General features: G+C 37.2%; 1 protein-coding gene across 1 annotated transcript; it reads left to right on the top strand.

Moving 5' to 3' along the window:
* The first annotated feature begins 15,069 nt into the window (after positions 1-15,069).
* On the top strand, positions 15,070-47,486 carry LOC140162651 (uncharacterized). Its single transcript, XM_072185931.1, has 15 exons — positions 15,070-15,171; positions 30,018-30,380; positions 32,309-32,529; positions 33,573-33,709; positions 34,269-34,473; positions 35,191-35,261; positions 36,255-37,741; positions 38,458-38,648; positions 38,935-39,050; positions 40,551-40,649; positions 41,933-42,082; positions 44,016-44,134; positions 45,056-45,214; positions 46,204-46,325; positions 47,347-47,486. Exons 2-15 carry the CDS (start codon positions 30,110-30,112, stop codon positions 47,407-47,409), a joined length of 3,411 nt encoding a protein of 1,136 aa, XP_072042032.1. The 5' UTR covers positions 15,070-15,171; positions 30,018-30,109; the 3' UTR covers positions 47,410-47,486.
* Positions 47,487-61,175: the final 13,689 nt, after the last annotated feature.

Below are 61,175 nucleotides of genomic sequence, written 5' to 3'. Positions count from 1 at the left end.
CTATTTCAGTTCACTTTACTATCTCAGGGGATTTTCCCCTTTGACATAAATAGTCTTGATTAATGATGTTGTTATTGCAGTCATCTGGGTTTTCCCCATGATGTCATAATAAACAAACTATTGCATGATTAGAAAGGTAACTTCCCCTATTTCATGACATACAATTATACAGGGTACATCACACCCTCCCCTTAAAAGAAGAAAGTTTGAATGTAATGAACACTTTCTTAAAGTCTTTCTATTTCACATGAACTTATAACAACATCAACTTGCAACTTGGAAGTTACATTACAACTCTTACACTTTGTACAGTGACTACTCGCCACACATGTGTTCCTTTTTAAAGGAATTTTTTGTTTGTAAACACATACAGAATTTTGATCTGCTTGCTTTCGTGAATCTCTGAATTTTTGTCTATATGCTTCAGGCACCAGCTCATAGGCCTTCAGGACTGCTTGTTTGACTTCTTCATAATTATTACATTTCTCTATTGGTAGAGCTGAGTAAGTTTCCTGGCCTTCCCCACAAAACTACTTTGTAACAGTAGGGTCCAATGCTCTGGAGGCCATTTCAAATTTGTAGCTACCTTTTCAAAATGTTGAAAGTACTCGTCAACTTCTTTCTCTTTGAATTTAGGCACAAGCTTTACATACTTTGTAACATCAAACCCTGACTTTGACTTTGAGGAGAAACTTGATGAGTATTTGTCACCTAGTTTTGCTAACTTCTCTTGTTCAAACTCAATTTCTTTTTCTTTCAAATGTGCTTCCATATCAATTTTAGCTAGTTTTTCCTTTTCTTCCATAGCCAATCTTTGTTGTTCAAGCACCATCTTTTCGTGGCGTGCTTTGTCTTCCATTTCTAATTTCTTGTTTTCCATGTCTAGTTTTTGTTGTTCAAGAGCTATCTTTTCTTGTTTTTCATTCTCTAACTTGATCATTTCCAGTTTTCTTTTGGTCCATTTCTATTTTCTTTTGGTCCATTTCCATTTTCTTCATTTCTAATTGAATTTCCAACTCTTTCAATTTAAATGCCGAGTCCCCACCAATTTCAGTTTCTACTGCAAGTTTCTCTTCCAAATAGGATTCATCAAAAATGTCCTCCCCGACCAAAACATCAATCAAGGCATTTTTGATTATTTGCTTTCTTGTAGCTTGCTTTACTTTCAAGTCATAATGTTTGGCAAATGCCAATAAATCAGGCTTCTTCAACTCATCAAACTTCTCCCAATTTATAGTTTCAAGAAACTCTTCTGCTTTGAACTCTGCCATACTGTACTTTCACTTTCAAGACTCAGTATATTAATGTCAACTTTTTTACAGTGTAATCCCGGACGAGCCCCCAATTTTGTTACGAGTCGTACTTGACTCAAGGCCAAAATCACCTTTTACCCGAACTCACACGAATGCACAACACAAATACACTGTTTGATTATGCTAACAAAATCTAAGTCTTTAATTGAAAGCACGTTATTATTGGTACAATATATGACAACAATGCACATACACAGTAATCAAATATAATCACTCTTTATCTACTTAGTACTTAGCCAGCATTCTTCTTCTTGGTGATCATAAAGTTCTTGCAATGTTCTGGACTACTGATGTAATATATCCTTATTCACTTGTCCTGCAAAAATCAGCGAAGTCCTTTGTACACTTGCATTGATAAACCCTTGCGTATAAAATCCTCATACGAAAATGGTGTTACTTTCTCCCAAGTACTAAACTCCTTGCGTCGTTCTCCAAACACATTCGTAACTCTTTGCGCAGTTCTCCAACTCACTTTACTCCTTGCGCCGTTCTCCAATATTAAACTCCTTGCGCAGTTCTCCAAATTTAACTCCTTGCGCTGCTTTCTCCAAACTTGGTGCTATTTCCACCTTTCACACAATATCTTCAGGAAGCAGGACTACGATGCAGTTGTCCCCACTTATTTTGACAGTTGCGTTGAATCAAAACACCAGACTTCAGCAAGTCGACAGAAGAATATATATTCCTTTCTTGGAAGAATAACGTTCTTTGACGTATTCTAGATCTTCTCCGACAACACTGGTAAATAGTAGTACTTTGACTACATAAAATATTTCTGGTTTGCAATTTCCTTTCTTTGAAGGAATTGGACTGTAAGCATAGCCCAGATCAACACTATCAACTGTGACAATAATAAAGGCTATTGCAGCCTGTCAGATCTGTATCCAGATGATAATAATTGTAACAAAATTTCATAAAGTCGCCTCTACAATCCGCAGTAGACCCTGATGTCTTACTTTGGTCCATTTTCGTAGCTTTGAAATAACCATATTTCAGGCAAGGCTGAACTTGTAGCACTGTAGGAATCCTTCATGGCTACACTTTGAAATACTCCTTGAGTATCCAGAATAACTGGTTAACATTAAATACTCTCTTTTTGAGAGCTGTAGCTACATCCATTCACATTACAATCATATCGATACAGGTCTGCCTAGAATTAAATCCAGCAAGATGTTTTATACCAAACAATCTGGGATTTTCCCAATGTTCTAATAATAGACATTCACCTTTAACATTACATCACTTCCTGTGGGTTTTTCCCACTATTTCAGTTCACTTTACTATCTCAGGGGATTTTCCCCTTTGACATAAATAGTCTTGATTAATGATGTTGTTATTGCAGTCATCTGGGTTTTCCCCATGATGTCATAATAAACAAACTATTGCATGATTAGAAAGGTAACTTCCCCTATTTCATGACATACAATTATACAGGGTACATCACAATATTCTTGCTATCAGCAGTAGATAGGGTATTGATGATCTTCTTACTATCAGCAGTAGATAGGACATTGATGATCTTCTTCCTATCAGCAGTAGATAGGGCATTGATGATCTTCTTGCTATCAGCAGTAGATAGGGCATTGATGATCTTCTTGCTATCAGCAGTAGATAGGGCATTGATGATCTTCTTGCTATCAGCAGTAGATAGGGTATTGATGATCTTCTTGCTATCAGCAGTAGATAGGGCATTGATGATCTTCTTGCTAACAGCAGTAGATAGGGCATTGATGATCTTCTTGCTATCAGCAGTAGATAGGACATTGATGATCTTCTTCCTATCAGCAGTAGATAGGGCATTGATGATCTTCTTCCTATCAGCAGTAGATAGGACATTGATGATCTTCTTCCTATCAGCAGTAGATAGGGCATTGATGATCTTCTTGCTATCAGCAGTAGATAGGGCATTGATGATCTTCTTCCTATCAGCAGTAGATAGGGCATTGATGATCTTCTTGCTATCAGCAGTAGATAGGGTATTGATGATCTTCTTACTATCAGCAGTAGATAGGGCATTGATGATCTTCTTCCTATCACCAGTAGATAGGGCATTGATGATCTTCTTCCTATCAGCAGTAGATAGGGTATTGATGATCTTCTTCCTATCAGCAGTAGATAGGGCATGCATTGATGATCTTCTTGCTATCAGCAGTAGATAGGGCATTGATGATCTTCTTGCTATTAGCATGCAGTAGATAGGGCATTGATGATCTTCTTCCTATCAGCAGTAGATAGGGCATTGATGATCTTCTTGCTATCAGCAGTAGATAGGGCATTGATGATATTCTTGCTATCAGCAGTAGATAGGGCATTGATGATCTTCTTGCTATCAGCAGTAGATAGGGCATTGATGATCTTCTTGCTATCAGCAGTAGATAGGGCATTGATGATCTTCTTCCTATCAGCAGTAGATAGGGCATTGATGATATTCTTGCTATCAGCAGTAGATAGGGTATTGATGATCTTCTTACTATCAGCAGTAGATAGGGCATTGATGATCTTCTTCCTATCAGCAGTAGATAGGACATTGATGATCTTCTTCCTATCAGCAGTAGATAAGGCATTGATGATCTTCTTGCTATCAGCAGTAGATAGGGCATTGATGATCTTCTTGCTATCAGCAGTAGATAGGGCATTGATGATCTTCTTGCTATCAGCAGTAGATAGGGTATTGATGATCTTCTTGCTATCAGCAGTAGATAGGGCATTGATGATCTTCTTGCTAACAGCAGTAGATAGGGCATTGATGATCTTCTTGGTATCAGCAGTAGATAGGACATTGATGATCTTCTTCCTATCAGCAGTAGATAGGGCATTGATGATCTTCTTCCTATCGGCAGTAGATAGGACATTGATGATCTTCTTCCTATCAGCAGTAGATAGGGCATTGATGATCTTCTTGCTATCAGCAGTAGATAGGGCATTGATGATCTTCTTGCTATCAGCAGTATATAGGGCCATTGATGATCTTCTTGCTATCAGCAGTAGATAGGGTATTGATGATCTTCTTGCTATCAGCAGTAGATAGGGCATTGATGATCTTCTTGCTAACAGCAGTAGATAGGGCATTGATGATCTTCTTGCTATCAGCAGTAGATAGGGCATTGATGATCTTCTTGCTATCAGCAGTAGATAGGACATTGATGATCTTCTTCCTATCAGCAGTAGATAGGGCATTGATGATCTTCTTGCTATCAGCAGTAGATTGGGCATTGATGATCTTCTTGCTATCAGCAGTAGATAGGGTATTGATGATCTTCTTGCTATCAGCAGTAGATAGGGCATTGATGATCTTCTTGCTAACAACAGTAGATAGGACATTGATGATCTTCTTCCTATCAGCAGTAGATAGGGCATTGATGATCTTCTTGCTATCAGCAGTAGATATATAGGGCATTGATGATATTCTTCCTATCAGCAGTAGATAGGGCATTGATGATCTTCTTGCTATCAGCGGTAGATAGGGCATTGATGATCTTCTTGCTATCAGCAGTAGATATGGCATTGATGATCTTCTTCCTATCAGCAGTAGATAGGGCATTGATGATATTCTTCCTATCAGCAGTAGATAGGGCATTGATGATCTTCTTCATATCAGTAGATAGGGCATTGATGATCTTCTTGCTATCAGCAGTAGATAGGGCATTGATGATCTTCTTGCTATCAGCAGTAGATAGGGCATTGATGATCCTCTTGCTATCAGCAGTATATATAGGCATTGATGAACTACTTGCTATGTGTATTAGATAGAGCATTGATGAATTACTTGCTATCAGTAGATAGGGCATTGATCAATTATTTGCTATCAGCATTGATGAACTACTTGTAACTACTTGTATATTGTCAGTGGCGTACCGTGGCCGCTCCTACCCCGGGGGGCTAAAGAAAATGTAAATGTTGCCGCCCCTTAAAGCAACAGCCCGAAAAGGTTGACCCAATTTTTTTCCAGCCAGGACGGCCCTCGAAAATCTAAAAAGTAGGAGCAAAATTATTTTTTTAAAGTAAAGTTTTACAGGTGTTTCACCTCAACCCCCCCCCCCCAAGCTGTTGCCCTGTTGACGGTCGAAAAGGTATAGTTTCATAAATTTTCCATAATTTTCCTTTATTTTTGCCGCCCCTTTTTTTTGCCGCCCCTGCTTTTACCCCGGGGGGGGGGGGCTCGCGCTATCAGCAGTATAGATAGAACATTGATAAACGGTAAACCACTTGCTATCAGCTGTAGCCTATAGATAGTGCGTTGGTCGATTGCTTGCTACCAGCAGTCGATAAGGCATAGATGAACTAGATAGGGTATTGACAAATTATTTGCTATCAGCAGTAGATAGAGCATTGATCAATTACTTGCTATCAGTAGTATATAGATATGGTTTTGATGAACTACTTGCCATGTGCATTAGATAGGGCATTAGTCAATTACTTGCTATCAGCAGTAGATATGGCATTCATGAAATATTTGCTATGCATTAGATAGGGCATACCGGCATTGATCAATTACTTGCTATCAGTAATACATGTATATAGGGCATTTATCAATTATTTGCTATCAGCCGTAGATAGGGCATTGATGAACTATACTTGCTATCAGCAGTAGATATGGTTTTGATGAACTACTTGCCATATGCATTAGATATGGCATTGGTCAATTACTTGCTATCAGCAGTAGATATAGGGCATTGATGAACTACCGTAAAATGGGGTAACTTCGGTCAGCGGGGTAACTTTGGTCGGTCAAATACATTTTTTTAAATGGTCATATTTTCGTACAGCAATATTGTTTTTAGTCATATTTGGTATAAATTTGTTCAGAAATATATTTGGAAGAAATAATAGTCGCTCATGTCTAATTTCCTCTAAATTTACGAACAAATCTGGATTTTTGACCAAAAATGAGCATTTTGTTACATTTGTTTAGAAAAAATAAAAATAGATATATTTGTGAGCAAGGATGTGTGCTTGATTAAGTATTTCATCAATGCTCTATCTACTGCTGATAGTATGAGTTGATCAATGTCATATCTATACTGCTGATAGCAAGTAATTGTTCAATGTTCTATCCACTGCTGATAACAAGTAATTGATCAATGCCCTATCTACCGCTGATAGCAATTATTAATTGACCAATGCTTTATCTACTGGTAGCAAGTTATTCATCAATGCCCTAGCTGATGTACATCCAAGCACAATTTTTCACCAAAATGTAGGTTTTAAAAGTCAAAACGTTAAGTGTTCCTTACACTATTTTTCAAATTTTATGTCATTAAATGAAAGAGCACACTTATAAATGTCCATATACTAGCTTATTTTCAATGAGCAATGCATGGCCAATTCTCGTTAAATTGCAAGCCTGTGCAAAAAGTTACTATATATTTTCGCCTGTTTTGTCATATGGTTGTAAATTCAATGAACTATGGCTTTGCTAAAGAACGCTTACAAATTGATATGATAGGGCATTGATCAACTGTATACTTGTTATTAGAAGTAGATATAGGCATATGGCATTGATGAACTACTTGCTATATACACTAGATAGGGCATTGATAAACTACTTGCTATCAGCAGCCAGATATAGGGCACTGATCAATTATTTGCTATCAGCAGTAGATATAGTGCATTGATCATGTTGATCAACTTAACCACTTGCTATCAGCAGTTAGATAGGGCATTGATGAACTACAGCCATATGCATCAGTTAATTGCTATCAGCAGTAGATAGGGCATTGATGAACTATACTTGCTACCAGCAGTAGATAGGGCATTGATGAACTATTTGCTATATGCAGTATATAGATAGGGCATTGATGATAGGGCATCTAAAATAGGGCATTGATGTCCTATCATATGCACCAGTTAAAGCCATATTATAACATTTTCAAACAAAATAGATTAGCATTTCTTTGCCATAAAATGTTAGCTTTTACTGTCAGATATATCCCCTTTTATTTTTGAGCCGAACAACTACGGCATGCAAAGCAAAGAAAATTGGAATTTACTACCAGCGCACATGTCGCCAATACGTACCACTCCTTCGGTCATGTTATACGACCTTTTGTTGTATATCACCGTCCCGCACGCCGTCACGTACTGTGTGTTATGAACATCGTGTATGCGTTCGACTAATAATTCCATCGTATATAATAAAGCGCCGAATCCGGCGTTTTATTCAAAATCTCGGATTTTGACAAAACTACAGCACCTAGAGTCTTGATTTTTGCAGGCTATATTGGTTTAATACAAGTACAATTTAATCGTGTAATAAAAATTCCTTTAAAAAGGAATGTGGCGCCCAATGTGAACTTGGACGTGATATGGTGAATTCCATGGTGTGTAGATTTGGTATTATAATGATTTTTCTAGGGAAGAGTAGAAGATGATCAAATGCAAGAGAAATGTGTTTGATTGGGGAAGGTGTTCTGACAATCCAAATATAAACTTAGTCCACCTCAAATGACCTGTAACAATTTGTAATTGACATTACTTAATTCACCTCGGATGACTTTGATCTGACATTCAACATTTTCGCGCTTACACCAATCATATCCATAACAATTTAACTCTTACAACTTCCTGTCAACTCTCTAATTTAAAACTCTAAATTTCTGTCTGTTTGCCTTTTCTGTCTTATACCATTTAGTACACTATAGTTTGTTACAATTATTAAGATAAGCAAACATTGCTGGGTAGATAACAGGATTTAGTTATTTACTTAATCAAATCATGGAGGCCCGGGCATGGAGGTAGTAGCTAGTCAATTTTGGTCTTCAGTGTTTTAAAATACAACAATGTAGAACATGTATAATTAATATGCCGTGTTGTTTGCATACAGTTTGCCGCCCAATTGTGCCACCATATTGCAACTTTGGCAATAACCGCTATATAGATTCTATGGTATAATTAGCAAACAAAAGCCATCAGTTTAATTGATCTTATCACTATGGACCACAAGAGTCTCATCCCAATGGCACAGTCCAATAACCTCAATTACATAATCATAGTGCAAAATTTGACCTCAAGTTGCAGAGTATGAGTTTGTATATCCAAATTTTCAAAGGATGAATGTACAAATGTATTAGGGTTTAAGAACTGTTCCCATGATAGATGAGCATGTTGTGGATCCTAGTGTATGGTCAAATGTCACCGTCTATCGGGTTCTAAGGCACACGGTAAACTGGTTGAACGCATACAAAGGTCAGGATTTATTTGGTGTTTTTATAAATCCTAATTTTGTATTTTTAACAAAGAATATACGCTCACCATTTTATCCCGTGCATATCAGAAAACAATAATAAAATAAAATCCAAGCAAATTGTGGTTTTATTTCTGAGCTGGGCATAATTTTAGCAAAAAAATTGCGATGTCAATCTAGCAAGAGTGAAATTAGAAGCTCTTCACAAAGTCATGCCTATATTGTGGCGCGCCTCCGTAGAGGGCGCCACAAAAAATGAATTAAAAAAATTCAGTGAGGGCGTCCTCCTCAGCAAATGTTATAATATGGCTTTAATTGCTATTAGACCAGGTTAAAACTGAGCTAAGTACCACTTGGAGAACCAGAAATTCTCATATGGTTTATCTGGACCAGTTTTGCATGGGGAACAAGAATTTCTTGGGTAAAAAGCCCGTAACCTGAGAACTTTTCTGTGAGGGCGCTTTTTTCAAAATGGCCGCCAAAATCCAATATAGGCCTATATGGTTAAATTAGTCACTTTAGGGCATATTTAACAAGATTTTGGATTTTTATTGATAGCAATAATGTACTACTAAGTCAGGTTATTAATATGGAGGTGACAGGAGTCACGGCTGAGGGCGCTTTTTTCAAAATGGCCGCCAAAATCAATGAAAAACATATATATGGTTAAATTAGTCACTTTAGGGGCATATTTAACCAGATTTTGATTTTATTGATGGCAATAATGTACTACTAAGTCAGGTTATTAATATGAAGGTAACAGGAGGTCACAGGTGTGGGTGCTTTTTTCAAAATGGCCGCCAAAATCAATGAAAAGCATATATATTGTTAAATTAGTCACTTAAAACTGGTATACTTCATCAGATTTTGAATGTTGTTATTGATAGCGGTAAAGCCTTAATACTAGGTCAGATTATTAATACGGAGGTAATAGGATGTCACAGGCGAGGGTGCTTTTTTTTCAAAATGGCCGACAAAATTGAACTGGAAAGTAAGATATCAACAAAAAGCGTCATAAAATGTTACTTAAGTTGAAAAAAAAGTAATAGTTGTCTTTGACTTTTTGAACTTATAATGAAGTACTTCAGGGTGGTAAATGTAGATTCTGATTTAAAATGGCTGCAATGATGACTACCAGAATTGCCTTTATGTATTAAAGAAGACCCCCAAAAGGCAACTTGTACACTAGAATGCCGCAAAAGTGTTGCTTACAGTGTTATAAATTGTCCGTTTTTGCATGATTTCACTGATGCATTCCTCTTTGTTTTAATCCTCATGATCAATCAAATCGCTATTATCTGAAAAACCTTCATAGTCATTCTCTACCAATAGTTCTTGGACGTCCTCAGGCATTACCGTTTCAACCCACTTAGGTTAAGGTTCCATGTTTTCGTTCCACCCATTGTCAACAATGTTTCCACCATCGTATACAGTGACATCGGCTGCTGCTCTCTACTCTCTTGCAATGAAATTTGCGCGAAGGATATGCAGCGCCAGCGCCTGCTTACATGGAGGAAGTAAAGATATATCTGTAATATTTTTATCTTTTGAAAACTTTCGATCAAAGATATCGTATCTTGCTTCGTTGACATCTTTGTCCTTTATTCCGTATAGAAGTGAAACGTTCTCCTCTAGCTCTTTGAATAAACTTTCTGACGGAAAATCTAATACTCCAATGCCGTCCTGTATTTACCAGTGTTTGTGTCCAGAATTACTCTGTCTCCATCATGAATGAAATGGGATAAAGCAATGGCTGCAATGTCTATGTCTCCCGCATGTGAACGGATGATTACTATTAATACCCTCGTTATTATTCCTCACTGTATGCTTTGCATGCAAGATGACCTTTGTGTAATCTTCTTCCTGATTACTGCTAAGATCGAGAATCAAAATAGCATCTTGTTTTGTGACACGAAGGCCTTTAAATTGAGCGATATTGAATTAACAGCCAGCTCAGAAGTAATCCCTGATTGGATTTCATGCATTCACTGATTACAACTCAGTTTTTTTTTTTTTTTACGTCGAAACGTCAGTGCTGGAAACTTCTGGAGTCAAAGCCAAATTTTGTGGACACTTTCTGCACTTTGGAGTATTAGATTTTCTGATAGAAAGTTTATGCAAAGAGCTAAAGGAGTACGTTTCACTTCTATACGGAGTGAAGGGCAAAGATGTCAATGAAGCAAGATACGATATCTTTGATCGAACGTTTTCAAAAGATAAATAGATTGCAGATATATCCTTACTACCGCCATGTAAGCAGGCGCTGGCGCTTCATATCCTTCACGCAAAAAGTCACAGACAGCTATTACTTTTTTTCAACTTAAGTAACATTTCCTGACACTTTTTCGTTGATATCATACTTTCCTTCAATTTTGTCGGCCATTTTGAAAAAAAAGCACCCTTGCCTGTGACATCCTATTACCTCCGTATTAATAATCTGACCTAGTAATGCTTTACCGCTATCAATAACAACATCCAAAATCTGATGAAGTATACCACTTAAGTGACTAATTTTACTTTTCATTGATTTTGGCGGCCATTTTGAAAACAGCGCCCACAGCTGTGACCTCCTGTTACCTTCATATTAATAACCCGACTTAGTAGTACATTATTGCTATCAATAAAAATCCAAAATCTGGTTAAATAAGCCACTAAAGTGACTAATTTAACCATATATATGTTTTTCATTGATTTTGGAGGCCATTTTGAAACAAGCGCCCTCAGCCGTGACCTCCTGTTACCTTCATATTAATAACCTGACTTAGTAGTACATTATTGCTATCAATATAAAGCCAAAATCTTGTTAAATATGCCCCTAAATTGGCTAATTTAACTATATATGTTTTTCATTGATTTTGGCGGCCATTTTGAAAAAAGCGCCCTCAGCTGTGACCTCCTGTGACCTTCATATTAATAACCTGACTTATTAGTACATTATTGCTATCAATAAAAATCCAAAATCTGGTCAAATATGCCCTAAAGTGACTAATTTAACCATATATAGGCCTATTGGATTTTGGCGGCCATTTTGAAAAAAGCGCCCTCACGGAAAAGTTCTCAGGTTACGGGCTTTTTACCCAAGAAATTCTTGTTCCCCATGCAAAACTGGTCCAGATAAACCATATGAGAATTTCTGGTTCTCCAAGTGGTACTTAGCTCAGTTTTAACCCGGTCTATATCAGCAGTAGATAGGGCATTGAATTGATGAACTATTTTCTATGCAGTAGATAGAGCATTGGTCAATTACTTGCTATCAGCATTAGATAGGGTATTAATGAACTACTTGCTATGTGCATTAGATAGTGCATTGATCGATTAATTGCTATATTGTATTGTGCCCTGCACCCCTGAGTGATTTAATTTGATTATTTATCTTTGTTTAGGCTACAGAGTTATTTCACGAGTGACGACTTTTTCGGGAATCGCATCTCATTCATCAAATTGATCAAAAACAAATTGAATCATTTCTAATTTGGTATATTTGGGAATTCCCATTTCTAGAATTTTCATTGTGTTGCACAATTGGGAAAATCCCAAAGATTGCAAAGTGGATATGACATCATATTGGATTTAAAGCCATATTATAACATTTCTGTAAAAATAGATTAGTATTTATTTTCCATAAAATGTAAGCTTTTACTGTCAGATATGTCCCCTTTTAATTTTGAGCCGAACAAGTGTGGTAAAGCATAGAAAATTGGAATTTACTACTTGCGCCCATGCATGTTACTCCCGCGGATGTAATACGGTACTATCCTCGGGGTGTGTGTGTATAATACGTGTCCCGCACGCCGTGTACGTACTGTGCCGCGTGTTCGACTAATATTTCCATCGTAATAATAAAACGCCGGTTCCATCGTTTTATTCAAAATCTCGGATTTTGACAAAAGTCGTCAGTATCTTTATTGACTAAAGTAGGCCTACATAGGCCTACTGTATACAATCGTGTAAAAATCACAATTTAAAATTTTTTTGAGGGCGTTCTGCTCAGCAAATGTTATAATATGGCTTTAACAGGAAGTGATGTAATGTGAAAGGTTAATGGTATATATAATTGTTCTTGGGAATTTCCCAGATTACATCATAATATGTTGTCCGTATATAGTGAAGATGTGAATGAAGTAATTGGCTATTAAAGGAGTATTTCGTGATCCTAGCATCCTCTATTTATGTCATTTTTCATTAGATATCCACGAAAAAGACCTATTCCCAAAATTTCAGTTGATTCCGATTTTGCGTTCGCGAGTTATGCATGATTATGTGTATTACACTGCTCCATAGACAATGCGTTGTAATTTCGTTCAGGTGCACCAGAACGAAATTCAAATTTCACGATATCTTTGCTAAACGAATTAATCTGCAAGAAATATTTTGTACATAAACATGTAGCCAGAGGTTTCCAGTGATATAAAAATCTCAACTTTTTTGGAGAAAAGTGGGGGATGAGGCTGTGGATCACGAAATGCCCTTTTAATAGAATGGGACTTTTGTGTTTGGTATACATATTAAGCAAATGTACATGTATAAACACAATTCTACACATTATTATGTTTTGATGAATCCAAGTGTTGAAAATAGTGGATCCAACACATAATAATGATAAAATTGGATGCTTTACGCCCAATATTTATTGGTCTTGCTATGAGTTTAAAAATATTGGACTCGTCCAATATTTTAACATTATGTTCCTACATCTTTAGGGCCTGTGGGCGTAAAATCTTTGCTCCTCCCTACTTTGGCCTGTGCTACCAAAACATCTTTGCACCCCCTGCCTTGTCCTACCAAAAATATTTGTACCCCTCCTCCAAAACCAACTCGGGCCACATATTATTATTGCACCACCCCTTGGGGTTCTTTGATTGCCACAACTACCGTATATTAAAAGAATAAAAAGTTTTGTAATTGGGAATTTTAAGTCACCAGCCCTCAATAATTCTATAACCCCCCTATTTTGGGTGTTAAAAATTATAACCCCCCTATTTTTGGTCTGAAAATTCTATGACCCCCTGTATTTTTGGGACCCCCCTTCCGAAGAAAATGCCAGCCCCTCCCGCGCGCTGTGTGCGCATTCTTTAACTTCACAATCAAAATGTGCGTACAATCTATGCAAAAATTTTAACGCGTTCCGCGCACTTTCTTCACTCTTAAGTTTTGGCACACTCTGTACCTTTTAGTTCCGGCAATGAATAATTTGTCTTGAGCACAGGTCTTGAGTCTTGTGTAGATGGAAGGGGGGGGGACCCAAGATGGGGGGGGGGGGGGGCGCAGAAAAGTGCAGTTTTTAAAAACAGACATTTGCCCATAACTGATGGGTCATTCCACCAGGTTGACTATATCATTAAAAGTATCATTACATTTGAATCCATTGTTTAATATAGCATTCATCTAAGGGTGTGCAAGTGTTTTAGAACGTTTGAAATTATGTAAGTTATAATTTTACAAAAATATGATCAAAAATGTCTCATTTTGACATGAAATTGACACGGTGTCAATGTTACGTCTGCATTTCTCTTTTTTACACTTTTCCAACACTTAAATATATAAATATGCAAATTAATAATGTGTACTAAATTGCAATACACACAGTGCAACTAGAAATACCTTAATATTGGTAGTCAGTGCCCAAATTACAGCAGAAATGGCAAGAAATAGAAAATTTTAAATGCAGACGTAACATTGACACCACAACCACACTCACATTTTTAATTTCTGCTGTTTCTGCTGTATTTTGAGACTGACTACCACAACTAAAGCATTTCTTGTTGCAGTGTGTATGTTGTGAATTGTACACAAAGTGATTTTGCATAACTATTTACTTAGGTCTTGAAATGCTAGGAAAGAAAATGAGGATTTTCTATGTAACACCTTGTCAATATTAAATGTTACGTCAAACTTTGGTCTGAAAATTCTATGACCCCTGTATTTTTGGGACCCCCCTTCCGAAGAAAATGCCAGCCCCTCCCAAAAATACATAGAATTTTTTAACACCCAAAAATAGGGGGTTATAGAATTATTAAGGGCTGGTGACTCAAAATTTTCGCGCGCTGTGTGCGCATTCTTTAACTTCACAATCAAAATGTGCGTACAATCTATGCAAAAATTTTAACGCGTTCCGCGCACTTTCTTCACTCTTAAGTTTTGGCACACTCTGTACCTTAGTTCCGCAATGAATAATTTCTCTTGAGTCTTGTGTAGATGGAAGGGGGGGGGGGGGGTCATAAACTTTTTCGACCCAAGATGGGGGGTCGTAAAAATTGTGCCCACGATCGGGGGGTCATAAATGACTCCGGTCACCAACAAATTTGGGACCCCCCCCCCCCCCTCCGAAGAAACTTGCAAACCACTTCTACTCAAACCTGAGACCATAATGGCATCTTTTAAGAAGAATTTGAGAGTCCTGCCGATAGGAATGAAGGACTAATCTACCAAGTATACCAAGTAAGCAAGTAAATGCCAGCCCCCTAAAGAATAAAAAGTTTTGCAATTGGGAGGAGTTACAAAACTTTCTTATGATTGACAGCCAAAGGACAGCCAATGTCAAAAACTGTTCACTAGGTCAGAGGTTAAAGGTCACTTCCGTTACTAACAACGCTGACGAATTTCGATGAGTCGTGAGTCGTACGTAATTTCTCTTCAAGAATTTATTAATTTCGTTAATAAATTTTGATATTGCAGGTATGTATATTTAATGTAGAATAGATATAGCCAACAATGGCTAAATGGGGAAATTCACCCGTAACTGAATGTGGATTTCATTCATGTGCGCGTACACATAGCCCGGACACATACTGACATAGTCATAGCTTGACAGACTGAAGCAATGAATGATATTGATAAGCTTAACAATTATTTCACTCTCAGTAATTCATGAATTAACACAAATCGCCACAAACAATAATGCACTTGAATGCAATGAATGAGTGAAAATACAGGCAATGCAATAACATTAAAGCATTATACTATTTCCATATAAAATAGATTTATAGTTAGTTCATACATACACGCTATGCCTATGTTAGGGACATATTCTTATCAACATGATCAAGAGGGCGAGATGGCCGAGCGGTTAAGGTAGATATGTTCACATCATTGATTATAGAGGGAGTCCTTTATAGCATACTAAAATATATCATCATGGCATGCCATGCGAGCAAAATTTGGCAGTGTACTTTACTGTGTAAACGTATGGGGGAAAATTCAACATTCATTTTTATTCTTCATAAATCCCATGTTGTAAAATCTCTTTTATATAACACCTAAGTAGATCCTTGTCATTTGATTGGTTGATTGTTGGTCACATGTCATTCAATAAATAAACTATTTTACGACCTACGCCACTACCGTGGAATTTGGTTATATGCGCCGTGCATTTTCGTTATATGCACCGTGCATTTTCGTTATATTCCGTACGTTCTATTGCACGGATAGATTACATGGTGTGTTTTTTTCAGTCCGATCGGCGAACAGTATGCATAGCATAGGCCCTACCGTGTTATGGGATATTTAAAACAACAAACTTAATTTGCGGCAATTCTGGATGAATATTTTTGAAGAAATATAATCCACATCTACAAGGAAAGCCGCGAATATCCATATTCCGATTTTTTTTTCTTTGGGGATCGAAAGAAAAAGTAGAAAACAAGAAAAGTGAAAAGGTAAGCTTACAATACGCATTGGATAGGCCCGGTGGCTAGGTAAGCTTAAATTCTATTTTACTGCGTAGCAAACGCCTGGTAAAAATAATAATAGACCCTTAAAATAATACTTTTGAATGGCTTATTTTTGGGTGATTGCTAAAAAAAGCCATATTTGTCTCACGATTAGTACATTATTTTAACTCCTGCAAAGCCATTACAATCAACAAATCAAATAACAAAGATCTATTTAGATGTTATATAAAACAAATAATGAATGTTTTTTCATTAGGTGCAATGGAAAGAATATTTTCATTAGTTGAAAAATGGAATGTTCCATTCAACGAAGCGAAGCTGAGTTGAATGGAACATTCCATTTTTCAACTCATGAAAATATTCTTACCATTGCACTCATAAACATTCATTATTTGTATAATATCAGGGTGTACTCACAGATGCCTAAATAACCACACACAAGCAACTGGACATCATGAAAGTAAAGCGAATTTTAGCTAAAATGGTTTAAAATTTAGCACAGGTTTCAATGGGAATATGTCGAATCATGCTATATGGCAAGCCATGATTAGGAGGTGAACAAACTTTTTGTGATCCAAAAAATTGCAATTGCCAATGCAAATTTTGGCCATAAAAAGGCGACATACTTTTGGTCATAACTTTGTAATTATTTAACCTGCAGACATGGTTGAACCATCATTTTTTAAAGAAAATTGTCATCTTTCATTTAATTGCATTTTTAAGGAGATATTCTAAAGTTCAAAATTTTATGATTCTACCTAAGGCATTGCGCTGCCGGCCGGGAGATACGATCGACGAGGGTTTGAGCCTTGGGCTTGCCTTAGGTGAAAATTCTCTTCCCTCCCAAAAGGTTCCTATATGGTCGGGAATCCTTCAATTGAGTTCAGTAATTTAATTTCAGAATTTAATTGAAGAATTTCTTCTCGGCCCCTTACACTGCCTAGCACGTGCAGATATAGGTAGTTTAATGTGCGATGTCCGTGATTCGGAAGTCACGTAAAGCCGTTGGTCCCGTGTACAGGAGGAAGTACAGGTACAAGTGTCAGAGCTATTCGAAAAGAGAAGGGGGATCATCCCCGGATATGATATCTGCACTCAACCCTCTAGGTTCAAGAGGACAAGATGGGCACGATACAACTGTACATAGGTTGTCTACCCATAAAATCCTGTAGAAATCCTGTAGAATGGACAGGCATAAAAATTTCAAATTAATTCTATTAACATTCATTGTTGTTTATTGGAAGAGAGAACTTCTCAGAAACAATTTGACACCAAAACCAATCTTCTACTCTATTGCTAAGTCAAGTTATGACGAAATTACTGTCGGAACATTGGGCCATTTTCTCTGATAAGACTTACCATAGGACTAGGAGTGCATGGGGGGACTTGATAATTTTTGTGCCCCCCTGTCAATTTTTTGTTTTCACTGTAATTTAATCTAATTTTTGTTGAATATTATGTATGTTATCATTTTCAACACATCTGTGAAATTTTGTATGAAAATTCAAATTTTAAGGTGGTTAAAAAGTGATTTTTGTGCTAATTTTGGTCAAATTTTGCCATTTTTCGGCCATTTTGGGCCCATTTTAGGCAAAAACAATGATTTTTCCCAAGCGATAACAAAAAAGTGCTTTCTCCCAGCAAATAAGTAAACTGGAATTGTTATGTGAAAAGGATGTCAAAGTTTTTGTCAAACCATGTTTCCCTTTTGTCAGAAGATGAATTTTGGGTCAAAATAGAATTTTTTCCCAAAAATGCCCCTTTTTGACCCCTTTTTTGACCAAAACGGTGATTTTCCCCAAGGCATATCTCACAGAAAAAAATATTCAAAAGTGAAGTCAATGTTGCATTTTACATCTAAGGCATTGAATCTGTTGTCAATGCAAACTAGAGCATCTGAATCAGATTAATTTTGGTTTTATCCATCTTTTTCTCCAAAAATGGTGTTTTCAGTGGCACAAAATGGCACAGATTTACATAGGGCTTTATTATCAAGTAAAATAAATAGCGCCCTCGCTCAGATGTGCCTGTCCCTACCTATGTAACGGCACTCGTGATTGGTCGAGAGCCGGGCATAAACAGCGTTTATGCCCGGTGTCCCGGATGTGCGATAGCCGGGTTGGAAAAATCAAAATCATGTTTTTTAATAATGTTACTTGCAATTTTTTGTTATTATTTTGATGAAATAAGAATCACAAAATACTCTGGTATGTATGAACGGGGTTCATTTATATATTTTCATGACTAAGCGGTTGTTTATGCCCTGGGGCCGCAAGCGGCCCCTCGGGCATAAACAACCGCTTAGTCATGAAAATATATAATGAACCCTAATTAGTATATCTTTTGTTACTCAAGAACTCTAGCTTCGAATTTGCACACGATAGTTACGCATTCAAAGCAAAGCTAGAGTACTTTGCTATGGTTTTTTGGTCGGACAGCGATGCAATTTTTTTCACCGGAGGTTATTTATTCTGGTAATGTTGAAATTTGGATGAAAGATATTTCGATGAGTCAACTGTATCTTTTGAGCAAGATTTGCCTATTTTGGGCAGTCTATAATTTTGCTGAAGTGTAATTTTAGCAACATTTTTGATGCAATCACCTGCCGTGATCGGCTGTGTTTACTTCTGAACTTCCATTGCTTTACACGGTGTCATGCTCCAGCGAATTCGACTACATTTTGAAGGCTACGGTCTCTAGCCTAGAATGTGAAGCTATCGGTGAGCAAATTTTTGACTTTGGCTAGACTTCTCGAGCAAATCTTTTGCCATAAAATATTATACAGTACGACGGCAACTTCACGTTGTGACCTCTTTTGTTCGATAGAAAATTATTACGGGTTGGTGAGCACGGGTTACGTAAGACAATGTTGAAAATTTGGCTGGCAAACATAGCAAAATAGCTCCAGGTTACATGGATCGAATCCATGGGTTCCTACAGTCACCCATGGAAAACAGGGTATGGTAGGCCCTACTGAAAACCAGTACAGCATGTTCATATGGGCCATGAGTTGGTTTGTTTACATTGCAGTAATTCCCTCAGAATAGTCAATACAGATTCAAAACAGATAAAACTTACCTCACATCAGTTTTAGTTGCCCTTAATAACTCCAAATTGACATGACATTGAATTTTATTTGCTCAATTTCATACCAAAATCAAGGAAAACATGGTTTTGTTATTGCAAAATATCATGGAAATAACACAGGTTCATATCAGTAGGCCACTTGAGGTAATCAATATTGTGACTTGAATGGCGTGACTCATTGACTTTCTGCTCATTGTAAGACTGAAAGTGTTGTAAACTTGATTGCATAACATTAAGATTGCCAATTGATATCCTTTGTATTTGAGTTGTCAGATGATGGTATTAGAACTGTCATGAAGAAAAACATTAAGAAAATGTCAACAAAACATGCTACTGCAGAATTCTATATGCCTGTGTGTGTGTGTCTGAGGGCCGATGACCGGGCCGATGACACACATTCGATGGGTGTAGCTCCAGGTATGGGACAAACAGGTCGTTTTTTGCTTAAATCACGTACCTAACCATAGCAACAAAAGCAACAAAAAACGAGTAAAAGTTGAATTATATTGAAAATAAAGAAGCCTGAACATGTCCAAAGTAGCCTAAAAAATGAGAAAACTTCCATGTCACGATCACCAAAATGGTTATATCTACAACTATGAGCAAACGCCGGTCGTATGCTTTTCTGTAATGATAGATATCACATGAGTTTGTGGAACAATCAAGTCGTAGGTTGGATTTGGAAAGTTACCTCTCAAAACGGCCCGTGTCGCAATCGTGCGTGACCACTGGTGACCAGTGCCACCAGCAAAATAGAAGCCGGCCTTGCCCATTATATCAAATAATAATTGTCAGAGTCGTCCAGTTGACTCCCGCAGTGATATTTATTTATTCAAGCAAAATACTGCCTTGACTTACAAAATATTGAAGTCAATATAAAATTAATATCACCTCATTTGACTGAACTTAAAAGCAGTTTTAAAAATATTATTGTTGATCGAGACACTGAATGAGAAATAAGATTGCAAAAGATACAAATATAGTACAGTGGTGGTCTAGTGGTTAACGCCGTGGTTTGATGTGCGCGAGGTTGAAAGTTCGAACCCTACAATATAGCATTTTGATTTTTTTTCTCTTGTTCTGTTAGGCCTACATGTATGAGGACTTGAGGGTGTATGTGTAGGCCGGTCAGTATTATGATCATTTGGAAATATTTATATGCAACACGGTTTGTTTTGCCACGGTCTTCCCTGCAATGTTTTTCTTTAAATGCATACATATCAAATAATGAGATAGCGTCAGCCATAAATGTACAAATTTCAAACCTGATTTTTTGGCATATTTGTAATGTTTACACCGTCCTTACACCCTATACCCAGACATACACCTAATTGGAATCAGAGGTTTGTTGTCTGTTTGTTTGATGATATCCAATAGAACACCAAGCCTGAAAGAGGTTGTCAAGATAAAAAAAAATGCTTTCTTTCAATTTACCTCATTATTTCTACTTCAAATGACCAGAAACCCTTCCTGAAAGTTGTTTACTAATCATAATATTTTCATAATTAAAAAAAAAAAAAAAAATCAAAATACTACAGGGTTCGAACTTTAGAACCTCCCGCACTACAGGCACAGCCTTTTGGGCATAAGCCTACTCAATTATGTACAATTTAACCTTTTCTCTCCCCCTTTCCTCCCCTTTCTCTTCCCTTTTCTCCTTTTCCCCCTTTCTCTTCTAGAGCTTCTCTCCTTTCTTTTTTTTTTCGCGGAGGCCCCCCCCCCCTGAGAGTGCCACCCTGGTGTAGGCTACGATACTCAGATTTATTATAGGCCCGAAGATTTCTTTCTTTCTTTTTACGTTGTTCCGTTTTCTTTTTTCATGCATGTGTTGTTACTCATTTTGCAGACATATCATTTACATTCATGAGTATTTGTAAACATTTTGAGAGCTTGTGAACTGAAATTTGAGCCAAATTTAGGCTGGAGAGCTAAATTTGTTAAAAATTTTGAGAAATTTATTTTGTATTCATGAGCCAAAACTTGTGACAAAAATTGAACAGCTATAGCTACTAGCGCAGAACTGAAGGCTAAGTTATAGCTGTTCAAAAATGTGAAGGCTAAATTTAGCTGAACTCAGAAATGTCAAGGCTAAGTATAGCTGTTCAAAAATGTGTACATATATCAAAAGCGATGCACTTGTCAGCTGCTACATGTGTCTCATTTCACATAATAGCTAGGAACAAATACCAGACTCATCCCAAGTGGAGGTCACTTCAAATCATCCCAAGTCACATGGTTTAGGAATAAAGAGAACATTCCTTAACCATGTGACTTGGGAACCTCCACTTGGGATGAGTCTGGTATTTGTTCCCAGCTATTATTTTAGTGAAATGAGACACATGAAGCAGCCGACAAGTGCATCATTTTGATATGGATGTACACAAATGTGACTGAAAGCTAAGTTATAGCTGTTCCAAGCAGTTAAGCTACTGGATGTTCAAACTTACAGCTGCCAAGTAACAGCCCAGTGAAGCCTTATAAACAGGGTTATACTTTTTAAAATAAAAAACATGTGTGATATTTTTTATGAGATAGGTATGTTTTTTTTGCATTTTTTTGCATTTTGTGAAGAAATGAGAAAAAGAAATTGGACAAAGTGGTATGCAAAATGAAGGGGCAAATCTTCTCGTTCAATTGGTGGCATCAGTATCAATGAAGCGTACATGCTTCTAATGATATAAGCCAAAAGGTGGTACATCACTGATGTTTTAAATTCACTTCATTTTGGAAAGCTTACTATCAACGGATTTCGTAAAATTTTTGGATATGTGTTGCTAACACATTAGGGAAATAATGTTGATATGTAAAATGGGAATAAGCGGTCTCTGATCTCTTTTATGACTTCATGAACTTGGTGCTCCACAACTATCAAAAAACGAACCGGTTAAAATGCTTCTATTTTCAATGTTGAGCTATATTTTGTATTTTGAACTTGCGACACTATTTCACTGAAACTTAATTAAGCCATAGGTAACAGGTTACCACAACCACACTACAGCAATGTTGAAAAAGATTGTATTTTTGTCACCCATACCACCATATTAGGTAGTTTTCCGTAAGCTTCATTTTTGTGATTTTGGTAACTATTTTATATTTATTTGCCCAATTCATCTCAACTAGGCAATTTAAATTGTACTCACCATTTACATCCCAAGGTATTTTAGTATATCCACCTCACATATTTCCATTATATATCCAGTAACAGACAAAATATCAAAATTGATGCCTCATTATGACATGTATGATATCACAGACTACCACATGTTGATGCCTGAATTTGACCTGAACCAATTGACCTATAACCTGACCTTTGATGACCTTATAGCCTTTTTTAATCTCTTTTCCTAACACCACATTATAGAAGATAAATACATGGTGTACTATAGGCCTATTTAATTTATTCAGTGTTATAATCAGTGAGTACATTTCTATAGATGGTATAACAAAGGATTTAATGTATTCTTTTCATGCCCCCTGCTTGAACATGTTGAAAAGAATAAATTATGGACAATTGTGACACGATCAAGAGAAACGAGTCGGATGTCGCTAATATTAATTTTGAGATATTGGCAAATAAAGTGTTAAAATTCTTTTGTTTTATATTGTTTTCAGCGATTGATAACTTGATGTAACTTCGCTAAGAAAAGTCGTATCAACATGGAGGTTTCAGTTTCTGAAAGCTCTGAATGTTCTCTTTTTTTTGGCTTTTAGAATGTCTCCATATCCACCATGTGCTTCTGGCAATGGCTGCAGGCAGAAAGACTGAACATGCTAGAAGGGTTTGTGCTTCACTGCACACAAGCTCAGCTCAATGTGAAACTTCCTCATTTGCATATGGGTTTGTCCACTATTGAGAGGGGTGGCAGGACCATGGCATGCTTGAAAATGTCCGTCCGTGACAAATTTGTTGTCCGTCCGTGACATACATATATTGTGAGATTATATTAAGATGGATGTATTTTTATTTGGTTTCAACCTTGGTCAGTGATGACTAGGTACTGTTGAGATAGTTCAGCAGGTTTGTTTTTCTAAATATTACTAAGTGGGGGATTTAAAAAACTTTTCGTTTATTTTTCTCGTCACGGACGGACAGCACAGCATCAAAATACAAACACGCGTGTAGTATGTTTAATTGAGAGTTAAAATTTTCCAATTTTTGTTGATATTTTAAAGAAATAATATTGAAACTATACATTAACACACTCAAAACATCAAAAAAATTATAACAAGTTTTATATTACCATACCATAAAAAAATTAAGCAAATGTCCGTCCGTGACGGTGTGTTCTGGACCCCTACAAACAAAATGGTGTGTTCCAAATCAACGCAACCACTTTCAGATTTTTTTTTCTTGTTCCATAAACTGCAGATGTGTGCCAAAAATATAAGATAGGTTTCATCATAAGAAAACAAAATTTATTTTTTCTCAACCATGCTAACCCTTAACTGATCAGGCTCAAAACTCATTTTCGACCAGGGTCGACATGCGACTCATTCCCCTTGATCATGTCACAATTTATGGTTTGTTATGAAACACGCATCTGAGTTACCAGGATACATGTAAACAAAAAATATATAGGGCTAAAATGACTTACTATACAATGGTTTAAAAGCACCTTTTTTTATTATTATTTTATTTTTTCTTTATTTCACATGATCCGTGCATATATTGCCTAGCTATAAATGAAAAAATATTTTTTTAGACCAATCAAACCAATACATGGGTGTAGTACGACCTTAAGGTCACATGCACTCTACATTGTATATTCATCTGTGACATTTAATTAAATACAGACATGTCAACAATAGAATATACGTAGCATATTGTGTGTAGATAATATTATATAGCTGCCTCAAGATTGTTTTTCATCAGTGATGTCAACTACACAGTCTAGTTAAAGCCCCATCCCCCTAAGGGAGCAATCGTTATTTACGACAGGGGGGAATGGGCGTTTTGAGGGTGGAATCCAAAATTTTTTTTGGGTTTTGAGGGGGAATGCGAAATTTTTCGTTGAACCAGCAGGGGGGAATGTTAAGTTTTAAATGGAGAAATTTGGGAAAACAAGCGGGAATCCGAAAATTTTGAGCGGACGCGAAGGGGGAACGCGAATTGTTTTGTCGATATTTTTCCCAAAATGCCCATTACCCCCCCTGCCGTAAATAACGATCGGTCCCTAATCATGGTCTTAGACAGGATTTGAATTCTTGGGTATGTAAATGCAAAAACCTGGGTGTGTAAATTTAAGATTTTTGTACAAAAAAAGTATAGGCCATGTGGGCAAAAACTGGGTGTGTATATATCCCTACACGGCTGGGCTGGCTGCCTAAGCCCTTGCCCCTAATTTACCTGTTGATGAGATTTTGGTATCATATAATCGATCAAATTTTTCTCACTGCAATCCTGAAAATTGACGTTCCAATCTTAGATCTCCCGCCATACACATAATTTTTTTTTTTAAAGTGTGTGTGTGGGGGGGTGGGGTAACCTATTTGTTTAGGATACGGTATGAAATGTATTCAAATTTAAATGTCAAAGTCAAACATTGTCCCTTTATGCATCTATGTAAAAAACAAGAACATTCATGTAGCTCAATTGAATGCTGACCACAAATTGTAGAGAAGTTAAGTGAAGCCCCATTTTGGTTAACCATTTTCTATTTCCTGGGTTATCTTGATGCAACTACATGTAGTATTACTGTATGCATGGTGACAGGCTATGGTTCAGGACAAAAAGTGTGGCCATACTTTTTATGTGAAGTGAAAAAATTGAGATTTAGTCTAATGGGCTGTAGTAGTAATGGGTCTGAAACAAGGCCAGTCCCGTAGCCTATTTATTTCACCTTTAGACCTCAGTGTGTCACTCGCTACTCAAACAAGGAGGGGGGGGATATGTGACATTGTGACAATATTTCATATTTTGGGTTCACCCATTCCATCCTGTTTCCAATGAACAATTTATTTCAAGCATGTTGAAATGATAAAACACAACAATCAATAATTTGCCTGGTTCAATGCCCGGTAGGCACTAACCCGGGGGGGGGGGGGGCACTTCAATTTGAAATGGATATAGGTGTAGGGCTGGCGCTTTCAAGCACTAAGGGGCATTCGGTGAGAGCAACATGTAAAAAATATGGGGTCATTGGGTGAGAGCATGGTGTTTGGCACTTCAATTTGAAATGGATATAGGTGTAGGGCTGGCGCTTTCGCACTAAGGGGCATTCGGTGAGAGCAAAATGTAAAAAATATGGGGTCATTGGGTGAGAACATGACGTTTTTTTTAATGGAATCTTTGAGTGAGAACCAAAACAGCGCCACAAAAACCTCGAAAAAATCGAATTTCTAGTTATAAATGGCTTCAAATTTCTTTATTTTTTCAAAATAAGTAACAAAATCAGTGATAAATGAAAGTTGCTGTTCAAACTGAACTTGTAAGGGTCTTTGGGTGACAGATCAAATGGAAAAATAGGGGGTCTTCTGGTGACAGAGCATGTGTTCGTAAAAAAATATGGGGTCTTTGGGTGACAGCGATGCTGAAAAGGGGGTCTTAACAGCCCTACATACGCGTCACCTCCAAAGTTGAGTGCCCCCTTCGGGGCACTAATGCCAATCTGGCTTGAAATGTGGGGTGGGGGATAATCAGCCAATATTGTCAAAAAGTGGCTGAAAAGTGAAAGGAACAAAAAATGGATCATTTTGCCAAAAAGTGGGACATTGAGCCACCTAAGGCAATTCATCAAAACCTCTAAATTACACAGAAAAAAAATCCTGACTTGGTTGACATCATGTGCCCATCCCCACATACAAAAATATATTTTTGATATTTCATTCTAAAAAGATATTAAATTATTTAAAATTGTAACATTTTTTGAGATATACCCTGTAACCCTTTAAAATGGCCACTTTTGTTTTCCGAGGCAGCTTTATTTGCTAAACAAAAGAAGCCACACATGCATGTCAATGTATTGTATCATTGTATCCTACTCATCAATAGCATGGAAATTAGATATATCGTTAGTGTATCAGTGTCACTGCGTGCATTGATTGATTTTTTGATCTAATACAAAATTCTCTGTTTAATTCTTGATTATAAAATTGAGGACATCAGAATCAGAAATTGCAGGTATGTAAATGTGAGATTCCGTATCGGTATCATTAATTAATTTGTACTTTGGATAAATAGTCTTAAAAATTCACAGTTCAGCATTCATCCATCCATATACAGATTAGATATGCAAGGTAGTTTATAGTTCAATCATTTCATTTTCTTATTCTGTAAAAGGGGGTACTACACCCCTGCTAAATTTTGTGCCTATTTTTGCATTTTACTCAAAAATTATAGCGCATTGGGGACAAGTAAGATATGTACAAAAATGTATATTATAGGGGCAAGGACTACAACTACTGCACTGGAAATTTTATTTCAGAACAGATAACAGTATTAAACAGTCTAAAATGAGGGAAAACCAATATTTGATCAATAAATCAATAACTATTACTACTTGCTTTGAGTTGCTGAATTTTCAGCATAGTAGTTGTAGGCCTTGCCCCTATAATATACATATCTCACTTGTCACCAATGTGCTATAATTTTTGAGAAAAATGCAAAAATAGGCACAAAATTGGTGAGGGGTGTAGTACCCCCTTAATGTTATATCTATCACCACTGCTCATTGTTGGCTGATATCAATTAAAGGTAGCTGATCAGATTTTTTTCATATTATGTTTTGTACCTCACATTGTTGCCTTTATACCAAAATAACCAATTGTGGTGAATTGCACAAGCGGTTTTGATATTAGAAGCAAATACATGTTTCACAACATTCCATAGAATGGTACATATGTGGTATTCCACAATTGGGGATGAGGCTACCACTTTTTTGTTCATAACATCAAATTGGAATATATTTTAGGCCTAAAATTTTACTGGGATTATGACAAAAATATGAACTTTCTTCTGAATGCCAAAATGGCTGTTTATTGACAGGTCACCCATCTTCATTTAATTAGGCCATGATATAAAATTGATTTTTTGGTTCTCATCCAACAGTTTCTGGAGTTGGACCATATTTTTATTTCTTAGTTTTTGATTTTTAAACTCAAGCAATTCATTATGATGATAAAAATGTCAATCAAGCAACATAAATTAGTTTAAATATGTGTTTGTACTTAGTCCCCATGACTCAGGGAAAAAAAACCCATCATGCTACAAATGTATAATATGCAATGGTGTTACTAGGCAGTTGGTCTCTTATAAGGTTGGAGCTTCTGCGAAGTTTGCACACGTATATTTGAGTTGACATGACACTCGCCAAATATTCAAGGTGTAAATTTGATCTTATTCAATAACATTTAGGGCTATACATGTACACCAGAAGTACTGACAGTGATTATGCTTGCATGACAAACTTCTATTTGCTGGAAATAGACATGATAATGAAGGTGAACAATGCAATTACTTCAGTTACCATGGTAACAAAATCACACAGTGATTGGTATAAATAAAGGGAAATAGTTGGTTTATTTTGGTCACCAATGTGCAGGCAACCACAAATTTCCTCCAATTACTGTGAAAGTTATTAAATCAATATCATTATGCTGGGGAAGATTTGTGTTGTTCTATTTATTATGAACTTCTCCAGAGTCAATGGAGATGCCAGTAAAAAAGATTAGTTGCATAAATTTGTATCATTTTAGCCTTAGACCACCTTAATTAAATCCCGAGTCTCAAATTAAAGCTTGTGAGAAATTGAAAACCTAATACATACAGAATGTATTTTTAATTTTTTTTTATTGTTACTTTTTTTTTTAATATGTGTACAGGCTTTGGGACAAGCATGTTGTGCAGAAAGTATCCAATGTCTGTTGCAAATATTGGAATAGTTGAAAAAGTCACTAATACAAACAATTCTTCTCTGTTGAAAACTTGAAACCCACGAACCAAATAGGAATTTTGAGTTTTATTTTTGGCTTTTGTTAAAAAAAAAAGACATAACTAGTGGCAAATGGTGGTCATAGACCACAAACCTAGCTGGGTTATGTTGGTGTTTTGGAGGTATCTGACCCCTGCAAAATGTTCCAAAAATGTTCCCCTGGTTATGAGATTTGTTGTCACTAAGTTTGAGTCCCATACTTCTTACAGATGTCCAGGAAATGCAATTTTAAGATTTGACCCCAGATGACCTTTGACCTGACCCCTGCAAAATGTTCAAAATATTTTCTTCTGGTCATCAAGTTTGTTGTCACCGAGTTTGAGCACTGTATTCCTTACAGATGTCCAGAATATACTTTTCTAAGATTTGACCTCTGTGTGACCTTTGACCTGACCCCTGCAAAATGTTCCCCTGGTCATGAGATTTGCTGTCACTGAGTTTGAGCCACATACCCCTTGCAGATATCCAGAAAATGAAATTATAAGATTTGACCCCAGGTAATCTTCAACCTGACCCCTGCAAAGTGTTCCAAAATGTTCCCCAGATCATTAAGTTTGTTGTCACCAAGTTTGAGCCCTGTACCCCTTACAGATGTCCAGGAAATGCATTTCTAAAATTTGACCTCTACATGACCTTTGACCTGACCCCTGCAAAATGTTCCCCTGGTCATGAGATTTATTGTCACCGAGTTTGAGCTCCATATCCCTTACAGATGTCCAGATAATGCAATTGTAAGATTTTACCCCCTTAATGACCTTTGACCCCAATTCTGTATGCAAGTTGTAGGCGTGTGGTATAGCCGATGCATATATGCAAATGACATCATTGTACTATATAATATGTGGCAGAAGAAGCATTTTGAAGATATTTGGTTAAATACCGGAAATGCCCCCTTAATGACCTTTGACGCCAATTCTGTTTAGACACTATGGGCACTGCACACCGACACCGCCTGGATAATAATTATTTGGTGCAGAAGGGACACTAAAATGAATACACGGGATCGATACACGTGAATTGCTATGCACGATTTTGATATCAGACGAAAATCTTCTGATACCGGGTTAGAAAATGATGAATATCTCCGTCATGATTTTTTTTCAAGAAACCAGATTTGGTCTCATAAACTTGGAAATACGTGTTGAACAGATATGATAGTCGCTAGAATGCGCTTTGAAAATTGGCCGTGCGCTTTGAACTCAAAATTTGACCATTTTATATTGCGTTGGTCCTGTTATGGACTACAGCGTGCAGCGTGTAGTACAGCTGCACTCACTGTAGGCAGTATAAAAGTCGATGACCATTGACCTCAATGGGGTATACAAGCTTAATCACGCACAACCAAGATCGATTACCCGGCTATTGTGAGTAGCCTTAGTTATGTCCCTCGACTAATTATTAGTTTAAAAGAGCTTTAAAGGTTTGAACCAAATGGCTAATCGTGGCTGTGGATTTAACCTACCATGGCGATTCCTGCCATGAAGATATAGGGTCGAAGACACTGTGCACTGGATATAGCCAATACATATGTGCAAGTTACGTAATTGTAGGGTGTAACATGTAGGAGGAGAAGCATTTTGAAATTTATTGCCAGAAAGAAGAAGAAGCAAGAAAGAAGAAAGATCGGGTAGTAAAACAGTACCTAGCTCGGGGGGTTGAAAACCCCCCAGCTATGTAAATAAACAAATTTCTTGATTTTCAAAGAGGACTAGTTACGACTTTACTAACACGCACAACAGCTTTAAGACTGAGATTTAATTAAAATGGCCCAATGTGTTTATGTTTGATTTGTCATTCAGTAATCGAAATGTGCTTATTGTTTATTTTCTCCTAGCAAAACACATATTAAACATCATCGCATGATGCAGCTACATGTACGAGAGATGTGAACAACAAGTCTACACATTTTAAAAATCATGTTCCACGATGACCGACTACAGAGCCCTTCCATACCGCTGTCCAAAATGTTTCCACAAGAACTTCTTCCCGGACATCACCACACTACGCACCCACCTTGAGCTTGACCACTCCTATGTCCACTTGTCAATCCCACTTAGCAGTGTTGCCATGGTAACATCATCCCCGAGATCTCACAGCTCCATGTCAAACTTGTCCATGGTTAGTACAGTGGAAGGAAAGAAGAAGGGATTCAAGGACCAAGCAAGAGAACTTGAAAAACAGCTCTTTATTGCTGCAGGTATGTATGTCCAATTGCTTTCAATTTAATTTGTAATCTAAAACATGCTAAATAATTTTATCCCCATTACAGTTATTTATTCTTATTATTACAAAAAAGAAGATATTTTGACATCATCAAAAACCCGGATCTCATATCCTTAAAAAAGGTTATGTTTGGCCACAAAATACCAATCTAAAAAATAATTTCTATAGCTCTATGTACCATCATCTGACCATGAAGTCAAGACATGCTAACTCGAGTTTGGTTTGGTAGTGAACCCATCACCATTTTTCAAGAAAAGCCTATCATTTTTCTGTCAAATTTTAAACAAACTTGCTGACTTTTTACCAAATTTTCAGTATTTTTGTTATATTTGATGAAAATAATGCCAAATTTTGTGGCACATCCCCATATGGTAATATTAGGCATGTCCACTAAAAATTGAAGTAGGGCCTACTTTTAAATTGATTCAGACCTAACTTATTGGCTGGGAATTGATGAAAGAAACATTTTGGCGTTTAAATAATCTTAATCGGACGTTTCATTCCAGAGATATGGCCTTTCGAGTGTCACGGTTTTATATAGGGCTGCTAGAACATGTTAAAAAGTTAAAGTCCAAAAAGGAATACTAACAGAAAGTGCAACTTTAAGGTACTTTTTCTTAATGTATTTATTAACTAGCGTTATCTGGAACATTATATTTGTTTATAACAACATGAAAATAAGATCATTCTGAAAATTTAATCGATTTTGTTGACATACAACAAAAAATATAAGACCTCAAAACCCATGGTTTGTTTGGTGAAACCTCAAGCATGATCATAGATGGCCGCCATGGAAAATATCTCCATAGAGGAGATGAACAATAAGTGCATTATTTCAAATGAATAGCGGTAGTCTTAAACATTGTTCAATCTTTTAAGGTCAGCACATTTTATCTTCAAAAATTATTATATTTCATCATGGCATAAGTTTGGTAACATTAATCACTACCAATTTTGAGAAATTTGCTCCAACTCAAAGGTTATCTTTACTACATTGAGCAATACACTGTGTGTGCATGGAAGCCATGATGGATAGCATATGAAATGGACATGGTAGTGAGAAGTGCACGGGAAGCGCATGATTTGAGATGGGCATGGTAGGCTTAAACATTCTTAAATTTCTTAACATCCTGCACATTTTGTCTTCAAAAATAGTTAAATTTTATGAGTATGTAAGTTTGCTTGTCTGATTCACTCCAAATTCGGAGATAATTGCGTTTGAACACCTGATGCACGGAATGGTGTCACTTCAACCTGTTGTAGTTCTCATCTCATTAAATTTTTCATTAAAAAGGTTAATCTCTTCATGAAGGAAGGTCCTCTCTATTTACTGACCAAACAGGAAAAAGTTTGGTTAATGTTTTCTGGTGGAATCAGGAATTTCTTGAAACACCCTGATATAGGCCTACATTTGGATCAAAACAAGTATGTACGCCATTTAACAGGCCTGGGATTTCTTGTATCGATCAGTTTCTCCATAGACAATATGTGTGTGAGTGCACGCGCACAGTAAATGAAAAATCGTTCTAGTGGAAACTGTATTGACAGTGGGCATCCCTAGTAATATGGGGTCATCAGTTGATTAGTGATAAATGAAATATAGAAAATTGAAAAATAGGGGCATTTGGGCCAAAACAGTCCCACAGAAGCCTCAACATCAAATGTCTAGTCTAAATGGCTTGAAATAATTTTGCTCTCTGTTCAAATTGAAAAATAGGTGTATTTGCATGGGTGACTGATCAAATGCAAAAGTAAGGGGTGAAAAGTTTGGTGAAAGAGTGTGTGTTTGGAAAAAAAGGGGTCTTTGGGTGACAACGATGGTGAAAATGGGGTATGCATCACTTCTGTGTTTTTCACCCTTCAGTACAGGTAATCATACTCCTTTTATATCCCTAAATGCAGGTAAAGATGCTCCATACACACCTCGCCATGGTAACACATCATGGCCACACAACAGCACTGTATCCCATGCATCAGTACTAGATGCTTTGTTGAGACCCTCAGAAGACACAAGACATGCCTACAAAGAATTGGATCAGGGGGCTGCTGATGAGGTTCATCGATTGAAGCAGGAATTAATGGATAAAGATCAGGATCTGGCTAAAGCATCGCTATATCTACAAGTAAGTTGTAGTGATTGTAATGAAAGTGCATGTTATGAAAACTTGTAATATCAGTGAGATTTTAATATAGGTCTAGTACATGCTTTTCATAAATTGCAGCCAGTGATGCAGGCCTTGCCGTCTAGATTTTAAAGGCGAGTGGTCATTCACTCGATAGTATGATGTTAGGCGAGAGGTCGAAGCACTATGGACTGTTGAACATGTTGAATACCCTCTCAATCGTTTTTATGAATTAAGGCTACTTTATTACAATATATCAAATTAATACATCAAAAGTGCTGAAACCTGAATGTAAATTGGGTGATGATGGTGATTCGCAGCGAGTGATATTTAGTGTCTATGGCGATTGGAAAATCACTCACTAGAAGCTGAGTTTGGGCGAGCGGTGGCGAGCGAGAGTGATCGCTCACCTCAAACATCAAGGCCTGGTGATGTCAGTTTGGTTGTAATTGGAACTAAAATTTTAAGGCTTTTGGTTAACTTCATGTATATCTTCAATACAAAAGGCTAACATTTTCATGTTGGTCTGCTTTTCATCCCAGCTACATACACTTTTAAAAGTACATACATCATTAGATTTATAAAGTTTACTTTGAGGACTGTTTTAAATTGTAAAAAATGTCAAATTTTAATAATTTGTCACCACCTTTTCCAAGTCCCTTTCCTCTCCATATATATATCGCAAATTTCAAAAATTATTTGACATCATCAGGACATTTCTTGTATTCTGAATGCAATTTGGTGTGTCTGGTGTGCTCTCAGGTCCCACAAAAAATACTGTGCTAAGGTAGATGACCGCCTAATTGCATTTGTTTACTTATTTTTGCATATCAACATCATTATTGTCAACTTTGGTCCCCGGCTTTGGTCTGATTGGATCAGACACATACATCTGATGACATGAACTGAATCTCATTTTAAAGTGAAAAAGCAGTTCTATAACTACTTGGTTATAAAAGGAACGAACTAATTTTTCAAAGACTATACATCTATGCTGTGTTTTATATGATGGGTCTTATATTGTGTAATTTGTTTTGCTGCAGGAAATACAAGTTGAAAAGGTGAAAGCACAAGAGGAGACCAAAGATTTAAGTCATACAGTTGAGAGTCATTCAATGGAGATAGCTGCATTGAAATCTCAACTGAAAGAACAGCACAAAGAGATCAAACAGGATGAAAGGTAAGGTGTCACAACCCATTTTAATTTTTTTTATATATTTGGATCGATTGTTAATGCTGCTTCGATGCTTGGTATTAATGAACTATCAACTAATTGACAGAATTTATGGTAAAGTTGTACTGGTCAATATCATTACACAAAGATACAAATGGTGTCACAATTGTCAATAGTCAATGAATTAGAATTGACCAAGCATTTAAGGTAGATCGAAAGATTGGAACTAATTTGGTTCTTTTGCCTAAGAGAACTTTTCTATAAGACCTCATAAAATTAAGTTTTAAAATTCATTTCATGTCCCCACCTTTTTTTGAAAAGTGAGGAGGGAGGGAGTTTGACAAAATTGACAAAATACAGCAGAATTGACAAAATACAACTTTAAAAAAATACAGAAGTTTTTACATAAAATTGACATTAATACTAGTAGTTTTCAGCATCTCCCAGGAAAATGATAAGGTTGATCTTTTTATTTAAGATCATGAGATGTTAGAACCATTAGTCTTCGACAAAAACACTTTTTTGTTCAATTATTGCCAATTTTGTTGTCTTCATATGTGAACAGAAAGTTGTTGGAATTAAGTCAATTCCTGGAGGACATTGATACCAAACAGATGACAGCTAGGGAGTCATTGAAGATACACTTGGATAACCTGGTAGATAGAGCAGAACATGCAGAGATGGAGGTACTACACCAATCTAGGCCTGGAACCTCATCATCAAGGACTTATGAATCTCCTGGGTCATCTGTAGAGAGATACCGTGTGAAGGTAGGATACTTAAGGCTTAGATACTGTGAAGTGGAGATGTTTTACCATGAAAAATCTCTGTGATTCCAGATTTCCTTACCTCCGCACTATCATGATTGGTCAATTACATGATATCTTCATTTTAATCACCAATCAGAATGGAGCTTTGCAAATAATTCACCCCATTTTTTTGTGTGGTGAATTTTTTCTAACAATGTTGCTGATTGGTCCAATTGATAATGAAAACTTCTTTTTGACCAATAGGCAGGTAGGTCTCATGGGGTTAACATGAATATAGAATACCACATATAGAAAATAATGAGATGCTATTGGCTAAATATGAAAGTACTGAGATTGTAGCGTACATTTTTGTTTTGAGGTATATCATTTACATATAGAGCTAGGGCAAGTTTAACAAGATGTTCGGCTGGCGTAGATTCAAATCAGACAGTTACCGTCCGTAAGAAAGCTCAAGTAGTATACCAGTATGCCCGCCAGCAACAGGGGAGATCAGCTGGCTGTACATGTAGTACAAGAGAGCGTTTGAAGACTATTATCTGCAATGTTAACATTGAGAATGTCAAAATATTTTTTTTGTAAATGTTCATTTGCAAATAAAGAAGGTAGTCCAAAGTATCACATTCAATGTCAGCCTTCTGTATGATACTTATCAATATTATAATATTGTACAATAAGATTGGAACATTTTTTATTTTAACATTTTTCTCAAATTTGTAGCATAACAGAAGTCATTCATTGAGCGGTGATGCATGGAGTAACCAAGACCTTCCACAAGGACATGGGGAAAGGTGAGTGTCTATGAAGACCAAAATGGCAATAATCAAGTTGAAGTAGAAAAAAAATGTTGAAATCAAAATATAAATTGTCCCACAAAGCCCGGAACATTTTTGCAGATATACATTTTCCCCTCAACGAATTAACTAAAAATTTGTCGTCATTTGTTCATATCACTTGTTAATTGGTTTCTGTCATCCAGTGGCGTAGCCAAGGGGGCAAAGGGGCTGCTGCCCCCCCTGTGAGAAGTCTTGCCCTAAATCTCCCACACAGGGGGTGTAGATCTGTAACTGTTGTGTGTTTTGGTCAATTTCCTGTTCATTATTAAAGCCATATTGTAACATTTGCTGAGGAGGATGCCCTCAATATTTTTCAAAATTATGGTTTTTTTTACAAAATTGTAATGTACTTTATTAGTAAACTAATGTACCCTGTAAAAATCAAGACTTTAGGTGCTGTAGTTTTGTCAAAATGCAAGTTTTGAATTAAACAACTGAACAAGATATTCAATTATTAGGGCTATTGGGCTATTCCAGTTGAAATCCATACAACCCCTATTGTAGACATGACCTCAATCTGCCACTCAGGGAGTGTGACTTTCAAATAGGGGTTACTTGAATTGTGCCTATATGTGACACGATCTGGTCCATGGGGGCCAAAGGAGGCATTTTTGAAAATTGAGTTACTGTAATTGTTAGGCTATCATTTACTGAAAACACCAAATGTCTAGCATACTTGGTTCTAAAGTTATGAAGTTTTTTGATATCTATTTTCTTATGTATTTTATTGTTTTTTTACTCCGTATTTTTACCTTTATCTCAGTTACAAATTTGCCGACTTTGGCCCCCATCATGTCACATAATTTGAAATCTTCCATGGGGTGTATGGAATTCATTTATTGTCTACAAAACCAACACTCAGATAAAAAGATCATACTAGTTATTTTGTTATTATTTACATAATTAAGAATAACTTAAAGTAAACTGGTTTTTGCTCAACATTTACAGGTCACCTTCCAATGGCAAACAGCTGCCACAACCTTCAACAGAAAATACAACTCCAGATCCTCATCCAGTGAAAATGTCTTCCACCCACCAAACCTCAACACCTATTCCTAACCACACTGAACGGTCCAATCAGCAACAGGAACACCGTCAGGAACAGCTTGACAATCTACAGCAACAGCTAGAAACCTTACAGCATCAGCAGAACCAACTACAGCAGTTTCTCGTTCAACTCAGCGAGCAACCTACGCACGTTAATCAGATGCAAGATTTATCCCCATTGCTTGTCAAACAGCTCTTGTCACAAACTTTGCCAGAGACTAACCAGGTTGATTCACAAAATGGTAACCGGTTCTTGTCAAAGACTGCTCCAGAGACTAGATATATCAGACCAAAAAGTACAGACCAGGAAAGCAGCAATGCAGAGAAATCAAAGCAAAGCAAGACATTCCGTCAAAATAAGTATTTGCAGCAGGTGATATTGAACCCAGGTCAAACTGAGAACCAATCAGATTATACCAGAAGTCCAAGCAGGACATCGACTTCAAAAGCAAATCATCCATATAATGGTTCTTCTGAAAACTGGACAGAGGAAAAACCTCGACACCATCAAACTATGGAGTCAAATCCCACATTGTATCATAATACATTGCCGTGGCAACAGTCCTCCATCTTGCCTAGTAGACTCAATAATCGTGCCTCCTTGTCTTCAACCTTGCCTTCATATGCTGGATCAGAATTACCTAATTTCAACATTATTGATGATGACAGTGATGATGATTTAGACGATATTATTCAAAAGACTGAAGTGCCTTTTGAAAGCACGACCCTTGAAAGACAGTATACTGCTAATCCTAATAGCATGCCTAAAAGTAGCATTGATGCTTATGACAATGCAATCTATGTAAAGACACCACACTCTGATTTGTCCACGTACCAAAGCACCCTCAAGAGAGCTACCGATCAAAATCCTCGTCTTCCGATTGATGAAGACTTTCATAGCAGTAATAGTACTTCGGATGCAATGAATTTAAAAGACCTTGAAGAAGTATTTCAAGATTTGTTAAATCGCAAACAGCAATCTGCAATGACAATTGAAACACAGGCATCTCAACTTGAAAACCATGGTAACGCTTCAGGGTTGACATCCTTACCAAATACACAACATGTGAATTTTCGAGAAAATGGCGATATAAGAGTGAGAACTTTACCAAATGGAATTCCAAAGAATCCAACCATGCAGGAGGAATTCCACAGAGGGTTGACATATGTATCTGAAAATGATGACAGAAGGGTGACATTGACATCACAGAATGTGCCAGAAATTGTGATTAATAGTAGACCAAACTCTGTAGCTAGCAGTAGGAGGGTCTCTGGCGAATCTTATACAACTGTATCAGAGTTGTCGGATATAGATGATTCGTTCACTGATGTGACATATACGCCCTCTGTGTCAGTACACAGTGGATATGCAAAAATTAAACGTCCAGGTATGTTTATGTAAACAGTATGTAGTAAGAGCTAGAGATAGATTGTACTTGTGGTATGTTGTAGATGGTGGCTCTATCATTGTAGCTGCTCTTTTTTAATATTTAAAGTGAGGTCATCTCTATACCTCTATCTCTCTCTCTGCTCATAAATCTCGCACAGGCAATCACTCTACTGCTCTCCTTAAATCTGATATAGGAGAGTGATTTTTAGCTCTCCTTAGTTGACCATTATTTCCTTGCATTCTATTGTAAATAGTCTAAACAGCTCTCCTTGAAGGCTCCAGAAGAGCTATTTAATGCTCTCCTGCAAATTCCAAAAGACAGTCCCTGCAGAGGTAATTGCATGTGGAACAACTCGGCTTATTATTTCCATATCACATCAAAAATATACATGTACAGTCATTTTGCCAGCAAATACATGTAGCGTGCCAACCTTTTCACGCCAAACGTTTAGTGAGTTCAATTCAAGAAGAACAATGAACAATATCCAAAAAGAACTGGATGAAGACAGCCCTATGCTTAATGTACAATAAAATATATAGCACATATGCCAATTATTCAAGAGAGGTCTATTTTATTTTTAAGAATATGCAATAAATAAGTTTTGAATCTAATTCAGTTAGCAGGGTCATGTTTTTTTAATCCCAACATAAAAGTTCTCCCAAAATATAAATGTATACCATTAAGTTTGAATCAAATGTAATTTTACATAGCAGCCATGACTATTCCATCGCCAGCAATGCCAATGACTCGCAGCCATAAGAATGCACTCTTAAGTATATTCAGTCATCTGGATCAACAATCACTTTTGAACTGTGCCCTCGTTTGTCAAGATTGGAAGCAGATAAGTCGGCATCCATTGTTGTGGAGGACTGTGAGACTGGCTAACCAGAGGATTTCTTCAAAGGTAATATTGCTTTCATGTCATGTTTCAACAAAGAAAGTTGAGTTTGATACTTATGTTATCATGCTTATCAATGAACAAATTCATTCATCATCATCGTCATCGTCGTCGTCGTCTTCATCATCATCACAATCACCATCACCATCACCATCATCATCATCACCATCATCATCATCATCATCATCATCATCATCATCATCATCATCATCATATTTCGGCGATCTTTGGCAAGTGCGGCTTGAATTAACCTGACTGTATTAATTTTAAAATACCTTTTGATTTGTTTCAGTTTTTGCAAACGATATCATCCTGGTGTACAGAAATAGAATGGATGTATCTAGATAATCTGAAGCCACGGAAACAACGTCCAAGAGAAACCATAGAAGACTATAAGCGAGATACAAGGTGAGTGTTGCGCAGGAGCCTCACCTATTGGTGACTGTGTCTTGTTGCTACTCCTCCAGGCTAGCCGATGTACAGACCTTCAAATTAATATTTGAAATGTTCGGAAAACCAGGTCACTAGCAGGGCCTAGTTTTCATCTTGGTTTGCAAGAATCAAAATCCATCATAGTCACTGCACTTACTGTATGATACAATGAGAGAAGTTGATTATTTTTTTATTCTTGCAACCGAATCTTAAAAGAATGATTACGAGAATTGATTCTATGATTCTCGTCGAAATCTAGGCCCTGCACATGTAGCAGGTGCGTAGTCTGCGTACACAGCGTCATAAAGCATACACAAGCATCCTTACGCATGCAAAAGCGCACATACGGACTCATCAGTGACATACATTACACAAAGCACAACTAGTATAAGTGCTGCACCCAACAGTTGTGTGATGACCCAGAATATTATTATAAACTGGGTCATCATAAACAAACGACAGCTTCGATTTTGAAAAGGTCTATTGGGTCTTTTTTCCTTTTTTTATTTGATTGTATTTATTGTCATGATTAATTGTAATAATATTTATTTGAATTTGAATTACTACAAAACAGTACACTAACAAAATAGTACAAGAAATTAATATACAGATATAGAGCAAAATTACAAACTAAATTCAGGTACAATCATGTGCATTCAGAAAGTAACTCTGGATAAATGAATAGGCTATGCAATTAAGCGGGGTTTTCTTTAAGCACTTTGCTGGAAGGGAATTTTCAAATTATTTGTACCCTTTGAATTTGTGACGCCATCTGGTCCATGGAGGCCAAAGGCGGCAAATTTGAAATTGAGATAAAGGCAAAAATATGGAGCAAAAACAAACAAACAAACAAACAAACAAACAAACAAACAAACAATAAAATACATAAGAAAATAGACAAAACAAAACTTAATAACTTTAGAACCAAGTATGCTAGACCTTTGGTGTTTTCAGTATATGATATCCTAATGTTTGTATAAAGTAATAAAATTAGTAACTCTAATTTTTGAGAAACAGCCACTAATAATATTCAACTTCCTTTTTATTATTTTATTGTTCTGAGCAACACTAAAATGGCCATACCTCTGAAATCTAATGTCTAATTATGATGGGGTTTTCAGCCAAATAAAACGATGAGAATGGCTCATGTAATGAAATTAAAAACTGAACTTTGATTTTGATCGACATCAGACTCATTTAGCTTGATCGCATCATATTTGCCCATGAATAGAAGCCCATGTGTGTCATTAGCAGGGACAAGTGATTTGCGCGGAAAAAAAAAGCCAATTGCGCGGAGATTGCGCGGAACTCTTTTTCAGTGCAAATCATGTATCGCTGCCTATAGGAAAAAAATAGCCATTTGCGCGGAGATTGCGCGGAAAAAAAGTTCTGTGCAAATTGCCTGTCCCGCTGGTCATTAGGCGAAACCTTTACAGTATTTGGCTAATATATTTTATTGATCATGTTATTTTTCAGGGGCTGTTTAGAAAGTGGTCTTGAGTATCTGCTTCATAAATCTGGGAGTCACCTGATTTCACTGACCATTCATAGTTGTCACAACATACTAACTGAAAGGTAAGACTGGGATATTCCAGTTGAAATCCATACACCCTCTGCAGAAGACATGACCTAAACCCCTCACACAGGGAGTGTGAATTTAAAATGGGGTTACCTGAATGGGTGATTTCAATTGAAATCTACACCCTCTGTCTGGGAGACTATGGTCATGTCATATCGTCCATAGTTTTTAACTGTAGTAGCCCATTACTGTGAAGTACCTTGATGCCTATTGTGAAGCTCAGTATGGAGTATTTCAGTTCCACAGAATTTGAATACAATCATACGTTATTACAAAAAACTGATAATGTAATAGCTTTTTAGAGTTCCGATAGTGAGAATCTGGACTCGCAATAACCCTGTGCATAAGGGTCCACACCACTAAACATAATGCAGATGACGCCTTGCAGACAACTTTAATGCAATCAAGCCTGTTGAAAGTGGCAGCAGTTGCCCTGGTCAAATTAAGAAAAGTTATATTCTAAAAAACCGACTAGTATTAGGCAATGGAAACAAATTAGTTTGATCTTTTGATCGAACATAGATGCTTTTTTTTTGCCTCATTCGACGGGTTGTATCTCAAAATTTTGATCTTTGAATTACCTCAAGTAAGTTCGGCAAAGGCCTGAAAATGAATGAGAATTTGTGTCTTAACACATATGCATTACATATTGGCATAGTGCATAACACACAGATTGCAGATATGCACACACTAGGAATCAAAAGTCTACCAGGTAGGCTACACCTAGGTTTCATTATCATTGAGATATAGGACTTTTTATTTTTTCGGAGGAGAGCAGGTAGAGCAACTACTTGATTATATTTCTACATGTTCATACTACATACTCTGAAAATTTTAGAAAATTCGCATGAGTCCGTTTTTTTTAAATCACCTTTTTGTTCCTAAAATGGGGGTTATAGCGCCCTCAACGGGCACTCTCTCCATAGGGCTACATGCAAAGACCAGTTATAGACAAATGGCCCTAAAATAAAACGGACTCGTGCGAATTTCCTCAAATTTTGCATAAGATGTAGATTTAACATCTGGAATGTAATGCAAGTGATGTCGTTGCTGCTCTTCTAAATTAATTTTTAAAATGTCCGCCCCAGACCAAGGTGGCTACTTGGTGAAACAATTGGGGTACACTATTTTCCTCTACATGACAGTGTGAATTCTCACAATATAACCTCTTAAATTTTCCTGTTAAATGCAACTCCATCAACACCCAACATATAAGGTGCAGCTTATGTTCTGTAATTTACGGTACTATTATGATATGTTTTTGTTTCACCATGCATAGGTGTCTGTGGTTAGCCAGTTGTTATTGTATGAATCTATGCAGTGTGACCTATGTCAGTCAAACTGACCCTGCAGGTCATGAGGTCATTTGGGCCGTTGGGGCTGGATGCAGACAGATTGAATCACTGAAGTTACCTCCTGGCTTTCCATGGTAAGTCTTAAAGGGCCAGTTTCTCGAAGCAAGGCTAGTGGTCAGGCTTCCTAAGCCATTAGGCTTAAGCCCAATTAGTCAGATATACCAGTGCTTACAATTTTACATCATACATCGCCTAGATAGATAAATCAATAAAATGGATCCACATTGGTAGTGCTAGCCTTCTGGCTTGGAAGCCTGACCACTAGCCAAGCTTCGAGAAATCGGACCAAAGTGTGTGAGGTCATTTTCAGGATGCTTATCAGCAGTAATTTTTGAGCTAATGAGCATATTTGAAGATTTTGAAATGAATTTGGCGTTCAGGGATGTAAGACTTCCGGCAATTGCAAAAATTTCCGGCCGCGCACGTTTTCTTTGTGACGGAAAAATCCGGTTGAATCCCCAAAAAAAAAATTAAATGTAGAAAATAAAAAAGTAAAACGACTGGAATAAAAGTCTATAAAGACGATCTGATAGGTATTTTGATCGCTACAGTTATAACAGGTTGACGTACGTATCGTTCATATTGTAGTCAAAATGAGGAATGTGATGCACCCCCGACCCCTGAAGAACGTCTCGCGCAAGCGCTCGGGAGTTCAGGCCAAAATACAATAGGCCACTTACATCCCTGGGCGTTATGACATAAATGTAACTTATTCATTGATTGATCGATCTAATCATTCTCTTCTGTATTACAGGGAAATGTTCAAGTGAATTAAGGCATGCATGTTGCCCATGTGGGTTGACAATAGAGGTTGTGTGTGAAATTATTGATTGGCTCCAAACAAAGGAATTGAACCGGTGTCCTTCACCATAATCATGGCGCATTGCAGTCCATTCAATCAAATGTTGTCATTAACCTATTTGATCGTAGTGCATTTGTTATGTGTGTGAGCTGACAAACTGTCACGGTAGATTGCAGTCATGCTTTTGTTGAATGCATTTGAGTAGTCTGGCATATTTACGTTATGATACGTCATATGCACAACCTCTATAAGTGGAGTGTGTTAGTGAACTAAAAAATAGCGCAAGTGTACACAAACGGAAGTTGTGCATAAGCGCTGACAAGTTGAGTGTTCCATCTATGCTCAGATGAGCAACATTGCCAGATGAATACTGTACTGGTGACAGCCAAATTCAAGCACGCCCAGAACACACTCACTGTGTGGAAGATTAAGATCATGTCTTCCATAGGGGGTGTATGGATTTTAACTGTAATAGTGTCAATAAGTGATGAATAGAAAGTTATTTGTAAATGCACCACTTGAGAAAGTGGTACCATTGTTCTCACACAGCCCAAGGTGTGCTGATCTGAAGTTCAATAATCTAAGGTTATAGGAGTATCACCCCAGTAGTTTGAAATCATTTACTTTTAAATACTTGAGACCCAAACATTGAAAGGAGTAAACCTGCATCTTCATAATAATAAAAAAAAAATCCTATGAAGCGTCAAGTTTTGTCCTGATTTTCATTTGTAAGAATATAACACATCTGCCATTGTGATACTTAATCCGTAAGGAAGCCTATAATTGAGCTTCGATAGTGGTTACTTAACCCTAACCCCTGAAGGGCTTTTTGGCGACTGGAAGGGAAAGAAGGGATAAATAAAGAGACAAAATGAACAAAGAAGTTGTTGCATGGCTCTAGGTGGGATTCAACCCTGAGACCCCTCGCATGCCAAGCAGTAGGCCGCCGACACCTAGCCACGGGTCTTACGCTGCCCGGGCCATCGAATTTGTACCCATATATCACTTAGGGTGATGTGTTATCACATCATGTCGGATGCACGCATGCACTGTGAAGTTGTTTGTAGTGTTTTGTAGTACTCAGGCTTGTAGGGTAAAGGACCTTATGATATGCTATGATTTGCTATCACATATTAGTCAGTACTGTCCAGTTTAATTTTGATCACCGTTTTGTAATTAAATACTGATTTATTGTTTCTTTTCAGTGATCAGCCATATAAGTTCAACAACAGATGTGCTCAGATGATCAGCAGATGTTGGCCTCAGCTTAAAGCACTTAGTATAGGTGGTAAAGGTGTGGATGGAAAAGGTCTAGTCACTATAGGTGAGAAGTGTGTGTTTACGTAGCCAGGCAAACGAGGACACACACAAGGATACACACATGACAAATGAGGACACCCGGTGACCGTGGACGTCCTCTGTCTTTTAAGTATATCCAGGACATCGCAAATAACGTAAAAATGCATTTAAAACGGGTCCACCTATGGGTGGTATAGGACGGGCCACGGCTGGATAGTAAGTGGTCTGGTGTGTGTGAGTGAGGTTCACGGTATGTGTGAGTCCTCGGTTAGTATATTTTAAATCAAGTGAAAAATGAGGTCCTCGTTTTCCTGCCTACGCGAGTGGGGGTGTGTGTGTGTGGGGGGGTGTGGGGTGGGGTGTGTGAGTTGTGTGCATGTTTTTCACTTCAGGGATCAGCCATAAGTTATAATCAATATGGCATGTAATGGAGCAAAGTGCAATTTTTGAATTGGCATCTTCCCTAAGATTTTGGATCAGCGTGTCTTTATTTCTTGAACCATTTTAACGATTGAGGTCTTACATGTATTGCTATTGGCTGCTGGATGTAACTATGATGTATCAGTCTTTGTTTAGGATATACATGTACCTGGTTTACAAAATAACTGGCTCCTTAATTGTTTTGCATTGCAATCTGTATATATTTTATTCAGTTACCTATAGCTAAATGCTGGGATCATTCAGGGTTGACTTATTCAAAAAAAAAATGTTTTGAATAAATTTGTACTCATGTCATACTCTATTAATGATATCAAAATGGATACAAATTCAATGCATTTTGAAATCATTAAAAGAATTTTTAATTTTTTTTAATTCGGGTAATCCGTAAATGGAATTTGTATCTGGGTAGGGAAAAACGGGCGGGTACCCGAATATCCGGGCTTGAGTCACTGCCTTATAACATGGTAGTATTTTACTTTTAACTAAATGCTTTCTTTGAATACAGCAAAGAATTGTCCCAAACTGCAAGTTTTCGAACTCAACCACATGATAAAGGTGTCTGAGCCTGTTGCCATAGCGATGACCAAGAGTGGACTTCGTGGTTTGCAAGTTTTCATCTTCAGACACACTCCAGTTACTACAAAATCTATTTTGCAATTTAATGGTAAGTTAGAATGGGATAAATTAACAAAAACAAAGTACAGAATGTTGTATGCTTGCTCAATTTCAACAGACTCCAACAAATTATGTGGTTAAAAAGTGCAAGGTTGTCTAACCTAAAAAATGCTGAATTATGTGGTAAAATATTAGCAAAACAAAACAAAGAAACAGAAACAAACACATGTATAACAGAGAAAATACACACAAGAAACAATTTGATGAGACAATAACCCCAACTCCCTCTCTGCTGTTTGCCTATTAGTGGAAGGAAGAAGTTGAATAGAAAGAAAAGTTTTTTCCTTGCCCAGAAAATGACCCACTGACCCCTCGGGTGCAACCAGCAGAAAGGGTATGACAAGCCGTACATGTGACAGTCGCCCAGGCAATGGTTTCATTCTTATATGGAGCATGGCATGATTATGCAATCGAGTCATGTGGGATGCATGCATGGTCTTGCAGTTGGTTTTGAATAGTCTAGTAGCGTTAGGGTTAGTTGAGGCCTACTTGCTATATTGTTTTGTAGTCTTAATTAAAACTCCAACACCCGCTTTGGAAGGAAGAAAGAAGATGAAGAGAAACATTGTTTTCACTTTGTGCTGTATGGTTTTGTATGGTCTAGCAGTGTTAGGGTTAAGGAAAGGAATGTCAACTTTTTTACTGGACTGGTTATAGTAGCGATTCTGTTCGCTTGCTCAGTAATATGTCAGACCGGTAAAAGACATGCTGACGGATGTTGAGCTCTCAAAATAATTGCGCAAGACATAGTGATGGATAACTTTGGCAATCTATTACATATATGAAATGTACAATTTTACTACATTTTAACATTTTGAAAATATCTTTCAAGGGTCTACTTTTAATAGACACATGAATTGCTGAACATTAATGGCAAATTAAGTTTATAATCTATGCCCAATACAATTTACCTAGGTTTGACATCCGTCACTATGTAATGCATCCGACAATATAACATGTATTTTCATTTGATTTCAGGTGCATGTTCTCAACTCCGATCCATGTCTCTGCACCTGTCACCATCAGATTACTTCACAGATGCTGATGAGAACGAAGAGGAAAATGCTGTAAGGTTCGATCAACTTCACAAGAAATTGCAGGTATGTCATAATGAGAACTATAGGGGTTAAGTTAGTCTTATTGTTGAGCTATATAGCAATGGCGGAAAACACTGTTCTGCAGGCCTGACTGACCCAGATTTGGCTTTTTTATTGACTGATGGGGATTGATTTTGACTACTCCCCATCTACTTCCAGAAAAATACAGAACTAATTTTTTTTTTTTGATTAAAACAATTTTATCCTGTTTTGCCAAATGAAACATAGCTAAATCCTAATCCTTTAGTTAGTTCTAACTGGCAGTGAATGAAACATTTTAATGTTTGGTCTATTTTTGGAAATAAGGGCCAAAAACATGCATTTTAAAGCATTTTTCAACCTTTTTCCATATTCTGTGACAATCAAGCCCAAAGACTTGGAACAAAAACTAATTTCAAGTTATGCATTCTAATTTTTGGCAACCACATTTCCAATCTTTTTCATAACCAATTAGCAAAAATAATATATAATATTAAAATTATGAGCTAACTCTTACCCTATACTCAAGATTTTGAATGCTTAGACTTGTGCCAAGTCTTACAATTTTGTGACTACAATCATTGTAAGAAAACATGCAAAATTGCATGTTTTTGCACCATTTTCCCTCAAATTGCAATAATATTAAAATTTGACTTTTATTGCCAGTTAGGACTAACTAAAGGATTAGGATTTAGCTATGTTTCATTTGGCAAAACAGGATAATATTTTTTTAATCCAAAAAAAAATAGTGCTGTATTTTTCTGGAATGGGGATTGGGGAGTAAGAACTGTTTCCAAAGAAAGTTCACTTTTATCCAGATTTGTCAATCTTTGGGTCATTTAGTATCTTAAAACAAATTCTGACCGACTGTACAAATATTCCCGCCTGTAGACATTTTTTTTTATTAGCACATGTACAATTGAAGATGCAAAAATATATAATTGCCATTTTGGCTCCTTGTAGAGAAAATATAACATGGAAAATCAGAGACATGATCAACAGGATTTAAAACAACATTTTTACCATTTCTGTATTGTTTTCCCAGGTTTTGGCAAAACGACCCGGATTGAGAGATGTCCTGCATCTTTATATCACTACGCCATCGTAGATAACATGGATTGTGTTGAAGCTATCAAGCCTGTCATGAATGCAACTTGATAATGTGGAAAATTTCTGTGAAGTATATCATTACACAGCCGTGACGTTAGTCACGGCTGTGTCTTTTTTCTTACAGGTTCTTTCTTCTTCTTTCTTTCTTCTTTCTGTCAACCATTACATTTGCTCTAGCACTACAGGTTCTTTCTTCTTACCTAGCCGGGACACCGGCTAGGTCTTGTGATGCTATCGGATCTTTCTTCTTTCTTCTTCTTTCTTCTTCTTCTGGCAACAAATTTCAAAATGCTTCTTCTCTTACATGTTACATCCTACAATGACGTCACTTGCACATATGCATCGGCTATATCCAGTGTCTATAGGGTGTTCAAAGATTTGGGGTCAAAGGTCATTAAGGGGTCATTTCCGGTATAAAACCAAATATGTTCAAAATGCTTCTTCTTCCACAAATTACATGTGATGGTAACATGCTTAGGACATGTGACTTGACTTTGAACGGTGTCTATAGGGTGTTCACAGATATGGTGTCAAAGGTCATTAAAGGGGTCATTTCCGGTCTGAAAGCTAAAAATATTCAAAAAATCACTGTTTTTACAAAATACATAGCAGAGTGTTGTCATTAGCACACATGCATTGCTACTAACCAGGGTCTTTGGGGTGTCTACAGTTTTGGGGTCAAAGGTCATTAAGGGGTCACTTCGGTCAAAAACCAAAAATCGTCAAATATGTTCTTTTTTTTTTTTATCTCAAAACGTAACCAGACCAGAGTGACATAAACTTCATATATGCATTAGTGTTACTCGATGTATGCACGGTATTTTTATTATTTTGGTCAAAGGTCATTTAGACGTCATTTCGGTTTGAAGCTAAATAACTTCAAGAATTTTTATCTCCATAACTAAGCATAGTAGATTTTTTTATTTAAACTGTAACAATGCATTTTCTCGGTGTATATGAGGTTTTTTTTATATTGGGGTTAAAGGTCATTAAGAAGGTCAAAACATCAAATTTGCAAAAAATGTTTAAAATTACGGAAAAGTAGCTGTATCTCAGCCTATGGAAGACGGATAAAGCCCCTACATGCTACAGTGATGCACCATTAATGGTGTGAGATGTCCATAATATCAATCACTGACATCAAATAATAGCCGGTCAAAGGTCAAACTTTAAGACTGGCATTTCGCCCTGACTAGGTCCAGATCTGTAGCCAGATCTAGTTAAGTTAGGCGGGCAGCCTAACTTATTTCTTTCTTTGCATTTCTTTCTTTCTTTCTTTCTTCTTTCTTCTCACAATTTGCTACTACTTCCACATCCTTGATCGGATTTCGACCAAACTCAGTCACAAGAAGTATTGGGTAGCTGGCTACAAAAAGGTATGGGTTGTTTAACATCAGAGGTCATCCAAGGGGTCACAGGGGTCAAAAAGGTCATTTTAACCTAAAATGCTCGATTGAGCTGAAATTTAAATGCAATGATCCTAATGACATTCTAAACATGTTTAAAATATTTTCAAATTTATTTAAGGTCATTAAGGGGCCATAAAGGGGTCAAAGGTCAAGTTTTTCAAAATGCTCCGATTGAGCTGAAATTTAAATGCAATAATCCTTATGACATTCTACACATGTTAAAAATATTTTAAAATTCATTTCAGCTCATTAAGGGGCAATAAAGGGGTCAAAGGTCAAGTTTTCAACATGCTTCAATTGAGCTGAAATTTAAATGCAATGATCCTTATGACATTCTTTACATGTTTTAAATATTTCAAAATTCATTTAAAGTCATTAAGGGGGTCATACAGAGGTCAAAGGTCACGTTTTCAAAATGCCAGCTTTCCACGATCAAGGTATATTAAAACGGCAATTAATGAAACAGTCTTATTAAAATCAATACTATCCAGCACCCAGCACAGTATTGCTGCTTGATCAGATCGTCACAATCATCCGCCTAACTTACCTCGTGCCCTTGCAAAGGGCACAGTTGCTCTAGTTCTTTCTTTCTTCTTTCTGTCAACCATTACATTTGCTCTAGCACTCACATGCTTACATCGATTTTACCTAACTCGGTCACAATGATCATTGACCATGCCCCTACATGTCACATGAAACTCGCGGGGTCAAAGGTCACGCAGGGGTCACAGGGGTCAAAAACGTGATTTCAACTAAAAATGCATCTTCTCCCACAACTTACGTGAGGACAGCAACCCCACTTGCACACATGTATTGCTATTACCCAGTGTCTATGTGGTGTACACAGATTTGGGGTCAAAGGTCATTAAGGGGTCACTTCGGTATAAAACGAAAAACCTTCAAAATTTTTTATTAGCTAAATAAAACATAGCACAGTAACGGTATGTTCACATATGACCTGCAGTCACCCAATGTATATGTGGTATTTTTTTTATTTGGGGTCAAAGCTCATTAAGGGGCCACTTCCGGTATAAAAATAAATATCTTTAAAATGCATCTTCTTCCACAAATTATGTGGGACAGAGACGCCACTTGCACACATGCATTGTTATTACCCAGTGTCTATGGGGTGTACACAGATTTGGGGTCAAAGGTCATTAAGGGGTAACTTCCGGTATAAAACGAAATACCTTCAAAAATTTTTATTAGCTAAGTAAAACATGGGACAGTAACGATATGTTCACACATGATCTGCAGTCACCCAATGTATATGTGGTATTTTTTATTTGGGGTCAAATCTCATTAAGGGGTCACCTTCGGTATAAAACGAAATACCTTTAAAATGCATCTTCTTCCACAGATTCTGTAGGACAGAGACGCCACTTGCACACATGCATTGTTATTACCCAGTGTATATGGGGTGTACACAGATTTGGGGTCAAAGGTCATTAAGGGGTCACTTCCGGTATAAAACGAAAAACCTTTAAAATGCTTCTTCTTCCACAGATTACGTAGGACAGTGACGCCACTTGCACACATGCATTGTTATAACACAGTGTCTATATGGTGTACACACATTTGGGGTCAATGGTCAGTAAGGGGTCACTTCCGGTATAAAACGATATACCTTCAAAATGCCCTTCTGCCACAAAAAGCATAGCAAAGTGATGCCACGTGGACACGTGCATTGACATTAGACAATGTCTATGGGGACTTCATATATTTTGGGGTCAAAGGTGATTAAGGGGTCACCACACGGCTGTGTTCGTGGTCTTAGACCACAGCTAAGTCTAGTTATTGGTTATGTTGTCTATCACATTTAGTATGGTCAGTCACAAGTAGGCAAATATCTAACACTATGCATATCAGGCTAGTTAGTGGGGTTGTTAAATTGGGCAATTTAAGTTGAAATTCACACAGGTGTGAATTTCAAATGGGGGTACCTGAACGGGCGACTCCATTTGAAATCTACACCTCCTGTGTGGGAGATTACGGTCATGTTATCCATACAGGTGTATTGATTTCAACTGGCATAGCATATTCATTACCCAGCAATATGGTGGAAAATGTAACACAATTTCAACATGTGTCACTAGTAGTAGGATATACAAGTTGAAAGCTCTCATTGGAAAGCAGAATACTGCTGAGAAACATGAAATGTATTGAGATGCCGGTTCGTACTGATAAACCCAAGCAAAGGTTTTTTGTTTTGTTTGAACTAAAACTAAATTATTTGAACCTACTAGGAGCTAAAGTCGAAGTATAGTATGAGGAGATTCCATGTGCAGTTTGTAGAAATCAGAGGAGGAGACGGTATCCAGCGACGATAACGCCTACGGCAATTCAGTCCGGTTTTTTAAACCTGGAACCACCGTATCTTACACACGGCAAAAGACGGCCCAGTTTTTCCCCTCTCTGCGCTCGTGAAGTGCCGCGGTTAGAGACTGATGAGTACTACATGAATTCCTTTATCGTGCTGCAAATATCCATGGTCCTCAATATTTAAGCGCTCCTAAATTTTTTTTAATACAGCGATTTCAAATTTACGAAACCGAATCTGAAGACAACGGGTATCAGCCAAGCTAATAAGGCAACTTTTAGAAAGTACGCATGCGCATAGTGCCTATTTCGGTCAAAAGGTCATGGACACTCGCATGTGCTGCTGTCCAGGAAGTAAACAAACATGACAAATGCAGCACTTCGCGATGTTTTTGAAGAAATCATCTTCACAAAATCGTCTTTCACGTTGCCTATTTTCTTCATTTGAACAACGATTATCGTCAGAATGGTAAGCTACATTATATTTTTACTCAAATAATGTACTTTATGCGGGACTTTTATGCTTTAAATGCATAAGATTTCAATGTTTTATGGGGTCAGTTGCACTTGCAGTTCCCTGGTAATGTAGATTTATATTGCAGTGACAGTGTACAATGTGTACACGGTCACGGAACACGTCGACACTCGACAATTTTAAGCTTTCTCTTGTCTTTGTTTTCAAATCTGATAATTTCTCTGCCGTAGTCATGTAATTTTTCATTTGAATAAAATTGTAACCGATAAAGAATTGAATTGCGTCGGTAAATCATGTGTGCTCTCTCGATCTCTAACCGAGACTCAGACATTGCAGAGTAGATGAGAAAATCTCATCTGACTTTGTTTACAAAATTTGTACTGGCAAAACAAGTGCTTTAAAAGTTTTTTGAAGTCTCTGTTTTACTCAGGGTATGAAATGTTCATATTTCATTTTAGAGTTAAAGCATGCTCAACTATCATACCAGGAAGGTGAATGGTAAATATAACAAAGTACGCGGTATATAATTTATTGTGAAATTGACTATTTACTCGAATACTTGTAGTAACTCGAAAGCTTTAGCTTCAAATTAGCTCAGTTCTTCTAGCCTTCTTTCTCCACTCCAGTATGACTACATCAGTGATGCATTGAAAAATCTTGAGTCACTGTCACCGATCGGAAAATCTGTCGGCAATTTTAAAGACCCAAGAAGAAAACCATCTAACTACGATATCTACTCAACTGTTTTTGCAGGGGGCGTAGCAAGTGGATGGACAGGGTGGGCGAAGTCCCAAGGGCCAGAGCAGAGTGAAAATGGATAGGGCTGAAAAGGAGATGTTAAAAGGGCCCAGCACTGCTCCCTGTCCGTGGACCCCCCTCCTCCGAGGCTCTTGCTACGCCCCTGTTTTTTGTGTATGCATTCATAAATTGTTGAGATTAATATTTCATGATAGATTAAAAAATTTTCACATATTTTCCATGTTGTTTGGAATATTTTCTATGGTAGGCCTCAGAGTCAGAAGGACTCGGAAGCTAAGAACTCGAGGATTCGTCTTCGAGTACAGCCGAGTCCTCCTCGAGTCCTGTTTTTAAATCTCTGCTAGCTCGCACGTCAGTACTGCAAACTTTACAAAAGAAATAATAATTAAATGTTTTTAATTTATTCTCTTTTTAATTTATTCTCTTTTTCAGAGATTCAATATGAAGATGAGTTGTGATTCCGAGCATCTCGCTTTTGATAAACGGATGCATCGTGGGAAGAGTTTCGCTGCCTGAAAAGTATGCAACATCGGTGAGGCATCAAGTGGGTAGTCTGCGTACAACCTATTCGGCCCTCTGACAAAGGAAATGGAAAGGCGCCGTAATCTTGTCTTGAAACAATGTCATGTGACTAAAATTTCAGTATTGAACATAGTGATGTCTGTGCTTTCACTCTGTTGCACCACAAGCGCACCGACAAACTGCCATTGTATTTGTGTGTGAGAGCTCTGCCGTATATAAAGTATTTGGTTGGTGTGAAATATGCACCAGTGTGACTACCAATCACAAACTTGGGTGCCCATGATTGAGCAGAGGGTGCTGAAAGTGACACTAAACAGGCTGAAGAAAAGATCCTTTGCATACCCAATGATGATAAGGGACCATTCAATATTTAATCCGGGGAGGTGGGAGTTTTAAGGGTGAAATCCAGATTTTTATGGGGATCTTGATGGAATATTTGAACCTGGTGGGAAATGAAGAAAAGGGGGAAAATAAGGGGGAATCAGAAACTTTTGAGCGGACGCAAGGGGAAAAAGTTTTTGTCAATTATTTTGTCATAACTCCCACCCTACACACTGGCGTAAATATTGAACGGTCCCTGAAGTGTATCATTTTCTTACTCTTTATTGGGCTCTTAAATAAATTTTGAAATCCTAATTTGTTGCCCTTGTAGTTTTTTCGAAACACTAAACAGCAAAATTGGTACCATTGTTGGATTTGTGGGAAGTTGAGATTTAATAACCAAGGAGTAGCTACTCCCTATTCCAGAAAAATACAGCACTAAGGCCTAAAAAAAATTGTTTGATTGGCGTAACCCGACCGACCCTAAAAATAGGCCAGAGTCCGCCCGACCCTAGACTTTTTTTTCTTTCTGTTTTGCAAAATAATTTAATACGGTAATATAAAAACTAAAATTTAAAAAAAAGAAAGAAAAAAAGCAATTTACAGACCCATTTTTTTTATGGTACACCAATCAAACAATTTTTTTTAGGCCTCATTTTGTCAGATTTAAAAAAAAATCCTGTTTGGCCAAAATGAAACAGCTAAATCCTATTCCTTTAGTTAGGGGGCTATCATTTTCTTCGGAAGGGGGTCCCAAATATACGGGGCGGGTCATTCATATTTGGAAAGAAAAACAAGGGGGTCATACAATTTTGATGACCAAAATGTAGGGAGTCACAAGATGGCCACAGATAGTGTGTTTATTTATACAATTTTAACCTGTTTTGGGGGTAATGTGTATCGGTGATGTGGCAGGGTCATTAAATTTTTGTTGCCGAAATAGGGGGGGGGGTCGCAATTTTATTGACGCCAAAAATTTGGGACCCCCCTTCCGAAAAAAGAAAATGATAGCCCCCTTAGTTGTAACTGGCAATTAAAGTCAAATTTAAATTTTGATAAATTTTTGGAAATACGGGCCAAAAGCTTGCGTTTTTAAAATAAGTTAAAGATTTGTGTTTGAGGGCCAAATAAGGCAGCGATTTTCGGGTGGGCTTGTGGGTACCCGCCTGAGATTACATTACCCGTGCAGAAAATTACCTGCCCGGGTATCCGAAATTCCAATTGTTTTTTTTTTAATTATTTGTTGTTTTTCTGTTTCAGAGTGTCCCTGGACCTAGAGCTAAAGTCAACCATGAATGATTTAGCTTTAGGTCCAGAGACACTCAAACCAAAAAACAACACTTTTTTGCAATTTCGGTACCTGATTACCTGCACGAAAAACCAGTCGGGTACCAGGGCACAAAACTACTCGAAAATACCTGGCTTAAAATACATTATAATTTCAACCTTTTTACACAAAGAAATCAAAACTAGTCTACCACATAATTTGGTTTTGAATATCAAATTCTTTAATTAAACAGTCAAAAAATGGAAAAAGAGGTTGTAACAGTACGTACAAAACATCACCGCTTAACAGTGCAGTCATCTATACTCAACACATGCTGCCTAATTATGACCAGATATGAATTTTGTTGCAAACATGTAAAATAAAGCTTGCCAAGATTTTTGCTACAAGAGTTATTTGAATTGTGTTGTAGTTTCATGTCCAGACAATATATAATTTCCAAGAATCATGTGATTCACACAAAATTCCTGTATATCATTCCTGCAATTCCCAAACTTGTCAATGAAGGAAATCGTACATTAAAGTCCGGTTCTTACTCCACATTGCAGCGCGAGGCGATGCTATGAAAACTGAAATCTGAGCCAGGTTTTTACGAGCTCGGCGGTAAAAATTCTCATCACGCGGTGGAAATTTCGGTCCGCGATAGAGTTGGATTTTGTACAACTTTATAGCATCGCGCTGAGATATCGCAGCCGTGCACGCTTGTGATTGGCTGCTGGAAAATCATGGTCGGCAGAATGACCATAAAAGGAAACACATGCTTTTAAAACATCGCAGCATCGCGCGATGAAATTCAAATGTACATTTTAATTTCATCGCGCGATGCTGCAAGGTTTTAAAAGTATCGCATCACGCTGCGATGTGGTGGAGTAAGAATCGGACTTAAGGCTTTAAGTTGACGCCAGTTTTATTGAAATTGGCCAAAAATTGAGACAGTGTCTGCAAAATAACTACATACAAGGGGAGCAGTTTTGACTTTTAAATATTCAGTAGGGGATCGGGGATACATAACAGTTTTTAGGCTGAACAGTTGCATCCAAAATTAGCTCTTAAACTCTTTCTCACTTTTCAACCATTTTTTTTTATAAAAAAAAAGGTGTCAAAATGCTCAGGAGTACCGTACCCTACGCTTTATGAAATATCACCTTTTTTCCGGCAAATGGCAAATTTGTAATTCAATCGAGCCATGGCCATTCGCCTTTTGGAGATATGGCGGACACATTAGGGTGGCGCTGCACAAAGTGGGTAAAGGAAGGCTATTGAATACTGCCCTCCTATTGTGTACGCCATATTTTGAAAAGGCTTATGTAACAAGTTCAGTTTACACAAGGAAGGATGTTTTCAGAATCTTTATTCCTATCCTTGTGCAGTTTAGTAGATCCAATTGTTTTCTGTTATATTTTGCAACAAAAAAAATGTGCCCCCCAAAAAAAATTGTTTCTCATAAACTCTATTGTTTGAATATTATTTTGAAATTTTGCCCTCCGAAAAATTCTTGGCCAAAAAAAAATAAATTTACCCAAAAATTCCAACAAAAAGAATTTTGAAAAAAAAAAAATTTGCCAAAAAAAAAATTGTTTTCAAAAAAAAAAAATCCCAACATTTTTTGTTTCTGCAACAATTTTTGTTGGGGGGTAATATTTTTTTTTCAGATTTTTTTTTCATAATTCTTTTTAAACATTTCTTTTAAGAAATGTTTAAAAAGAATTATGAAAAAAAAATCTGAAAAAAAAAACTTACATCGTATCTGTAACTTAAAAGTTACAGATACGATGTAAGTCACTGTTAGTTTTAAATGTGTTAATGAGTTCCGTGGTTGGTGGCTCTCCACACATTTTTCTAAAGTAGGACCACAGAATTAGAGGAGATCGAACCCGGACTCCCTATCCGGTACCGCCACATACAATAGTGCATTCAGCTATGAATCCCACATACCACCCCACATACACTGTATTTTGCAGCAGGCAGGTTCAAGTTCTTCTGCTTCCAGTTTGAGAGCATTTTGTCCAGCTCATACTGAATTGCTGATATGGACCAGTACACTGCTTGATATTAATTTTGACTCTTGCGTGTAACATGTTCTGGTGGTACCGCTGCTCAAAAACGGAGCCAACAAGCTTCATCACCACTGGAATCAGACGCACACCTTCTCGCTGTCGCTTTCATTGTTGTAAGCTCCGTAAATTGTTGCCACTTAGGCGACGAAAAAAAGAAACCCTGTTCTACGGGTGGACGGACCTTTTCAAGTAGGGTCGGTCGGTTTTCATTTTTTTGGTTTTTTTTTAAATGACCCAAAAATCATCAAAGTCTGTAAATAATTTGCAATTAGAGAAAATACACACACAAAAATTGTTCCTGAAATTTCCAAAATTTGGGTAGGCATACATTTGTACATGAACATTTTTTTTCCCCAATTTGTTCAAAATCTGGGTCGGTCAGGCCCGTAGAACAGGGTTTTCTTTTTTCGTCGCCTTACATTAATTTGTCGGCGACAATTTGTCGCTCTCTTCATCATCAGGTTTAGCTGCACAGTGCACAGGCGTCGACCTAGTCTGCCCCAGTAGTCGCCACTTCAAAATACACACATGAGAATACCTTTCGTCTGGTTCGCATTCATCATCTCCACTGTATATGAAATGAAAAAATTTAAAAATAAATCAATAGGTTTCCTTTAAAATTATGGAAAATCTGGCCAATATTGAGTGGCCGATATATCGATTTTTTAAATCCTGACATTGATGGTCCTTAATTTGTGCAGTATAACAAAACAATGGTCGCTAACGATGGGCACATCAGCATGGCGAATGTCAATACATATGCAACTTGCAGCCTTTTGCCAAATTGAATTCCTTCACAGTTTTTATCCGACCTATTTTTGGCAGTTTGTGTAAAACAATCAATAAAATGAAGTCAGGTTCTGATTGGCTAGCCTGAAATACGTCATCATCACCAGCTCATTCGCCGATCAATCTGCGTAGCATCGCGTGATGCGCAGCCTCATGCAGGCGTGACTTTTTTACGCGAACAGTCGGCCAGTTCTTAAATTGCAAAATACTGCACTGTACGCTTTCTGAATAAATCAAATTTGCCTAACAGTATAGTAGCAGGATGCTAAACCTTAAAAGTAGATTCTGATGCAATTGGTAAAATTATGAGTCCTGCCTGGCTGGTGAAAATTTTTAGGATCCAATTCCAAAATTTGGTAAATTTTATTAAAAGCGAGTGCAGTGCCAGTGTGATCAGGAAAATGTGCATATCTCTTGGTGGTATGTATTACTATTATATCAGAAAGACAATCATTTAATAAATTGTTTGTTGGAATGGAATATCCGAGCCGCGCCGGGTCCCAAAAAAAATCATTCATGAAAACGAAAAGGTAAATACGATTACGAACATGAAAGGTAGCAGAATTCTGCATCCATAACACACTGAACATGACATAACGAAAGCTCGAAACTCGGCGCTATTTCGAGTTTTGAATATATACCACAAAGAAATCAGAGTAACAAATTAAAAATATTAATGGATTATTTTATCAGAAAGACATTTAAATCGTTCACGAAAAGGATTCTTACCACTAGAAGACCTGAACCAAGTAGCTAGCTGCTTCCATGCCAATAATGACATGCGTTCGCGTTGTATCGATGAACAACAAACATCCTCTTTCTCCGCTGAGGTGAAATATGGGCTATTTAACCGGCAAGTAGCAAAAAGCATCCGGAAAAATGTTGAAATAAAATTGAATCTTAAAAGTTTCCTGATAATTAAATAAATACAGGGTCTATGTTTTAGTTCTCGAAGCCTCAATGCTGTGTGTGTAGTGTACTGACCAGCAGTGTCGACCAGAGGTCTGCACTCAACCCTGGCATTTTGTGAACTGACACGGTCACGGGACGCTACCGATTGATAATATGCTTGCGTGATTACGTAATCTCAGCATGATGTCAGGGATATAAAGGGATAGGCATCGTAGCTATTACGTAACACACCGAATGATGTAGTTTAACTCTAGACAATAGGCGCCATATTGCAGGAGGGTTAGAGTTCATAGAGGAAACGTTAAAGGTTAGTAGATTAGGTCACCCAGGCACATCACTATAAATGTGTTTCACGAGTTGTAATACCGACAGGTAAAAACATTGATTTTGTAAAATTCTCCCGATTTTTTAAAATTACTAAATAAGGTTAGTACTTCAAAGCATTCTTTGATGAATCTATGCAATATGACGGTAATTTTTGAAACATCTAAGAATCAATCTTAAACATCTTCATGATATTCATTTTTTTGCGCATGGTCAAAGCATGCTCTTGCGCTATCCACAGACTATCCGGTGGAAACTTCAAAGCAACGATCATGCGTTAAGGGGGCGCAACACTAAATCACTACGCATTTTATGTAAGAACGAAATTCGGCTAATATAGTCCATAGTGAGTATGAGATTGTAGCGACCATATCTACCGACATGTTCACTTTAAATCACTCACTGTCAGCTCATATGAATTCGGCAAGTGTCTTCAATGATAACATGCAGAAAAATCCGGACATTTTATCTCAAAAGCAATTCTCTGTGGCGGATGAAGACAACTTCCGATTTTGAAATGTGAGTGGTGAATTTAGTATATTTTTAGGCCATATTTTTTGCACCGCGAAATAGCGAAAAAAAGTCAACGGTCATCGATATATGCCGACAAAAGTTTTGGAATCTACAGAAACAGAGCTTTAATTTGATACCAAATTTATTTTGTCAAGTATTGCAGGGACGCCAGGAATGGCGCTCGAAGTAGGCCAAAATCACACGTTATCCTATGGGACGCTTATTTAGTGTTGCGCCCCCTTGTAACGGCCGTCGCTATGAACGCGTTCTTTTTACATTCTTCGCGTAAAATAAGAAATGCGCGTCATGAAATGTGTTCTATTTCAATCATGATGATAAACAAGGATTACGAAAAGTCACCCTGATGAATTATTATTGGGAAAAATGCTTTATTGGCCGAGCAGGCGCCTGCAAAGTCTAGAAATTGTATCCAAAAATCTTCAAAAGGGCTCAAAAATGGGTTTTTAAGTTAATAGGCATTGTTAATCTGCATGAAGCCGTTTTGCTGCATATTCAGTAGGCCTATGCATAAAGACCATAATTGTTACTACTGAAACAGGGGGGGTTTGTACTTCACACTCATTAACAAGTGCTTTCCAAAACAAAATGGCAAGACAGATAATCTAGAAAAGAAATTAAACTTGGTTCAAAGACGTGCTTAAATTGTTGTCTGTCACTAGTTTTAGTGAGTTTTGTGCAAACTCTCGCATATTGGAGGAAAAGTCGAAATATGCGATTTTCCGCGTTTCGGCACTGATCTTTAAAACAACATTTCTCTTGAACGAAATGTCGCAGAGACATGAAATTTTCGGTGTTGCGCTACAAATTGTCTCTAATTTAATTAATAAGTGACAAATGTGGATTTTGAAAACTTTTAAATCCTTATAAGGGGCGCAACACTAAATCACTACGCATTTTATGTAAGAACGAAATTCGGCTAATATAGTCCATAGTGAGTATGAGATTGTAGCGACCATATCTACCGACATGTTCACTTTAAATCACTCAATATCAGCTCATATGAATTCGGCAAGTGTCTTCAATGATAACATGCAGAAAAATCCGGACATTTTATCTCAAAAGCAATTCTCTGTGGCGGATGAAGACAACTTCCGATTTTGAAATGTGAGTGGTGAATTTAGTATATTTTTTAGGCCATATTTTTTGCACCGCGAAATAGCGAAAAAAAGTCAACGGTCATCGATATATGCCGACAAAAGTTTTGGAATCTACAGAAACAGAGCTTTAATTTGATACCAAATTTATTTTGTCAAGTATTGCAGGGACGCCAGGAATGGCGCTCGAAGTAGGCCAAAATCACACGTTATCCTATGGGACGCTTATTTAGTGTTGCGCCCCTTGTAACGGCCGTCGCTATGAACGCGTTCTTTTTACATTCTTCGCGTAAAATAAGAAATGCGCGTCATGAAATGTGTTCTATTTCAATCATGATGATAAACAAGGATTACGAAAAGTCACCCTGATGAATTATTATTGGGAAAAATGCTTTATTGGCCGAGCAGGCGCCTGCAAAGTCTAGAAATTGTATCCAAAAATCTTCAAAAGGGCTCAAAAATGGGTTTTTAAGTTAATAGGCATTGTTAATCTGCATGAAGCCGTTTTGCTGCATATTCAGTAGGCCTATGCATAAAGACCATAATTGTTACTACTGAAACAGGGGGGTGTTTGTACTTCACACTCATTAACAAGTGCTTTCCAAAACAAAATGGCAAGACAGATAATCTAGAAAAGAAATTAAACTTGGTTCAAAGACGTGCTTAAATTGTTGTCTGTCACTAGTTTTAGTGAGTTTTGTGCAAACTCTCGCATATTGGAGGAAAAGTCGAAATATGCGATTTTCCGCGTTTCGGCACTGATCTTTAAAACAACATTTCTCTTGAACGAAATGTCGCAGAGACATGAAATTTTCGGTGTTGCGCTACAAATTGTCTCTAATTTAATTAATAAGTGACAAATGTGGATTTTGAAAACTTTTAAATCCTTATAAGGGGCGCAACACTAAATCACTACGCATTTTATGTAAGAACGAAATTCGGCTAATATAGTCCATAGTGAGTT

Source organism: Amphiura filiformis, chromosome 10, assembly GCF_039555335.1.
Source record: "Amphiura filiformis chromosome 10, Afil_fr2py, whole genome shotgun sequence".
Taxonomy (NCBI): Eukaryota; Metazoa; Echinodermata; class Ophiuroidea; order Amphilepidida; family Amphiuridae; genus Amphiura; species Amphiura filiformis.
This window is presented reverse-complemented; position numbering and strand designations above follow the sequence as displayed.

Coding starts and splice junctions, on each gene's coding strand:
- LOC140162651 (XM_072185931.1), top strand. CDS start 30,110: ATGACCGACTACAGAGCCCTTCCATACCGCTGTCCAAAATGTTTCCAC. Junction 32,530..33,572: donor AAGCATCGCTATATCTACAA/GTAAGTTGTAGT, acceptor GTTTTGCTGCAG/GAAATACAAGTTGAAAAGGT. Junction 42,083..44,015: donor TTACCTCCTGGCTTTCCATG/GTAAGTCTTAAA, acceptor GTTTCTTTTCAG/TGATCAGCCATATAAGTTCA.